Source organism: Myodes glareolus, chromosome 4, assembly GCF_982192425.1.
Source record: "Myodes glareolus chromosome 4, mMyoGla1.1, whole genome shotgun sequence".
Lineage (NCBI taxonomy): Eukaryota > Metazoa > Chordata > Mammalia > Rodentia > Cricetidae > Myodes > Myodes glareolus.
This window is the reverse complement of record NC_142029.1, coordinates 115,625,334-115,697,422: the sequence shown is the minus strand read 5'-3', so window position 1 is coordinate 115,697,422 and position 72,089 is coordinate 115,625,334. Positions and strand designations below refer to the sequence as shown.

Genomic DNA, 72,089 nt, shown 5'->3' with positions numbered 1-72,089 from the left:
AGGGGAGGTATCAATTTCTTTTTATAGCTCCTTGACTATATGTGTTGCAGACAGCTTGATTGTTTGGGAATTTTCATGGTACCACTTTGGCTAGAAATTCAATTAGATGTAACCTTTTCCTGGTACTGGAAAATTCATTTGGTGATAAAAGATGTCCAGTTGGGGACACTTTGTTTAGGTCACCTTCATATATGTATTGCTTTTCAGAAACAAGACCTATCAAATGGTCCTTAGTTTTAGCTGCCATTCCTCATACCCATTCCCTCACCATTCTTTTTCCTCTCCCTTCCTGCTTGATTTTCTCATTCCAGATTACCCATCAATCTATAACTATTCTATTTTCCTTTTCAATGGATAACTCTCTGTTTTGGCCATAGTCCTTTACTCCATACCTAATCTATGTTGTTCTACAGATTGTAACTTGGTTATCTTTGACTTAAAAGCTAATATTCACATATAAGCAAATTCATCCAATATTTGTATTTATGGGTCTAGGTTAAGTAATTTTTCCCTAGTATCATGCATTTACTTGTGAATTTCATGAATTCCTTTCATTTTAATGGCTGAGTAATATTCCACTGTATAAATGTGCCACATTTACCTTATCAGTTCACCTGTTGAGAGACATATAGTTTGTTTCCAATATCTATTCAGTATTACGAGTAGAGCAGCAATGGGTATTGCCAATAATTGTCTTCATGGTAGGATGAAATGTCTTTTGAGTATATGCCCAAGAGTAGTGTAGATGGATTTGAAGGTTGTTAAATCCCCATTTTCTAAAATGGAAAGTTTGCAGTCCTACCATCATTGACTAAGTGTTCCCCTTACTCCACATCCTCTTCAGCATGAATTATTACTTGTTTTATTAGTCTTAGCCATTCTGACAGGTATAATACAGCATTTCAAAATAGTTTTGATTTTCATTTTCCTGATGACTACAAATGTTATTTTGCATGTTTCTCAGCCATTTGAATTTCTTCTTTAGAGAATTCTCTGTTTAAATGTGTACTCCATAAACTGCATTATTTATTTTCTTAGTGCAGAGGATTTTTCTTGTTGTTGTTCTTTATGTATTTTGGATATTAGAATTCTATGGGATGACTAGGCAGTTGGGAAAATTTTTTTTCCCAGTCTTTAGGCTGTCACTTTTTCTGAATGATGGTGTTCTTTGCCATGCAAAAGCTTTTCAGTTTCACAAGGTTCCATTTTTAAATTGTTGACTTTAGTGCTGGTGCTGTGTTCTCTTCAGGAAATCTCTTCAGGACAGCTTCTCTGTGAAGGTGAGCTCCAGGGTTTCCCCCTTTTTTTCAATTAGGTATCTTCTTTGTGCTTGGATGAAATGTTCTGTAAGTATTTGCTGGGTACATTTGGTTTATGACTTTATTTAGTTTCAACATGTCTCTATTTAGTTTTTGTCCAGATGGACAGTCTTTTGGTGAGAGTGGGTTGTTGAAGTCTCCTGATATCAGTGTATGAGGGTCAATATATGATTTAAGCTGTAGTAGTTTAAAAAAAAAGCTTTCTTTTACAAAGTTGGGTACCCTTCTTGTTGTTTCTCTGCAGCTGTGAGAAGTAAACCACAGAGCTCGACAAAACCATGCCGGAGTTTATTAGGGAAGGGTAGGTATAAGGGGAAGGAAATGCCGTAGACCAGCAGTGGTGAAGGTGTTAGCTGGGGCTGTCAGAGGCCATCTTGCTGCTGTGCCGTCAGTGACCTTTAGTTGTGTCTCTGGTGTGCCAATGCTGTGCCACTGTTGTGCTGCTGCTGTGTGACTGGTGTGCCGCTCACTGCTGTACCGTCAGTGGCCATCTCGCTCCTCTGTTGCTGGTGGCCATTGGAAAATGCCAGTGGTGGTGAATGTGCAGTGCACAAGGCTGTCAGCCCGAGTGGGATGGAGCCAGTATAATGCAGGAATCATAACACTTGTGTTTGGAGCATTGATGTGAAGAACTGAAATGTTCATCTTGATAGATTTTTTTATTTTATGGTTATGTAGTGTTTTTCCCTATCTCTTTTGAGTAGTTTTCATTTGAAGTCTACTTTACTGAATATTGAAATAGCTATAACAACTTGCTTCATAAATCCATTTGTAATATCTTTTTCTAACTCTTTACCCTGAGGTAATATTTATCCTTAATGTTGAGGTGTGTTTCTTGGATACTTTAGAAGAATGGATCTTGTATTTGAATCTATTTTCTTAGTCTCTGTCTTTTAATTAGGGAATTAAGATCATTGCTGAGTACTATCAATGAGCATTGTTTGTTGATTTTTATTATTGTGTTGTTGTTGTTGTGGTGGTGGTGGTGGTTGTGTGTATATTTCCCCTCTTTTGATTTGCTGCTCTGGGATTATTTCTTCATTGTCTTTTGTTGTGTGTAGTTCACCTCTTTAGTTTAGAGTTTTTATTCAATTTCCTTTTTAGTGGTGAATTCATAGGTAGCTATTGTTTAAATTTTCCTTTATCATAAAATGTCTTATTTTCTCCACCTAATGTGATTGAAGTTTGCTTGGTATATTAGTCTGGGCCAGTATCTGTGCTCTCATAGAATTTGTAGCACATATCTTCAGGACCTTCTTGCTTTTAGAGTCTCCTTTGAGAAGTCTGGTATTATTTTAATTAGTCTTTCTCTTTTACAGCTTTATTATTTTTTCTTTATTTTATATGTTTAATGTCTTTATCATTATATGCCAAGAGGACTTTCTTTTTTGTACAAGTCTATTTGGTATTCTGTATGCTTATTGTACCTTTATAGGCATTAAGTTAGGGAAGTTATCTTCTATGCTTTTGTGTTAAAACTGTTTTTATTGTGTGTGTGCCTTTGATATGGGTTTCTTGTTCTTCCTCTATTCATATTACCTGTACATTAGTTTTTTTTCATAGTGTTCCAGAATTCCTGCGTATTTTGTGTCTGGAGATTTTTATATTTAATATTGTTTTGACTGAGGTATCCACCTGAAAGTCTGTCTTCTATCTTTTGTATTCTGTTGGTGAGGTTTGTCTATGAGCTTCTGATTCAGTCTCCTACATTTTCATTTCCAGATTTCTCTTAGTTTGGGCATTCTCTTTTGATTCTATTTCCACTTTTGGGTTTGGAACCATTTTATTTTCTTCCACTGTTTGCTAGTGTTTGATACATTTCTATGAATGATTCATTAATTTCCTCTTTAAGGCCTCCATCCTATTTATAAAGGCTTTATTAAGGTTTTATGCTGCCATTATGTTGCTAATCTTAGTGCCTACTGGGTTTAGGTTGCTATACTCTAGTATAGACATATTGTCATAGTTGTTATTGATTGTGTCTTTATGCTGGTGTCTAGGCGTTTGGGTTTGTGTTGATTGTAATTTTAGATGCTGATATCTGATCTTGTCATTGCTGGGTGGCTATTTTGCTTCTTTGTATTTCTTTTTTGGTTCTTACAAGGGGATAGTGGTTGTGTGATGTCCGGTAGGAGTTCTGGGATCTTTCTAGATGTGACCACTGGGAGTTGTGGGTCAAGCTGTTTCTAGGCATTGGGATCTGAACGCTAATGCTAACATTGGGATGTGCTTTGGAAAAGGGGAAGGGGTCCACAAGAGGAACAAAAGCAAAGTGTTCCTCTAGGATCTGTTTAGGCTCCTGGCAATGGAGGCAAACAGTGAAGAAGTAGTCAACTGCAGATCTGGGGATGAGACTGGGGGATTGGACTAGGAGGGAAAGTGAAATCTGAAGCTCATCTACCTGCTTGGTTGGCCTACTTGTTTCTCTAACAGACTTTGTTGGCAGGTTCCCAGGGAAGGCCTGCTGGAGATGGGGCCGTGATAAAGCACTGAGAGGAGTAAAGGAATGGTGGAGGGAAGTTCTGCAATAGAATCCTCCTAACAGATTTGCAGCGTCTTTTTGAGTCTTATCTGTATCAGGCTTCTTCCTCCAGGATGCCGTCTAAGCTGTACGTGTGTTATCCAGCAACCTCTATGGTTGAGTCTAATAAACAAATCTTAGTCTTTGGTTTCCTTGACTGTACAGGGAGTTTATGCTATTACTCATACAGGAGAATTTCTCTATATGCAAGATAAGAATCAGACTTTCATTCATTTTTCCCTTATCCACTGGCCAATCCTCGGTCTCCTTTGCTCTCTCTGGTGGGCTGCCATAGAGCTCAACCTTTGATTCTATTTATCATCATTAAGTCTCTGCTTTTAGACATTTTATCTGATAGTTACAAAATTTATAGCTCCAGGTTGAACTTTCCTCTTTAGTCTACCAGAATCAAGTACTAAATAATACACTTGATGTTGCCACTTGCATGCATGCTAGATATTTGAAATGTTCCACATTAAGTAGATTATTTTCCCTCCCTTATTATACACATGGTCTTTTTCTGATCTTCGCCCCCTCTAATCTAATAATTAAACCCTTCTGGTATCTTGAAGCAAAGATCTCAGCATCATACTTAATTCCTCTTTATCAAAACCCAGATTGCTAGTAAAGACTTTGGCCCTGTCATTTACTACCACAATCTTTTTTTAGAATACTACAAAATTCTAATTGCTATGATCCCACTGTCACCTCCCTAGAGTTCATTATTTATGAAGCAACAAAAAATATTCTTGGAGTGTGAATAAAAAAATACTACTCCCTGTTCCAAAGACTCAGTGACAACTTAACCTCATGGTTCCTTGCACCATGAGAAGGAACCAACCTTGTGGTATGGTTCCCTTCTCTTCTGTAGCCTTATGTTCTAAGTGCCACTACTTGCTTGGTTCACCTGAAACCAGCATGATTGCCCTGTCTGTCCCATCAACCTAGAACATTCTAGGCATGCTCATGGTTTTTTCCCTCTCCTTCTTTGTGCCTCTGTTTTGCTAGCTTTTTGTTTCCTTCTGTTTTTAGGACTTGCTATGTAGCCAATGGCCAGACTGGAATTTTCTACTCAGTACCACTTGTGTCAACCTTCTCATTGCTGGGCTTAGTTTTACTACCACACCTGAATGAATATTACTCCTTAGTGAGCCCTCCCTTTGTCATTGGTTCTGAAACTACAATCCAAGTTCTGCCCTAGTTGTTCCTGCCTATATTCTTTTCTATGTAGCGTATATTACTGCTTGCAGTACATAATTTACTTATTTAACTGTTAGTTGGTTATAGTTTCCATAGCAATATTTTTTCCTTTTTTTCTGTTTATTTCCACTTTCTAAAGTATCTCCTGAATCATGGTAGATGCTCTGGAAGGAATGAAGTAGCTGGACTTTGAGGCGTGATGTGGGATTCTATGCTATGACTATGTTTTATCATCAACAGTTAATAAAGAAGCTCTTTTGGTATAGGGCAAGGCAGAATATAGGTAGGTAGGAAAACTGAACTGAATGCAGAGAGAAAGAAGGCAGAGTCAGGCAGACTCCATGTATCTGTCAGCCTCAGGGCAGTACACAGATTAATAGAAATGGTTAATTTAAGTTATAAGAGCTAGTTAGGAATACCCCTGAGCTATTGGCCAAATTCTTGTAATTAATGTAATTTTTGTGTAATTATTAGGGTTTGGGCATCTGGGAAATAAAAGTACAGTCTCTGTTTACAGTGGCAGATGCTTCTTAGCCCAGCATTTGAGAGACAGAGGCAGGAGGATCATGAGCTTCATAACAGACCTGATTATCTAATGCAATGCTATCTCAAAAACAATCACCCAAACAAACAACAAAACCAAAAAGCAGAAAGCAAACCACAGAATGAACTTCCCTGATTTTATTAACAGAACATATTGATGTATTATATTACTGTGGAAATTGAAGTAACTTTCATAAAATAAAAAATAAGAACACAATATCTTTTGATGTTTACTTAATATGCTTCCTTTTTTAACTTGATTACAAAGATGATACATGGAAATGGACTAGCAGTGTATTAACTGCTCTGTGTGCTTTTGTATTTTCTCTTGTGTAATACTGATAAACAACTATGAAGATGGTATTATCATAATTACTGTCCTTATTCTGAAAATGACTCGAATGATGAAGAGATGAGTGAAGAATTGCATACAAGTTACACAGCTGTCCTATGGCCGGGACAGGTTTTCAGAGGAAGCGGGCTTCTAATGACTGGTTTGATAACCTGCCAGGTGAATACTCTGTAACCACAGGATGACCTCTTCGATTCAAAATACCTGTTGATGATGACTGAGGCTACTTTACCACACACACGAAATGGATGTGGTCAGTCTTTGATTTACATTCTGGATCATCCTCATTGTGTAAGGTTTATCTTTGAAAATTGCTAAGTATCTCCACTTCATTGTAGTTTTGCCTGATAGAGGTTAGGGAAGTGTATGCCCTATGTGACAGGCCAATTACAGACTTCTAGGTTGGTCCATTTTCATTCCTTCTCTGGAAGTGATGGCTTGGCCTCAAACAAGCTTTCAAGGAGACCCAGATGGTAAGTAATAATTTTAATAGATCCATTGTTCTGTTTCAAAAAGATATCAGTCTGGTCATTAATGGGAGCCAGGAAATTGCTTTACTTTTCTGAAGTACTATCAAAAGACCATTTATAATTTGTGAGGATATTACTTTTCCAATTAAATTTAAACATGATAATGAATGTAGAAAAAGGTGTAGCAGTGCTTAATTAGAGGAATTTGAACAACTATAAAGGTGAAGAAACATAAGAAGATGCTCAGAATCCTTATAACTTCTGTCTTAGAAACCTGAGCAGCTCACTGAGAGAGGTCAGGGCTAAGTGACCATTATATTTGAAGCTAGTCTGCTTGGATTATTTTTAATCATTTGACTTCTACTGTAGGACTGTGTTATCTCTAAGAGAACAAGTTTTTTATTGAGTTCAAATTCTGGTGGAGGTCATCTGTGATTGCTAGAAGACTCATAAATATTATTCCCTTTATTCTTGCTTGAGATGGGGGATTTCAAGAGACCATTAGTAATGGTTACTCTTTACTGTTCTCTAAAGTTAGACAGAAGCAAGGTTAGCTGCCCCAAGAAAGACAGAGAAAGAACGTTCACACTCTGGCTTCTGAAACTTAACTGAACAGCTATGATCAAAGGACTAAAAACAATAAATAATTTATACATATATTTCTTTTGGTTTTATGCATAAATGGTCTATTTTGTAACTCAATGCTATTTCTGTGGTGATGGGGAATGACCAGAGTGAATGTCAGATGTCATCCTCAATCTCTGTTCACCTTGTGTTTTGAGACAATGTCTCTCTATGAATCTGGATCTCAGTAGTTCAGCCAGGCTTGCTTGTAACCTAGCCCCAGATCTCCTTGTCTTTGATTTCCAGCCTCAGGTTTAGAAATGCCTGCTTTTTTGTTTTATGTGATGCTTAGAATAGAACTTAGATCCTCATACTTGTAAGGCATCATTTAGGTCACTGAAACTTTGCCTCAGACCCTTAAAGTCATTTTTGTGAGCTTGCCATTATATTCTGAGATATACCATAAGAGAATTTTGGCTCCTTTTGGCATATGCATGGCTCCTAATACATGTGCATGCTTCTAGGCAGTTATATTTTTCATGCAATTAGTTTTACTGTCTCTCTTATTAAAAATATTGTGTCTGTGATGACTTTCAGGTTCTCTAAGAAGAGAGAAAATTTTCTACAGCTCTCCATGCTGGGGATCACTAAATACTTCCCTCATGACAAACATCCTGATCAAGCACGCACCTCAAAACTCAGGCACCCAACCAGAAATTACCTTTTTAAAGCTTTACCTTTAGAGATATTTGTTGTATTCCACTTTTTAGTGCTAATTTTTGTCTTACTCTAATTCAGTTGCTATCACAAAACACAAAAGAGTAGGTGGCTTAAACAATAAAGTTCATTTTCTCACAGTTCTGAAGATGCAAACAACAATATCAAGGTAACAGGATGATTGAGTTCTGTGGCAGCTCTCTCTCTCTGGATTCAGATGGATGTTTTCTTACATGTATTCATATATACACATGTATATCATATATATTTACAAATATAACATAGATCTATACACCATGTAGGCATGTGTGTATATATACCTATCATTCTACCAATTCATTCATCAATCACTAGACATATTTTCCTCTTTTTATGAAGACTCTAATAATTTTATGACTGCCTCCTACACTAAAGAAAACCCAGCAAGAGATCTTCATGGGTGTCGTTTTGCTTAGTTTTTGTCAACTTGACAAAACCTACAGTCACCTGGAATGAGAGAACCTCAATTGGGGGAAGGTGCTCCAACCAGATTGTCTTGTGGGAAAATATATAAGACATTTTCTTGACTAATGGCTGATGTAGGAAGGCCAACCTACTGTGGATACAGCCTCCCCTGGGAAGGACACAACTACCCCTAAGAGAGAAAACATAGCAAACTACAAGGAGTAAGCCAGTAAGCAGGATTCCTGCATGGCCTCTGCTTCAGTTCTTGCCTTGACTTCCCGTAGTGATAGAGTGTGATGAGTAGTAAGATGAAATAAACATTTTCCTTCCCACGTTACTTTTGATCATGAGACTTTATCACACCAATAGAATTCTATGACAGATAGGTTGGATTTGGGGCAATAGGTAACAGAAAATGCTTGTGTCTCTGTTGTCTTCCCTGGCATTGTTGTAGGGCGTGAAGAGGCAGGTGCTATCAGCATGCTGACCTTGCCTTGCCCATGAGGATGAGTGGTGATTTCTCAATCATTCAGATACCATGGGTTCCAGATACAGAAAGTTCACAGATAAATTGGGGTCATGGAAGAGCTGAGAGAAATTGCTTCATGAAATAGTTTGAGAAAATGAAAAAAAAGTTTCTCCCCATAGTATTTTCCAGGGAAGAACACACTAATCAGTTATGAAATAACAAGTGTTCTGCCCTGAAACATACGTACAAGTACAATTATACATACTCAACAGGTTGTACTTCTGTATGGAAGAATAAAATTCAGGAACAAATGGGATGGATGTCTGCCAGTCCCAACTTAAACATAAGTGAAACACAGGAGCTAATATTATGCCCTACTTCTCAGCTCCCTTTGCAAGGGACCTTTCCCTATAAAATACCACTAAGGGAAAAACTTACTTTTTCAATTATTTATTTTATGTTTTGAGATTATAATTTCCCCTTTCCCTACATACATGCATGTGCACGTGCCTACGGAGGAGACCCAAAGCTGATGTCAGGTGTCTTCTCTCTACCTCATGTATTCAAGTAGGGTCTCTCACTGAGCCAGGAGTTCTCCTGCTTCAATTAGTGTAGCTAGACATCTTGTCCTGCTTTTCCTCCCAAGTGTTAGAATTACGAGTGACTCCCTAGCTTTTACTTGGGGTCTGGTGATCTGAATTACAGTTCTAAGGTTTGGACATCAAGCACTTTATCCACTGAGCTATGTTCCTTGCCCCTACAGTATTATTCTTCAAGAAAACATTTTTTTTAAACTATTTGAAATGTTGAAACGAGTTTTACCTGTGGGTTACTCAAGAAATGGAATGGGTGTGCTGGTTTGGCCAGGTGAGCCACAGCTTGCTGACTTCTGCAACAGACAGTAACTGACAAGGGATGCCAGTTGGCTTCTTTCCTAGAGAAAGAAGCTCACTCATTTTCCAGAGTGAGCGAATGCCAGTCTCATTACCAGCTGGGTCTTCTGCCTCCTGAGAGCAGGTTCTCCTGACTGAATTACCTGCAAAGCACATCCCTCTCCCAAAGATAGACATTCATTTTCCTCTGAGAAAATACAACCAGTCTGGTGATGGGGAAAGGGCACTTTTTTTTTCTTGAGCTTAGATTTGTGCTTTGTCCTTTATGACAACAGATTGCCCTGTTATAATGCCAAGCAGCATTTGGCTCTTTCTCTCCAGACTTAAAATTTGGCTGAATCACGAGAACCACTACATTGGCTGTCAGTGAATGTTTTTTCTGTGCCAAAGGGAAGACTGCCAATTGTGATTAAATCCTGTTGATTTCTGGCCTCCCGTGGATGGGAACAATGAAGGGTCGGTTTTTGCCAGTTCTTTGCAGTGCATACATAATACTATTTTTCTTTTTAAATAACAATAGCATTATATTGCCTGTATTTTTTTTTCTTTAAGAACATAACCATTGGGCTATTGAGACTATGTTCCCCTCAACATTCATCCTCTAGTTCTTCATAAATTAGAAAGAAATTTAATCAGACTGCCAACTTTTGGCTTTGAAGTTGTGGCCAATTTCTTAATATTACAAAATATGAGGTATAGATGAATTTCTGTGCAGATTCATGGTTTTACTTTTCTTAGGATGAGTTTCAAGAAGAAGAATTGCTAGAATCAGCATATATTGAGAGAATTTTTTGATAAATGTCACAAAGACACACTTGAGTTGCCTCAGTCAATTGATATTCCCATCCTTGAAATATAAACATATCAATTCTCTGCACTCTTCACATTAAAATTTAATTTGTTGGTAAAGCACAAAGTTTTAAATAAAACTTTCTATTTATATATATCTTCTCTAGGATCGTGAATATTTCATGGGCCAGGCAGCTTGTCTTCTTGGCTCTTTATTCTATATCTAGAAAAAGCCTGTAATGTAGGAGGCATTCAAGGAGTGCAGTTTTGATGATAGGACAGTATCTAACTAAGTGTTTTATACATTCCCATGCTCTTTCTAGACATGCTACTTTGTTACAAAGCATGCTCTGATTGAGATCATGAGAGCTGCTTTCTCAAAGTCAATTCCTGGACTTTCCCAAAATATGACCTAAAACATGGAGGACAAGATGGACCTGCCGTGAGACCCTGTCTCAAGCAACCAAACCAAACCAAAGCATAAGAGTGCAGGCTAGATGACGAAGTGACTGTAGTCAGCATTTACTAATATCTTTATTTTGAATCTGGAGTATCTCCACCATTGGTATGAACTTTGGGTTATTCTCTTGCTCTGTTGATATCCAAAGCTCGCGGGACATGGAGGTTTATTTGGGATATGAGTGTATTTGAAAGCTAAGAAACTTTTTTTTTCTTTCTGGACATTTGTTCAGGTTGTATAGCAACAAAAACAAACATTCTTGGACAAGCCCTAAATGGAAAAGACAGCTTGCTCTTAGTGGAGTACAATTGAGATCGTGTTACAGCAATAGCAGCAGCTGGGATCCCAATGAAGAGGCATCTGCAAGGACAGTGTCGCCTCTTTAGATGGATATCCACTGCCTCTTGATTATCTCAGGTGACTTATAGACCCTGCAGTGCTGAGTGAAATGATTGTCTATTTATACAAGAAAGGTAATTTCAGATTCCAAGGTCATTTGCAGCTAACAGGAAAGAGAGGCATTTTTCACTCAGGTGAGAGTCCAGGGGGAGAGTAACAAATTCCCTGTGCTGAATATCTCAGGAGATCTGTCTCTTCCATTACCAGTGTTATAGATTTAAAATATTAGAACACTGTGGGGACAGTGTCTCTGTCTGCTTGGCTCAGCAGTGAACTCCAAGCGCTGTAGATGTAGACAATGCTAGGCCGAGATAAACTCTATCACTATTTGTCAAGTGGAGGAGGAGTCCGCTATTTCCATGTTTTTAATTTGCCAATAAATAAACATTCTGGGCACTTTCAAAGTGCTCAGTGCTTCAAAATTTGTTTAGAAAGACCTTGCAGTCTAACTGGAGAGAAGATAACACAGCATATATAAAAGTGCATTGCTAACATTGTTATCAGCTACTTACTGGCCACAAGCTACTGTCCTTACAGCTAGGACAATGAAAACACAGACCCTCCCCCCACAACATCCTTGGAAGAAATGACTACATAGAAGTAAATATTCTGTGACTCTGAGTAAGCAGCAATCACTCCTTAATTTTCTCGTCCCTTACTCCTTGCTTCAAACGTTTTGTCTGATATAGTATGTCTGTGCCTTTTCATAGATAAAGTCTTTTTTTAAAAAAAGAAGATGAATTATTGTGAATACAGTGTTCTACTTGCTTGTGTGCATAGATGAAAATCTTTTGCTAACTCACCGTAACTACAGGACAAGATCCAAAATCTGTGGGTGACAGTGACAGCCAACAATGCTTTGAAAGGCAGTTTCTGGTTCTCCCCTCTTTAAACATGGGTGGGTTCCATGACTACTTTGACCCCTGGGTGTGTGACAACAGTTACCTAGTTTACAGTGACACCCTCAAGACATTGACATCTTCAACTTCCCATCTTTCTGAGTACCCACGTTTGAAATCTGAGCTACCAAATGAAACACTAAGTTATCCAACTGCAGACTTTGTGAGGAATGACCTAGAAGTTATCAGTGGGGACAAGGTATCCAGATTAAACCCTGTTTTGTCATCTTCCCCCAAATAGTATTGGGTAAACAGCGAAGCCCAGCATATACTGTGACTCAGACTTTTAAATGATTGTTATTGGTCCATGAGGGCTTGTAGCAAGAGCCGGTTGGAACAATAATTCAACCAACTTCTTACATTTTAGCACTAATCTGTTTACTATTTTCCTTTATTTAAAAATTAACAGAGTACATTTTTTAAAAAGATTCATTCATTCATTCATTCATTCATTCATTTTTATTGATTTTATTGAGCTCTACATTTTTCTCTGCTCCCCTCCCTAGTTTTGCCTGCATATGTGTATGTTTGACACATGTGTGCATATCACCTAGGGAGGTCAGAAGATGGAATGGGTTCACTGGAATGGAATTAGATATGATTGTGAACCATCATGTGGTGTGAATTAAGCCCAGGTATTCTGAAAGAGCAGCAAATACTCTTAACTTCTGAGCCATCTTTATAGCTCAAGGCTTTATACTTTTTACCAGTTGCTTTTTAAAAATTTCTTCCTTCTACTTTTTCTTTCCTTCATTCTTTCTCTTTTCAGACATGGCATCATGGTATTCCAGGCTAGCCTGAAACACACTAAGTAGCCCAGGCTGAATTTGTGGCATTCCCTGTCATTAGCCTTCCAAGTGTTGAGATTTCAGATACAAGAGGCGTAGCTTCTTGAAGCATTTTGCCTGTTTTCCTACAATAGTTTCTGAGGTTCAGGTCTTAGGTTAAAGCCTTTGATCTTTTCTGAACTTATTTTTTTTGCAGTATGTGAAAGATTGATCCAGTCTCATTCTTCATGTAGAAATGCAATTTCCACAAGACAGTTTGAAGAGGCTACCCTTTCTCCAATTGTGTCTAAATGAGACGGCTGGAACCACATGAGTATAACTCCGGGTCTTCTATTCCATTGTTTCATGTGTCTGTTCTGTCAGTACGATGCTGCTATCTCTATGGCCCTGTGATACAGTTTATAATCAGATACTATGATGTTTCCAGCATTGCTCTTTCTGTCCAGAATTTCTTTGTGTATTCTGAGGTGGGTTTTTTTTCCTTCTATATAGATTTTAAAATGCCTTTGCTAGTTCTCTGGAACTAGAAATTTTAGTGGGGATTGCAGTGACTTTGTAAGTCTGTGTCAATAATATAACCATTTTCACAGTGTACAGTGTAATTTTTGTGAATCATGTGCCCAAGAGGTCTTACCAACTTACAGTGTTTTTTTCTTCTGTCCTATCTATATCAATTTTGTTTATTTCTTCTGCCTTACTGCACTGACATCCTGGTCTCATTCATGAACTTGTAAGATATACTTTTAACTGCTCATTTAGTATAAGATTGGTGACAAATCTTTAGTATATAGCCATTTAAAAGACATGGAATTTTTATTTACTATTATCTTTCGCTCATTTATTTACTGGAGGGCATGTCAATGCCATAGCACATATGTAAGGCACAAGGTAGTGTGGAGGAGTCAATTATCTCCTCCTGTCATGTAGTTTCTAGGGTTTGAAGTCTGCTTATCAGAACTGCTAGCAAGAACTCTTACCCATCAAGCCATCTTACAAGCCCAATATGTTTTTTTATTTCTATTATATTTGGCCATTTTATTGTGAAAGAAGGTTAAAATTTGTCAAGTGTCCATTCTGTATCTACAGCAATGACCAGGTGATCTCTGTCCCTAAGTCTCTCATGTCCTCTGTTACATACTTTATTTGAATATGTCAAACTGCCTTTGCATGCGTGCATTGAATGAAACCAACTTGATCATAATGTATGATCTCAATGTGTCAAACATTTTATCTAGAAATTTTACATCTATGTTGATCTGGGGAATTGATTGTCGATAGTTTAGCTTTTCTTTTTTCAGTTCTGTCTTCATCTGGTTTTAGTATCAATGCAAGTCAGTCTGTACAGAATGAATCCCAAAGTATTCTTTCTAAATATGTTTTAGGGAGCAGTTTGGGGAGCATAGGTGTTAGTGTATCCTCATTGGTTTGGTAGAATTTGGCAGTGAAACTCTCTGGTCCATGAGTTTTCTTTACTGGAAGAACTTCAAAACTTTTTTTTTAAAAAAATTTATGTGTTCTGGGTGTTTTGCCTAGATGTATGTCTGTGTACTGTGTGCATACAACATCTGTGGAAACCAGAGGAAAGTATCAGATTCCAGGTGCAACTGGAATTAAAGGTAACTGTGAGCTACCATTTGGGTGGGAATTGAATCTAGTCCTTTGGAAAAGCAGGCAGTGCTCTTACCTGCTTAGCCATCTGTCTAACCTTGAAGGGATACATTCTTCTTCTTCTTATTATTATTATTTTACTGTTTAACTGAACTTTTTTATGGATTTGTCAAAATAATTTATATCTGTTTTATGTTTTGTAAATATCTATTAGGTCCATTTGACTAAGCTTTTTTTAAATTTTTTTTTTGTTTTGTTTTTGGTCTGTAGCCAAACTAGTGATGAGAGTTGTGTGTTGAAGTCACACACTATTGTCAGAGAATTTATCAAATCCTCCTAGATTTTTCGGATGTTTTAGGATATTGTCTTTCACAATAGTCCATAATGATTCTCCAGATTTCCCTGCAGTCTGTTGTAATGTCCATTTTTAATCACTAATTTGATTAAGTTTGATCTTCTCTATCTTTTGATTAGTTTTATTATGGATTTTTTAACTTTGTATATTTTTTCTTTTATATTGTTTTTTGTTTCATTGATTAGGTATGCCTTTCTAGGCCCCATGTCATAACTTTCTGTCTTTATCTTTATTACTTATTTTTGTCTTCTGTTTGGGAGTTTCAACTTGTTCTTATTTTTCTGAAGTTGTGAGGTGCATCATTAGGTTATTTGTGATTGCTATGATATTTTTTTAAAGAACTGACAGCTTCAAGCTTTCCTCTTAAATATGCCTTTGTTTTGCTTCCAATTGCTGATAGATTGCATTTTTATTTCATTTGACTATGTGAGAATTTAATATATGAATACTGTATTATTGACATAACCTCCCCCCCTCTCTCTCCTCCCTCAAATTCTTCTTTTGTCCTTCTTACTCCCTCTCAACTTCATGGTCTTTTATTGTTTGTTGTTGTTATACACTCCACCCATACACATATAAATTTAAAAATACAAGCTGCTGAGTTCATCTAAGATTGCTCATATGTATATTTGCATTGAACTTGTATTGAATGAGTATCAGCTGTTTCTGGAATTAATTTCATTTTAGTTGTTTTCCCTCTTCTGTGCCAGAGGCTACTGCTAGTCATAGCAACCTTTGAAACCTATAGCCTATATAAGTTCTCGAAAGACTCCCAGTTCATTCTTCCTGGCTAATGTTCTAGCTGGGGTGAAGGGGAGAAGTCGGCACAGTGTGGGAATCTATAAAACAGACCTGTTTCTACACTTGCAGACCCTGCTGAGTATGACTTACTCTGCTGGATGCATGCAGCTATAGATGTCACATAGTCTTCTGATGATTCAAAGTTCTCAGACATTTTAGCAGGGAACTTCACAGCAAATAGCTGTCTTCATTCAATAACTGCAGGCCAGGGTTCTCAATTCCTGTTGTTATCCCTAGCTGATGAGATCTGTCCCCAGTAAGGGCAGGACTGTCCTCTGCGCTTCTCACTGTCTGGGATGCAACTCTTGCCACCTGTCATTTTCTGATTTCCATTGTCAAACCCTCCAGTCTGCACGACTGCCTCTCAGATACTCTCTTACCCCAGTATCATATCAAACAGGATCTGGGCTTGCTAATCCATGCTTTTTCCATTTTTTGAGTCCTTAAGTTGACTCAGTTTTAAATAATAAACTTACGTTCAAGATGCTACATGGCTATAGCCCCAGAGTGGTAAGGACTTCTGTTTTAATATGGAATTTCTTTCCATTTATTACCTTTCCTGCCAGAGAAGTCACATCTTATTGCTTAAAGAATTCCTTCCCTGGGAAAATATGTAAATGAGAAATTAAAGCACCAACCCATGGAAATTCATGCAGAGGAATCATTGAGTTTCATTAGGCCCACACAGAAACACATGGGTGAAGGGTTACAGGTAGGAGTGTGGGTGTTTCTAGAGCCACTACTCTGGAACGTCTGCACTTAGCATAAGTGTTGGATCATATCTTCACACAGGCAGAGTCCTCTTCAGTTAATCTGCAGCCCACATATGCAGTACCTCTATGAGACCTCCAACACTACATGCAATTAAGGCAAAATTGTATTACAATGACTGGGAGAAGTGGTTGGAAGCTTACTTGAGGGTTCAGTGACTATTCCTACTTCTCCTTCATTGAGGGAAAGTTAACCATTAACAAGACTGATCCTGAGGGACTCTGTTAACCAAGCTGATGTGATGGAGATGATGATTGGCTTTTGCAGAGGATCAAATTCTACAGCATTTTGCAAGACCCACAACTTCACTGGGGGCTTGCCAGGATCATTGGCTTCTCCCGTGGATAGTCCTACAAATCTCTTCCCACCAAGACTGCTGCCTTACCATCAGATGTGGCTCACTTACTCTCTCCCCTTGCCAGCCAAGTGGCTGTGGTTGCGTTCAGCTCAGCAGAGCAGCAGAAGTAGCTCAGTTTGCTCTAGCATTGCTGCAAGTTCCTGGAACAATTTCCTAGAATTCTCCCATTTACTATAACTGATGCAACAGTGTCTCATGAGACAGCATTGACAAGATACCATCGGGCACATGATCTTTAACTGCTCATTTGATGGCTGTACATCTATCTTTTTCAGGGAGGTGTTTGTTTTAGATCTTAGACTAATTTTAAAATTCTTGTTTACATTCTGGTGAGATTTAAGTGCCTGTGAATTTTAGGTATTAGATATTGGTGATATTTATTTATTTAGATAAGGAATTTTAGGTATTCCTTATCTGCCAAGTTTTACAAAATATAATCCCATTTCCTCCACTTTAAATTTCTATACTTTCTTAGACAGAAAACTGTAATATGTAAGTCATCAAAAATCTTGCCCCTCTTTCTCTTACCCTTTTTTATTTCCAGTCACTTTGTAGGCAGTTTTCCTGCTGTTCGACTTTGGGGCAGAAGACTTGCTCTTATTAGAGGCAATAGAAGGCTAAGTAAGACTATATCATGCCTTCCATGAGACATCGCTGGGTTCCAGATAGGGTCTCATTTGCTCTGTTCATGACATGCATACCTTCATGCAAACACTCAAGAGACTGTATTTTAACTGTTGATTTTTAAGTCTCACAACTCAAATGTTACATGGTTTCTCAAGCACAAGAACCTTGCACAGATTCCATTTTCCGTGTTAAAAAGAGATATATGACAGAGACTATGTGAGGAACACCGAGAGTAAATCTGAGAAGGAGTCTGTGGGTGGAGAGCTCATGAGGTACCCTGGTAGGCATTTGTAGATGCTTCTGGTTTCAGGAGTGACAGGGAAAGAATAACTTCAGAATAGAAGTAGATGATGAAGTTCTGAAAGTGCAAACACCACTATTTCTGTCAATTACATTTTTTTTATTCCTAATTTCTTCTCCTTCACCTCTTCCTCATTTTCCTTTTCCCCCATCTCTTCTTCCTCCTCCTCCTCCTTTTTTCATAGTTCACTCAATACATACAGAACATTGTACATTCAGGTATGGATTCTGTCACTAAGTTGCATTAAGAAACACCCTTTTTTACAAAAAATATTTATTTTATTTATTACATATACAATATTCTTTCTGTGTGTATGCCTGAAGGACAGAAGAGGTCACCAAAACTCATTACAGATGGTTGTGAGCCACCATGTGGTTTCTGGGAATTGAACTCAGGACCTTTGGAAGAGTAGGCAATGCTCTTAACCACTGATCCATCTCTCCAGCCTCAAGAAACACCCTTTAGTAAATTTTTATTCCTCTGTTTTTTCAGTCTCCCATTTTATTATAACAATAAATATATAAAATATGCATATTTGTTATGGGTTGTTTAGTGTGATATTCTTGTGGGATACCTAACATTGGAGTAGAGCTGTCTCTGACTCCTTTGTCTGCTTTTGAGATGATTTTCTTCCTACTGGATTGCATCATCCATCCTTAATATGAGGGGATGTGCCCAATCTTATTAAAACATGATATGCTGTGTTTGGTTGATATTCCTGAGAAGTCTGCTCTTTTCTGAAGGGAAATAAAAGAGAAGAGGATCAGGAAAAAAGGGAAATTGGAAGATAATAGCTGGGAGGAAGCAGGGCTGGAACTGTGGCCAAGATATAACTAACATATAAGAAAAGAATAAATTAAAACTGATAATTCTATGCTTTAAAACTTCAGAAAACAGAAAAATCTTAAAAAAACAAAATTAGCTAATATACTCAACTTCAATATAATGTAAATTTTTCACTAATGTTATGTTAGTTTATGAAGACAATTTCTTTATGAAAGTATTCACTTCGAGATGAAGAAAATCTGATCTAAAATGCACTATAAAGATGTGGAGATGGTTCTGTGAGTAAGATCACTTGCTGACCAGGCTGATAACTGAATTTGATCCCCAGACTTTTGTAAAAAGTTGGTTGTGATGAAAGCAGTTCATGCACTTGCACTCTCAGCCCTTTATAGTGAGATGAGTGTCAGAGACAGGAGGATTGCCTGCTAGGTCACAGAACAGCTAGCCATGAGTGTACAACACAGCATCAGAAATGAGAGGAACCCTGAGTCAGTCAGGTGGCAGGTAAGAACTGACTCTTGGTTGCTGACCTCTGATGTCCACACATGCATATGCTCCTGGCTTCAAGCACACAGTAAATAACATAGCATCATATTAAATTATAAGCCATGGGAGGATAAAAAATTCATAATATGTGTTCAAAAATTAGCATTTGCAGCTGTGGATGTGGTTCAGTTGGTAGAATATTTGTCTTGCATATATGAGGTCCTGATGTTGATCCCCAGGACTGCATCGAACTGGGTGGTTGCCCATACCCGCAATACCAGCACTCTGGAAATAGAAGCAGAAACATCAGAAGTTAAAGGTAATCTCCAGATATGTAGAATGTTTGAGTCAGCCTGGAATATAAGAGATCCTGCCTAAAATATTATTGTGATTTTATTTGCTCATTTGTTTGGTTCTTACTGCTTTATTTAAGTTTTTTTTTCCTACAAAATCCATGGTGAGTTATTTAGATGCATAGCTTCACAAACTAGCCAGTGAGTGTGTTGATTTTTCTCAGCTGGCTTCTTCCCAGAAAAGTCTTCATGACAGTAGTGATGTTGGAGTGGACAAGTTCCACATCAGAAACAAGCAGGTAGAGAAAGATGCATTGTAACTGAACAATGACTCCTTACAATGCAATTCTCTTTATTCTGTAAGAAGGAAGATAAATAAATATAAGGAATATAAATTGGATATTTGTATATAACATGACACTATTTTAAACCGGTTAATGATGTTTTATTCATTTGTAGTGTTATATGTGTTTGAGTGTGTGTGTGTGTGTGTGTGTGTGTGTGTGTGTGTGTGTGCTTGTGTATGCCTTCATGTGTGTGCATGGAGAACATCAAGTATCCTGCCCTTTAGCTCTCCTATCATTTCCTTGAGACAGGGTCCCTTACTGAGCCTAGGACTAGACTGGTAGCCAACACCCCTCAGCAATCTTCCCATCTCTGCCATAAACAGTTCTTGGTTTACAGTGGGGTATGGGACCATGCCTGGCTTTTTATGTGGGTGCCAAAGACTTGAACTTTGTACTTCACACTTGGATAATGAGCTCTTTAACCTCTAAGCCACCTCCCTACTCCTGATGATGCCCTTTGAACATGACCATGCCTTGCAAATTTCTGAATTCTTTGATAATCACTTAAATGAACTTTGTTTTTTTTTTTTTTTGAGAGTAAATTTTATTAAATTATAAACGTTTCCATTTCCGCCCCTCTTCCCAACACCCTCCCACTCCCCCCACTCCCTCTCCTCCTCCCTCTTTGTCCCTTAGGGCAGTCACGGTTTCCTGCCCTGTGGGAAGTTCAAGTTCCTCCCCCCTCCCTCCAGGTCCAGGCAGGTGAGTATCCAAACAGACTGGATCCCCAAAATCCAGTATATGCAGAAGAAACAAGTCCCAGTATCATAGTCAATGGCTTTTCAGAAAGACTTCAGGACTGCGAGGGATGCTATCACCCACTGATACAAGGGGACGGATCTAATGAGAGTTTACCAAGGCCAGTTGGACTGGGACTGAACGAGGACATGATCTAACCAGATTCTCTGAATTTGGCCGGATTCTCTGAATGTGGCTGGCCCGAAGTCTTTCTTAAATGAACTTTGAATGATTCCCAGTTCATAATATATCCACCCTAGTGTGTTTGGTCTTCCCTAGGGAAGGGCTGAACACACCAATTTAAATTAAAAAAAAATATCGAGAAGTTAGTGAGTTTCTATGTTTTCAGGCAGATTTTGGCTGTTGGGTGCTCTCTCACACTCCTGTGGGTCACCTGCTTAAGCAAAGCCCATGGCCGTGTGTGGAGGTGATGAACTGAGACACTCAATTGAAAGACCCCCGAAGGATGTCTTCCTAGCGAGAGAGGCCCCAAACCCACAAACCCGACGAAGCCACACTTACGGATGCAAACTGCAAGAGGTTTATTTGAATACACAGGTACCTGGGGCGGCAAGGTCTCTCGGAAGATTTGCGCGCGCCCAGGTTGGGGGTGAGGGGTTCTTATAGGAGAGCAAAAGCGCGGGTACAGAAGCAAAAAAGCGTGGTTATGGGGACTCATTTCATTGGTCAGTTTAAATAAGGCTAAGCTGAGTGGCACATTCTTGACCTTTCATCTAAATACCAAGGAGGGGGTTGTCCAGACCCACCTGGATACCAAGGAGGGGGTTGTGCTACCTGTTTTTCTTATCTCTTCCTGCCTTCCTAGCTGGAGACCTGATGGTGGACTGTAAACATCCTGACTCACATCCCGTCACAGGACAAAAGGCTCCCTTCCCCTCCCTTACAGCAAGGGGCCTGAATTGTTTATCTCTAAGGCCCTGCATTCCAGCATCAAAGGGTGGTATATTTCTCTTTTTCCTTTTCATTTCCCCATTTTTTTTTTTTTTTGAAAAAGAACCTGTTATGCAAGTGTTTATAGGATCTCTGTTTCTCTTTGGTTTACTCTTTGGTATTGACTAGTTAAGACCAGGGCTTGAACAACCGAAAGTCTATCCTTAACAAATTGAATCAACCGATTTAAAATGTAAGGGCCGAACGTAAGAATTAACATTAAAAGAATTATGGGTCCCAATAAGGAAGAAATTAGGGTGGTGAGCCATGGAGATCGGTTCCAAAGCCCTTCGTACCATGTCTGCTGGGCTTCAAACTCTTTTTTACGTTTATCTAGCCTTTCCTTTAGTTTATCTAGAGTTTCAGTCACTACACCGGTTTTATCAGTATAAAAACAACATTCTTCCTTTAAAGCCGCACAAAGGCCTCCCTCCTTTAGAAAGAGCAGATCTAGTCCTCTTCTATTTTGTAGTACCACCTCTGACAGGGAAGCTACTGATTCCGTCAGGGTTCTAACCGACTTCTCAAGAGCCCTCAGGTCCTCATTCATAGCTTGATGTAAAAGCATATATTGGTCCGTGCGCACTAGAGCGGCGGCCCCCGTACCTACCCCTGCAGCAACACCCCCCACCCCTAGGAGTATGGCCAGGGTCAGGGTAATAGCTTCCCGTCTTTCCCTCCGGGGAAGGTATTCATAATATTGGAGGACCGCCTCATCTGAGTGGTACGTGATGCGCGGCCAAATTTGTACCAAGACACAATATTCATGCGTTTGGTTGAATACCATTGCCGAAACACAGGGGGTTAGGCCGGTACTACAGGCCCAGAGGGTCCCATTTGGTGGGACTAGATAATAGTTTCCCTTGATAACGGGCGCGGTTGAGATGCAAAAGGGCTGGCCAGACGCAGCTCCTATGCAAACTCCAGTACCTGTCACCTGGGTGAGGGTTAGATGATGGTTCATGCTCTGGCAGATGGGGGGTGGCGAGGTGACATTGCTATAGTTGCCCCTGAGAGCTATCCCCTCATAATATGGGGGACTTGGGTTAAGGCAGAGCCAGCAATCGTGGGCCCGATCTGGGTCCGAGTGATTCAAGGCCTGGTACGCCCCCCTAATGAGGTTCAAAAGACGATCTCCTGTTCCTCCCTCCGGCTCTATTGCGGCCGCTAGGGGGGCAAGGGTGGTGGCGGGAGCGGTAGTAAGGCTAGTCAGTCCAGGGGTAGCTGGCGCTTTGGGTAAAAATGGGGGTCTCTGATTTGCCAGGACCTGGTTGGGTCCTATCGCCCGGGAAACTATGGCCTCAGCTTTGAGCTGTATTTTGAAAGTCAACCCTCTGTCTGTTGAGTCCAAGTACCATCTGAGCCCCCAAGTATACCCTTGTTGCCATTCAGTGGCCTTTCTACCTTGTTCAGTGAAGGTGATATTGAGGGGCAAACATTTTCCATTAGTTCCACATTTGGAGAGCTGACAATACTCTGTAAAATACTCCTCATCCCATATCTCTCTCTTCCAGCCGCGGGTCACCCTGATCTTATCCCAGCTGGAATGGGGTTTCCAGTAGGCATCCCCAGTCGTTTCACATCCCCAAGCCGCACAGAACATTTCATTATATCCCCCACATTTGTAAGCCGTAGCTCGATCTCGGCCATCCCGGGGGCAGACATAAAAGCTAGCCTCTGCTAATCGACATCTTCGCCCGGGGTTGGAGCAGCCTACAGATCCTCCCCCCGTTGGCTGCATGTTTCTCGTTAATTGATTATAGTCGGTGGTGGCTATGTCCCAAGAGTCTAGTCCCGCAGCTAGCTGACAAAAATCCGGGGTGAGGGGAGGCCACCAGGTATTGAGGGCATGTTGGCCAGTCGTCTTCCAGACTACCTCCCCAGTCTGGGAAATAATCTGCCAAGTTAAGGAATAAACTGCGTGGGGGCTTCCATTAGGAGCCCCCATGGATCCCAAGATCAACATGGGAAAGACTACTGCCCATAATATCATTTTCGAACCAGTCTTATCTTTAAGGGGTTTTGGGAGCGTTGGATCTTCCATCCTTCCTTTTGGCTGGCTGTCTGTTGTTCTGAGCTGGCGGCTTTCACGTGTGAGGCGTGGATCCAGGCAGCAATTCCGTCCACCTTGAGCGCCGTTGGGGTGGTCAGGAGAACAGTGTATGGTCCCTTCCAGCGCGGTTCCAGGTTCTTAGTTTGATGTCTACGGACCCAAACAGTGTCCCCGATCTGGTACGGATGAGGTGCCACTGGCTGGTTAAGGTTGTCTTTGTAGGCGGCTGCTAGGGGTTTCCAGACCTCTTGTTGTACCAGCTGCAGGGCCTGCAAGTGGGCTTGTAGAGAAGGGGAGTTAGCATAGTCTGCAATGTCCGTGTCAAAGAAATGTATGGCTGGAGGCGGTGCCCCATATAATATTTCAAAAGGGGTAAGGCCATGTGGCCCGGGGGTGTTCCTGGCCCGATATAGGGCCAGGGGCAGGAGCAACACCCAATCCTTTAAGCCAGTAGCAAGCGTTAATTTAGACAAAGTCTCCTTAATAGTTCTATTCATACGTTCTACTTGTCCTGAACTCTGGGGTCTATAAGCACAATGTAATCTCCAATCAATCCCCAGTAACTTGGCCACCAACTGACTTACCTGGGAGACGAAGGCTGGCCCGTTATCAGATCCCAATACCTTTGGCATACCATATCGGGGAAAAATTTCTTCTAATAGCTTTTTGGCAACCATCTTAGCCGTTTCATGTTTGGTGGGATAGGCCTCTACCCATCCTGAAAAGGTGTCTATAAAAACCAGCAGGTACTTGTACCCATATAAGCCAGGTTTAACTTCAGTAAAGTCTATTTCCCAGTGGACACCGGGTCGATGTCCTCTGAGGCGTACCCCTTGGAGGGCTTTCGAGTGACCTGCATTGATTTGGGCACAGGCCCTGCAATTGTCTGTTGCCCGTTGGAGTGCCCTGTCCCTGTTCAAGAGGTATTGTCCAGTTTCCATTCTGTCTAGGAGGGTTTTCATTTTCTTCGTACCCAAATGGGTCAACTTATGTAAGTAGTCTATAAGTTCCTGGGTTATTTTTATGGGCACTGCTATTTTTCCCCGATAAATCCAGCGTCTATTCGCTGGGTTATATTCTGCCCCCAATTTTTGGAGTAGGTTTATGTCCTCTTTATCATAGGCCCAGTCTATTGTGGATTGGACGGGCTCGGATATTAGGGGGAGAATTTGTGGTCCCAAAGCAGCCTCTCGGGCCGCTTCATCCGCCCGCCGATTTCCTCTGGCCTCGGCGTGATCTCCTTTTTGGTGTCCGGGACAATGCATAATGCTCAGTCTCTTGGGGAGGAATAAGGCCTCTAATAGAGCAAGGATCTCTGCTTTATTTTTAATTTCCTTGCCTTTTGAGGTTAAGAGCCCTCGTCTCCGGTATATTTCTCCATGTATGTGTGCGGTGGCGAAAGCATACCGGCTATCAGTATAAACATTCAGCTTCTTACCTTCTCCCAACCTAAGGGCTTGAGTCAGAGCGATGAGTTCAGCTCGTTGGGCCGAGGTGCCGCTGGGTAAGGCACTGGCCCAGATTACCTGGGTCTCCGTGGTAACTGCAGCTCCCGCCCTGCGTTCTCCATTCAGTAGATAACTGCTCCCATCGGTGTACCAGGTGTGGTCCGCATCTGGGAGGGGCTGATCAGTCAAGTCCATCCGGGTTCCATGCATTTCCGCGAGGATCTGAAGGCAGTCATGCTGGTCTGGTCCTTCCGGTGTGGGTAGCAAGGTCGCCGGATTAAGGGCGACTACAGGTCCGAACTGGACTCGGTCCGTATCCAACAGCAAGGATTGGTAGTGGGTCATGCGGGCGTTGGAGAGCCACCGGTCAGGGGGCTGCCTAATCAAGGCCTCGACGGCATGGGGTGCCAAAATGGTCAAGGGCTGTCCCAAAGTCAGTTTGCCAGCATCCTTAATAAGGACGGCAATGGCTGCCACCATCCGTAGACAAGGGGGCCAGCCTGAGGCTACTGGGTCTAATTTCTTTGATAAGTACGCGACAGGGCGTTTCCATGGCCCAAGCCTTTGGGTCAAAACCCCCTTGGCATAACCTTGTTTTTCATCAACGAACAGTTCGAATGGTTTAGTGACGTCAGGCAGGCTCAGTGCTGGAGAGGACAGGAGGGCGCGTTTGATGTCCTCAAAAGCCTTTTGTTGTTTATCTGTCCATCCGAATGGTACCCCCTGCTTTGTGAGGGGGTAGAGAGGAGCTGCCATTTCTGCGAAGCCTGGTATCCATAAGCGGCAGAACCCGGCAGTCCCCAGGAATTCCCTCAGCTGGCGATGGTCTCGAGGTGCAGGTATACGGGATACAGTTTCCTTGCGTGAGGCTGTAAGCCAACGCTGCCCTTCTTTTAATTTATATCCCAAATAGGTCACCTCAGTCTGGCATATCTGGGCCTTTTTGGCAGATGCTCGATAGCCCAGCCGTCCCAGAGTTTGCAATAGGGCCCCCGTACCTTGTCGACAGTCACGTTCTGTGGAGGCTGCCAGTAGAAGGTCGTCCACGTACTGGAGTAGGATCAATGATGGGTGTTGAACTCTGAAGTCCGCAAGGTCCCGGTGCAAGGCCTCGTCAAAGAGCGTGGGACTATTCTTAAAACCTTGTGGGAGTCGGGTCCAAGTCAGTTGGCCTGAAATTCCCAATTCGGGGTCCTTCCATTCGAAGGCGAAAAGGGGTTGGCTTTTGGGGCTTAATCTGAGACAGAAGAAGGCATCCTTCAAGTCTAGCACTGTATACCAGGTGTGAGATGGTGGCAGGGTGCTTAGTAAATTGTATGGATTGGGGACGGTCGGGTGTATGTCTTCAACCCTCTTATTAACTTCCCTGAGGTCCTGTACTGGTCGATAATCCTCTGTCCCTGGTTTCTTTACTGGGAGGAGGGGGGTATTCCAAGGTGACCGACAGGGAATCAGAATACCTTGTTCTAATAGTCTCTTTATATGAGGTCTTATCCCCTGGTAGGCCTCATTCGACATGGGGTATTGTTTGACTGAGACTGGGGTGGCTGTGGCCTTCAGGTCTACGATCAAAGGGGGCTGCTGTAGGGCTAGCCCCATACCCCCAGTCTCGGCCCATGCCAGTGGGTACTCTGTAAGCCATATGTCCAAGTCTCTGGATCCTTGTGTCTTAGAGTCCTGCTCATATAGTCGGTATTCGTCTTCCAATTGTAAGGTCAAGACTTGGAGGGGGTTTCCATTTGGACCCGACACTCGAGCCCCTGCCCCCTCAAAGTGAATTTGGGCTTTCAGTTTGGTGAGTAAGTCTCGCCCTAGTAAGGGATAGGGGCAGTCTGGTACGTGTAGGAAGGAGTGAGTTACTTTACCAGTTGCTAGTTGTACCTTCCGTTCGGTGGTCCATCGATATCTTCTTCCGCCTGTGGCCCCTTGTACCCAAGCAGTTCGTTCACTGAGCGGGCCTGGTGACCGGGTAAGAACTGAATGCTGAGCACCTGTATCCACTAGGAAGGTAACTGGCTGCCCCCCGACATCGAGTGTTATCCTGGGCTCAGGGGGGGGCTCCTGGCCCCGACTTCCCTAGTCTTCATCTAGGGCTAGGAGTGAGGCTTGTGGTTTGGGGCCTCTGGGTCTGCGGGTCTTCTTAGGGCAATCCTTTACCCAATGCCCTTTTTCCTTGCAGTAGGCGCATTGGTCGCGTTCCACGCGAGGGCCTCTCCGTTCTCCCATCCTGTCTCCCTTTCGGCTGTCCTGTCCCTGAACTACGGCGGCCAAGAGACGACTCAGTTCTCTATTTCTCTTTCTGTCTCTAGCATCCTCCTTCTCCTCTGCCTCCCTTCTTAGTCTGTCCTCCCTTTCTTCTTTTTCTCTACGGATACGGTCCTCCCTTTCCTCTTGAGTCTCCCTCTTATTAAAGATTTTCTCGGCTTCCTTAAGCAGATCTTGCAGTGTATATCCCTGCAAATTTTCCAACCTCTGTAACTTGTTCCTAATGTCGGGTGCAGACTGGCAAATAAAAGACATCGACATACCAGTAGCCTGCCCTGGGTCCTCAGGATCATAAGGCGTATACATACGATATGCTTCCTTAAGTCTTTCCAAAAATGCTGCTGGAGACTCATCTGCCCCTTGGATTGTCTGCTTTACCTGTGCCAAATTGGTGGGGCGGCGACCAGCCCCTCGGAGACCCGCTATGAGCAACTGGCGGTAAAGGCGTAGGTGCGTCCTACCTGCAACCGTAGTGTGATCCCAGTCAGGCCTGGTGAGAGGGAAGGCGGCATCGATTTCATTGGGCAGCTGGGTTGGCCTTCCATCATCTCCTAGGACCTGCTTCCGTGCCTCTACGAGGACTCTTTGTTTCTCCTCAGAAGTGAGGAGAGCCTGTAAAAGCTGTTGACAGTCGTCCCAGGTTGGCTGGTGGGTGGTCAGAATAGATTCTATTAGGTTAGTTAATACTATGGGGTCTTTAGAAAAAGGGGGATTGTGTTGTTTCCAATTATATAAATCAGAGGCAGAAAAGGGCCAGTATTGAAGTTGGCCGTCATTTCCCTGTCGCAAGGGAAATGCTCGGGAAGTTGAGTCTGGGGGAGATGGTTCACGCTTTCCCCGGAGCCTGCTTGCGACGGGAGAGGCAACAGGCAGGGAGTTCTGTGACGAGGGCGCCATAGGGTCGGCTTCACGATCTCCGGGCTCCTCCTGGGGATTATAGGGAGGAGGATCTTCGTCGGATAGGAGGTCTACGAGAGGGGCATTTGGGTCAGGGGGGAGGACAGACGGCTTGAGGGCCCCCTTCTTCGTCAGTGTAGGATAAAGAGAGGAGGCCGTAGGAGTAAGGGGTTTAGGTAGGGAAGGCAAAGGAGGGGAGGGCAAAGGAGGATTCGGGGCCGAGGGAATGAGGCTTAGGGAAGGTTGGGGTTTGTCTGGAGAAATAAAAGGAGCCACCCAGGGGGGTGGATCATAAGCCAAACTTTCCCAGGTGTCGATATAAGCGACCTGGTCAGGACGTCCATGGGGTCCTTTATCGAAGACCCGTTCTTTAACCTGCAAGATAATGTTTTTGTCAAAGGTGCCATCCCGCGGCCAGCCCAGGTTGAATGCGGGCCATTCCGAGGAACAGACAGTCCGCCATTTTTTCTTCTTGACCTCAAACGACCGATTGCTCGCTCGGTTAGAGACGTCCGACCAGTGGTCTAGAGTAAGGCTTAAGGGAGTGGTTAGCGACTGTCCCATGTTAGTATTCCAATAAATGAACAGACAGACCACAAAAATGAACAATAAGACAAACAGACTGACAATCAGACGCGCTGCGCGGCTTCGGCGAAACCCCGAAAGCAAAAATTCAGACGGAGGCTTCAGAAAAGGTCCGGACGATTGACCTCCCAGAAGAACCACGTGACCCTCGGACCAGGGGGGCGACCCAAAAAGTCCGGCTCTGGTCGCGGGTTCTGACAGATGAGCCCCGAAAAATCGGGCTCCAGACAGACCAGACACCCTCGGAACGTCTTCCAGGGTTGCGGGGGGGAAAGTTCGGACCCGTCGGTCCCTTCCGAGACCCGCCAGATACAGATACAGATCGACCCAGCTGAATCAAACAGAGTTCAAATTCGCAGCGCAACATTCAAACACAAAAGACGTGAGACATTCATAGGACATACAGAATGCTGGCCAGCTTACCTCCCGAAGGTGGTCGATGGTTCCTGGGTGGGGGCCTCAGACTTCCCGGCCAACGCACCAAAATGAAAGACCCCCGAAGGATGTCTTCCTAGCGAGAGAGGCCCCAAACCCACAAACCCGACGAAGCCACACTTACGGATGCAAACTGCAAGAGGTTTATTTGAATACACAGGTACCTGGGGCGGCAAGGTCTCTCGGAAGATTTGCGCGCGCCCAGGTTGGGGGTGAGGGGTTCTTATAGGAGAGCAAAAGCGCGGGTACAGAAGCAAAAAAGCGTGGTTATGGGGACTCATTTCATTGGTCAGTTTAAATAAGGCTAAGCTGAGTGGCACATTCTTGACCTTTCATCTAAATACCAAGGAGGGGGTTGTCCAGACCCACCTGGATACCAAGGAGGGGGTTGTGCTACCTGTTTTTCTTATCTCTTCCTGCCTTCCTAGCTGGAGACCTGATGGTGGACTGTAAACATCCTGACTCACATCCCGTCACAGGACAAAAGGCTCCCTTCCCCTCCCTTACAGCAAGGGGCCTGAATTGTTTATCTCTAAGGCCCTGCATTCCAGCATCAAAGGGTGGTATATTTCTCTTTTTCCTTTTCACAATGACCATTCAACTGACCACACAAGGAGACATTTGTGTCTCCACCCTGTCAAATCATCAGAAGACACTCTGTTCCCAGTTGATAGTCTGCCTTAGGTCGTAATTAAGCCTGAGCTGGTGGGATCCTACTCAGTCCACCCAGCTATCATCTACAGAAATAATGACTGGTATCTGTTGTATACACCACTATTTTTTTTAATTTTCATGGTAGAGTTCCACTGTGTAGTTCAGGATCGCCTCCAGGTTAGTGTAGGGCCCTGTCTTCCCTGTTCCTTGAGGCCTAAGCACAGGATGCAAGAATTGTTTACACTAACAAGCTTGGCTTCCCCAGCTCATTCTGGCAGCCGGAGGGAATTAGTTCAAAGCCTTGTCTCTGTCTTTACTATGATAATTTCACCTGCTAAGGAAGGTCTTCGCAGGTGCCCTAAATCTCCTCTCATCTGTCTGTCAGGGTTCCCAGCTCGATACCCCCTGCTTGGCTGTTCTGCCACTTGGCGCCAGGTGGTCAACACTATGATCTCACTCCCAGGTGGGAGGGGGCTCTCATCCTTTTGTCTCCAAGTATATAAGCCCTACATGTGCTGAATAAAGGTGGACATTTACCCTTTGGGCAAATGATTCCAATCTCTCTGTGTGTGTGTGTCTGTTTAACTCCTAGGATATTGATCCAGACTCGCAGTCTGGTACAGGAAGCGTGCCCTGTATCAGGTTTGGGGATTCGCAAAAAAAACGCGGGACAGGTTAGCAATTCCCTGTCTCACCCTTCTAAGTATACAGATTGTAGGCATTTATACTGAAAGACCTCCGAGGGATGTCTTCCTAGCGAGAGAGGCCCCGAACCCACGAACCCGATGAAGCCACACTTACGGATGCAAACAGCAAGAGGTTTATTCGAATACACAGGTACCTGGGGCAACAAGGTCTCTCGGAAGACTTGCGCGCCCCCAGGTTGGGGGTGAGGGGTTCTTATAGGAGAGCAAAAGCGCGGGTACAGAAGCAAAAAAAGCGTGGTTACAGGGATTCATTCCATTGGTCAATTCAAATAAGGCTAAGCTGAGTGGCACATTCTTTACCTTTCACCTAAATACCAAGGAGGGGGTTGTCCAGAAGCTTCCTGTTTTCCTTATCTCTTCCTGCTTTTCTAGCTGGAGACCCACCTGGATACCAAGGTGGGGGTTGGGGGTTGTCCAGGGTGGTATTTCTTTTCCTTATCTCTTCCTGCCTTCCTAGCTGGAGACCCGATGGCCGATGGCCGGCTGTAGATATCCTGACTCACATCCTGTCACAGGACAAAAGGCCCCCTTCCCCTCCCTTACAGCAAGGGGCCTGAATTGTTTATTGCTAAGGACCTGCATTCCAGCATCAAGGGTGGTATTCCTTTCTTTTTCCTTTTCAATACCACACCTAGAAAAAAACTGTTCAATATTAAAATGTACTGTTTTTAATACATAGTAACAAGTAACTAATAATGGCTAATTTAGTCTTTAATTATGGAAGGAATTTTGGTTCCTTCTTCCTAAGGGTTACACATCTCTATGTGGTCTTGTTTCCCATAATTTAATAGATGTTATAACCATTTATCTATTCCTTGTTCAGTGTGGGCTCTTGGTATCCTGGAGGAAACAAATATTCTGAGCACAGAGAAGGGCAGGCAGGACTTTAGTGAGCTTTAAGAAGTACAGTTTAGCTCCCAAGAGTCCATGCAAGGCCAACTCACTAGAGGCCATTCTTTGTAGCTAGCTCCATTTAGGAAGTCTTAGATTCTAATATTGGTCTCCTGGAGGTCATAACTTTTCATTACATTATTTCTTTGGTTTAAATCCAAGGAATAATGAAACAGGTTCACAATTCAAATATAATACCAAAAGTTTTGTCTTGATGTTTAAAAGTATGTTGCAAATGCATTTATCACAAAGTTATTTCATTCTGAGGCTATTTATAATATTTGCTTTTCTTGTTTGAGTATTTACATGTCTACCTGCAATGTTTTACCGTGTTTGATGATGGACTGTTAACAATGTTGAAGCACCATATTGTATTGCTGATACCTTAGAAACATGAATTCTGGGAGCCTGGTGATGTAACTTAGTTGATGGAATGCCTGTCTAACATAACGAAATTCTGAGTTAAATCATTAGAACTGCATAATACAGACATGGTTGCATATACCTATAATCTCAGCTTGGTCTACATAAGACCTTGTCCCAAAACATCAACAGCAATAACAAAACATAAATTCTGAAGGGCTGTAGTTCTAAGTTTCAGGTCATCAGATTATAGACTTTATTGGCTCATTTGGGATATTATTTCATTATTTTGTAGTATAAAGTGCAACATGAGAATGAGTACCATAAGATAATAGTAAGGTGAAACTTCCAGCAGAAGGAAAGGCTCATTTAGTATTCATCAAAATTCCTCACCCTTGTCCTCCACATGGGAATGCATCAAGGTGCCCAGGTTCACAGTAAGATGCTCAGGCTGTAGCAGTTTTAGTTTGGTTCCTTCTGAGCTAAACTGTACTTGCTATTAGGTGGATAGGGGGATGAGGCTTAGAGCATCACCAAGAAGCAGAGTTTCCTTCTGTGGCATAACTCAGCATCCTGGAGTCCTCCCAAGGTTCTCCCTCCCTGCTCTTTTCCTCCCCATCTCCCTTCTTCCTTTTCTTCCTTCTTCACTCCATCCCTCCATCCTTCTTCCTTTGTACCTTTCTCCATCTCTGCCTCCCTCCCTCTTTCCTCCCTCCCTCCATCTCTCCCTCCCTTCCTCACTCACTCCCTCACTCTTTTCCCCCTCTCTATTTCCTTCCTTTCTTCCTTTCTTCCTTCCTTCCTTCTTTCCTTCCTTCCTCCTTTTCTCCCTCTCTATTTCCTTCGTTCCTTTTTTATTTCTTTATTACTTTCTTCCTTTCTTCAGTGCTAGAGAAATAACTCAGTTATTTCCCATGATTCCTAAGAAAAGTATTCTATTGTTGAGCTATATCCTTAGACAAGATCATTTTGTTTTGTTTTTTTGTGGGTCCCCCCCCCCCCCTTTTTGCCTAGAGATAATGGAGTGCCAATGTTGATTGAGCTGTATTGGCCAGGATTCAATCCTGTCACCTCCCCACTAAGGAGGCTTAAAAGCAGGCGATAAATCATTTTGGGCTACACAGTGAGACACTGTCTCATAAGCATCTAACTCCCTTCATTACAACGAAGGAAGAGAGGTAGTCTCTCTTTCCAAAGTGCATGTATGTAGCTCACTCTTCAGGAGGTTCAAGGGCACAGCACAGGAGTTGGTTCAGTTCTGTTGGGAACCCTCCCAGCTCTGTCATGTTGCAATAGAAAGTGGCAGCAGGAACAAATGCGGGAATGAGAGACCACACTGGCTGGAAACCAGAGAGTGAGATGGACTGGTCATCTCTGGGTTTCCCCGAGTCATTGATAAGAACTCAAGTGTCCACAAGAGCTCCCTTCAGGGATTTCAAGTGAAGTCGTTCATCCCCTGAGAGTCAAGGACGTTCTATCAGGCCCCAGAGTTCCAGCTTCTGACTATTTCCCAACATTGTCTTCAGGAAACAAACATCCAACACACAGATCGCTGGGAGACAAGGACTCTACAAACTAATATATAATTTAGAAACTATATACTGTTAGAAACAGTATAACTGCCACTTAATTAAAGCTGCTTTGTGAACATAAGGTAGACTCAGTGTGGTGGTTTAAATAAAAATGTGTCCTTCATAGGCTCATAAATTTGAATACTTGGTTTCCAGTAATTGGTGTTGTTGGGGAGGTTTTGAAGTTACAGCATTGCTGGTGGAAGTACATCACTATGGGGGGGGGGGCTTTACGATGATAATCCTCATGACAATGTGGCATTTCCAGTTCACACTCTATACATGATGCTTTGCTGTTCTTGAAGATATGAGCTTAGCTTTCTGTTGCTGTTTGCTGCCATGCCCCTCCCTCCACTCCATGATGAACTCTTTTCCCCATGGAACTATAAAGTAAAATAAACTCTTCACTGGTCAGCAAGTTTTATCACAGCAGCAGAAAATTAACTAGTTAACTCAAAAAGATAACTGTTGCATGTCTTCTGTCATATGTAAATCTAGGTTAAAGGATATATGTAGATCTGTTTACCAAGGATGGGGGAGACAGCTATGTACAGGAGGGAAGTGGTCTAAAGAGAGGGGCGAAAGGAACAAGATGACAAGTGTGTGGAAAAAACAGGCAAAGACCACAAGGTTTCATGCTCTGTATATATGTTGTGGAAGTAAATGGATGCCTTGTTATGGGGAGGCAAGACATCAGCAAGAGCAGATGAAGCAAGAGCAGAGAGGGCACAAGAGAGAGTGGAGTGGGGAGAATGTGAGAAAGTTCAATAAAGTACAAGTATGAAAATGTCATAATGAAACCCATTATTATGGAATAAACATTTATTTATTTTCCAATTATGTTTATGTGTGTGGCCCACATTAATTTATATGCACCATATACCTACATGTGTCCATGAAGACCAGAAAAAAGTATTGAATCTCCTGAATCTGGGGTGTAGATGTTTGTGAGCCCTCTGATATGGGTAAAGGGAGTCATGCCAGGTCTTCTGAAAGAATAGTAAAAGCTCTTAATCCCTGATCCATCTGTGCAGATCTTAAACCAATTATTTTGTACACTGTCTGAAAATAGTCAATAAAAATAAATAACAACAAAAGTTGACACATGAGAGTATTGGTTTTGCTTGGTTTTGTCATGAAAGATGAAAATCTCAAAGGTAATACAAATCAATTTTGTAAAGTATTCACCTGACCATCCATAAACTCAATAATAATTTAATAAAATTTTCAATTTGAGAACAGATATTTTCTTAAAGGACTTTTTTTGGAATTTATATCATATTATCTTTTTGTCTCTATATAAAACTAATGTAAGAAATACTTCACATGACAGAATTTACATTTGAAGATATCCCAAGGTGGATTTTGCCTTCTCTGCCTGTGTTTAGAGGCTGAGCTGTCTTAAAACTGTCAGAGAGAATTTATAGACCACCTGTTTTTGAACCTCCAGAGAGTTAGCCTGGCCCAGGAATGGCCGCCCTGGAAATAAGCTAGCTGCCAGTGTGTGTGTTTCTCACTCTACTCAGCTAGTGTTCTCCTGAGAGTGGCTCAAACACAAAGCAAGATGGCTCTTTCCAGTGCTGAGTGTTAAGATCCTCATGGAAAAAACTAAAATTCCATTTGAGCCTGTTGCTTTTGCAACACAGATTGTGCGTTTTACTCTGTGAGAGGGGCCTGAGGTTGTAGTCATGGCACTAAAGTCAGCTCAACTCAAATGTGCAGAACTTGCTCGTTACTGGAAATCTATTCGTTGTCACTTATGCTTACTAAGGTGTCTCTCTCACTCAATTATTAATTGCTTGAGGACAGAGATAGAGTTTTATTGATCTCTGTATTTGCAATTTTTCACATAAGAGCATAGAGACCTAAGTGTTTCATGAACCAAGAATGGAGTGAGCATTCTGTAAATACATGCCAACCAGAAACAGCTTGAAATTTCAGATCTGACAAAGTCTTTTGATTATTATTGTTATTGCTGTTATTATATAAAAATGGTCATAAAATTGCTTCTTTGGTCAGCAAGGAATACAAAGGAAGAGTATGGAAGGCAGAACAGGAGACACAAACACTGATCCCAGGAGTATGCATCATTGTGCTGAGTCTGAGAGAAACGGTTAATGCAACTGAGGCAGAAAGGTGTATATGTGTCTGTATGAGTGTATATATTTGTATTTTTCCAGAAGCACCTGATACCTGAGATGAATTTTATTTCATTTATTTTGTGTATGTTTAGGGGTGTGTGCACAGACAACTTGAAGGAGTCAGTTCTCTACTTCTGCCATGTGGGTCCTAGGGGTTAAGTTCAGGTTGTCAGGCTTGGCAGAAATGACCTTTACCTGTTGAGCATCAAAATTTGAAGCTAAAGAGCTATGGGAGATAAGAGGGTATTCTGTGATGCAAAGAGGCTCGCACAGAGAGCCTAGAGTAGAGCTTAGCTCAGTGAGGGAAGACATCTGTCTTGAACATTTCTTTGCAGACTTTCCCCTGACTCCCCTTTATAATGCTTCCTGATTGTCTCTACAGTGATCAAAAGGGGAAAGGTCTCTTTGAAAATTCATGTCTTTCTCCATCCCTGTATCTGAGCAGTTCGTCTTCTGGCAATAAACGTTTTATGTTCAATTTCACAGTATTTGACCCACTAACTTGGCTGGACTTGCCTTTTCTTTTTCTGTAAAGGACTTTCTGGTGAGAGTCCTAGAAAACAGCATGCTGGAATCTTAAATTGAGGACTCCTCAAGTAAGCATTCACTGTGCCTGGAACACTGACTCTCAGAAAACTAAAGGTTGCAGGGAAACTCTTGGGTTGAAGTCCTCTCTTTCTCTTTATCACCACAGTTTTCCCTCTCTTTCTGTCTCACCTCAAATCATCCCATGCATTTCTAAAAAATGTGTAAAATAAGATTTTTCAGACTCTAGGTGAACACCCTTCACCTATGATTCTCGGTTATGCTGGAGTCAGCAAATGACTGTGGACATCGAGATAATGCAGGATCCTGATGTCAGCTGGATATGACATGGCTTTGTTTCTCTGCAAAGACAGCCGAAAAGTGAATATTTAATGTCTGGTTCAGGAGGATATCAGTCTCAGATAAGACAACTTACACAATATAAACAAGTGCAAAGTAGAAATTAAATAGTGTCATGATTTCAGCTTTCAGTGGCATGTTACCAACTGCATAATCATGAACACACAATTTCTCTAGTTGTACATATCTGTGTGTATTTAAATATTTTATGTTGAAATGTACAATATTAATAAAATATAACATCAATCTGAGAAGCATTTGTGTCCCTTACACCACGCTTAAGAAATATCATTCTATTTCTATATTGTGAAATACATTAAGGAGTATAGGTATTAGCTCTTCTTGGAAGTTCTGGTAGAATTCTGCATTGAAACCATCTGGTATTGGGCTTTTTTTGGTAGGGAGGTTTTTGATAACAGCTTCTGTTTCTTCGCTACTAACAGGTCTATTTAGATTGTTCACCTGGTCTTGATTTAACTTTGGTAAATGGTACTTATCTAAAAACAATTCTATTTCTTGTACATTTTCCAACTTTGTGGCATATAAGCTTTTGTAGTAAGATCTAATGATTCTCTGAATTTCCTCTGTGTCTGTGGTTATGTGCCCTTTTTCATTTCTGATCTTATTAATTTGCATGTTCTCTCTCTGCCATTTGATAAGTTTGGATAGGGGTTTGTCAATCTTGTTGATTTTCTCCAAGAACCAGCTTTTTGTTTCATTGATTCTTTGGATTGTTTTCTGTGTTTCTATTTTGTTGATTTCAGCCCTCAGTTTGATTATTTCCAGTCTTCTACTCCTCCTGGGTGAGTCTGCTTCTTTTTTTCCAGAGCTTTCAGGTGTGCCATTAAGTCTCCACTGTGTGCTTTTTCCGTTTTCTTTAATTGGGCACTTAGTGCTATGAACTTTCCTCTTAGCACTGCTTCCATAGTGTCTCATAGGTTTGAGTATGTTGTGTCTTTATTTTCATTAAATTCAAGGCAGCTACTGTGGAAATCAGTGTGGCGGTTTCTCAGGAAACTGGGAGTCAACCTACCTCAGGACCCAGCAATTCCACTCTTGGGAATATACCCAAGAGGTGCCCGATCATACTACAAAAGCATTTGTTCAGCTATGTTCATAGCAGAACTATTTGTAATAGCCAGAACCTGGAAACAACCTAGGTGCCCCTCGATAGAAGAATGGTTAAAGAAGGTGTGGAACATATGCACATTAGAGTTTTACTCAGCGGTAAAAAACAATGACATCTTGAATTTTGCATGCAAATGGATGGAAATAGAAAACGCTTTACTGAGTGAGGTAACCCAGACCCAAAAAGGGGAATATGGTATGTACTCACTCATAAGTGGATTCTAGTCATAATTAAAGGTCTTTGAGGCTATAATTCGTGATCCTAGAGAAGCTAAATAAGAAGGTGAACCTGAAGAAAATCATATAGTTATCCTCCAGGATATTGGAAGTAGACAAGATTGCCAGGCAAACTTGGGTGCACAGGGGTGGAGGTGGGGGTGGGGGTTGGAAGTAAGGGGAGATGGTTAGAGAGAAGGGAGAAGGGGAGGATTGGGAATAGTTTGGGAGAATGGAATGGGGGGGAGGAAGGAAGGATGGATATGGGAGCAGGGAAGTATATATCTCAACTAAGGAAGCCATTTTAGGGTTTTCAAGAGACTTGATTTTAGAGGGGTTCCCAGGTCCAAGGAGAGGTCCCCAGATTGTTCCCTGGGCAGCAGAGGAGAAGGTGCCTGAACTGGCCTTGGCCCATAACCATACTGATGAATATTTTGCATATCACCATAGAACCTTCGTCTGGTGATGGATGGAGACGGAGACAGAGACCCACATTGGAACACTGGACTTAACTCCCTAGGTCCAAATAAGAAGCAGAAGGAGGGAGAACGTGAGCAAGGAAGTCAGGATCAGAGGGAATCTTCATCCCACGATGGATGGAGATAGAGACAGAGACCCACATTGGAGCTCTGGACTGAGCCCCCAAGGTCCAAATGAGGAGCAGAAGGAGGGAGAACATGAACAAGGAAGTCAGGACCACGAGGGGTGCGTTCACCCACTGATTCAAGGGGACTGATCTAATGAGAGCTCACCAAGGCCATGTGGACTGGGACTGAAGGAACATGTGATCAAACCGGATTCTCTGAATGTGGCTGACATGGGGGCTGACTGAGAAGTCATTGATAATGGCACTGGGTCCTGTTTTGTCTGCATGTACTGGCTTTTTGGGATCCTAGTCTGTTTGGATGCTCACCTTCCTAGACCTGGAGGGAGGGGGGAGGAACTTGAACTTCCCACAGGGCAGGAAACCCTGACTGCTCTTAGGGATGGAGAGGGAGGAGGAGAGGGAGTGGGGGCAGTGGGAGGGTATTGGGAGGAGGGGAGGAAGTGGAAATTTTTATAAATAAAAAACAATAGTAAAAAAAATAAAAAATAAAAACACATCATAAAAAAGGAATTATCATCCTAATTACATCTTTGGAACTCTTTTTATATGGTTCCTTCCCCACCTTCACCCACTGTTCTCTTCTCTTCTCTTTCTCTCTTTCCCTCCACTCCTCCATCTTTCCTTCCCCATACACAGATATAAACTCATTCATGTTTCTGAACTTCATTGTTGTCCTATCCTACGCAAAGAAAAACTTTAAGACTTATGTTATACTGGTAACTTGAGAAATCAAAAATAAAAGAGAACAAAGCGAAGCAATTTAAAACAAACCAAAAAAAAAAATGGTCTCTCAATCATGCCACCCCAGAAGTAAATCAGCTTTAGAGAAGCCCAACCAAGACCGTAGTCCAAAGCATTTATGGAAAGAAAATGTCTTGTGGGGACAGTTAAATGGTTACAGAACTTCCTCAAATGGCCACAGATCTGCTGTGGTAGCTGAACTCTGGGTTAGCCTGGTCTGTGGGTAATTCAAGTAAGAGGTTCATTCCAATTCAATGGCCTCCCAGAAATTTCATTTAGCACAGTTGTGCAGTGTTTTTTATTTCCTCAGAGCATTGCAGAGTGTCTAATCCCTTGTGTGTGGACATGTGAAAGTTCTCCACTCTTTGCTGTCAAAAATATTCTGCTATAAATACCTTATCACATACTTCCTGCTTTCCATATTTAAAGGTCTCATGCATATGGATATATATAATTAAAGAAAAATAATGTCACCAACAACTGCCTTTCCTACTTGCAATACATTCTTATATATAATTTTCTATATTATTTTGTTCTTGTGTGACTTAATATGTGCTATAGATGTCGAAAGGCAATATGTATGTGTGTGTATACACACATATATGCACATATAAAATTTCAGATGATAATTCTAAGAGCTGCGAAGACTGTGGAGCAGCATAGATTCCCATGTGGACCTGTTGGGTTCCAATGTGTGTCTACACTGCAGGCTAATGATTTCCCTCTAAGGTCCATTGCCTTGAAGTTTACTAGTTGCTGATAAATTGCACCTACCATGAGCAAACTAGCCTTGGGTTCAATATATGATTAATGTTAAAGCAAGAAAACCTTAGATTTATGCGGTGTGTGTGTGTGTGTGTGTGTGTGTTTGTGTGTGTGTGTGTGCTTCCTTTAACTTGTTAAGTCTGTGCCTTTACTTTAACATTAATTACAATAGTTTCAAAGGTGTCTTAAAACATAATTGCTGTCTGTCTGTTCAACTATATTCATAGCAGCATTATTTGTAATAGTCACAACCTGGAAATAACCTAGGTGCCCCTCAACTGAAGAATCGATAGAGAAAGTGTGACACATTTACACATTAGAGTAGTACTAAGCAGTAAAAAAGACAATGACATCTTGAATTTTGCATGCAAATGGATGGAATTAGAAAACACCATCCTGAGTGAGATAACCCAGACCAAAAAATAAATATGGTATGTCCTCACTCATAAGTGGATACTAGCTATAAACAAAGGACGTTGAGCCTATAGTGCATGATTCTAGAGAAGCTAAGTTATAAGGTGAACCCAAAGAAAAACATGTATAGACCCACCTGGAAATTGGAAACTGACAAGCTCTCCTGAGAAAACTGGGAGCATGGGAGCAGGGGGTAGAAGGGGGTAGGGGAGAAGAGGAAGAGGATGGAAGAAGGGGAGGGTTGGGGAGAACTTGGAATGGGGCAGTCAAGATGGAGGAAGGACAGATATGAGAGCAAGAAAAGAGAATCTTTATTGAAGGAGCGATTATGGGGTTAACAAGAAACTTGGCTCTAGGTAAATTCCCAGGAATCCACACAAGGATGACGCCAGCTAAGACCCTAAGCAATAGAGGAGAGGGTGCGCAATCTTGGCTTGCCCTGTAGTCAGACTGTTAATTATCTTAAATATCATCATAGAACCTTTTTCCAACAACAGATGGAAACAGAGGCAGAGACCCACATCAGAGCACTGGACTGAGCTCCCGAAGTTTAGTAGAAGAGTAGAAAAAATGAGAATATGAGCAAAGAGGTCAAGACCATGAGGGGTTCATCCACTGAAACAGTTTACCTAAGCTAATGGGAGCTCAAGAGCTCCAGCTGGACTGGGAAGGAACAAGCATAGGACTAAACTAGTCCGTCCGGATGTGGTTGACAGTTGTATGACTGAGGCAGACTGAGGGGCCACTGGCATTGGCACCAGGATTTATCTTTACTGCTTGTACTGGCTTTTTGGGATCCTATTCTGTTTGGATGTATACCTTGCTCAGCCTAGATGTAGTAGGGAGGACCTTGGGATTTCCACAAAACGAAGAACCTTACCCCCTCTTATGATTAGAAGGGTGTGGGGTGGGAGGACGTGTAGAGGAAATGGGAGGAGGGGAGCGAGTGGGAATTTGGATTGGTATTTTTTTAAAATCTAATAAAAAAAGAAAAAAAGCATGATTGTTGTAACTCACTCCAACATTTTTGTTCCAATATATCCTTAGTAAGGATTCCAAATCTGAACTTTAAAAAAAAGAAAAAAAAAAGATGTGCGTGTTTGTTTATTGTGGTTCTAGAATTGAGCCCGAGGTTTCTCTGTTCATGGTAGGTAGGTGCACTACCACCAAGCTGTGAATGAGTCCATATGCCAAGTCTTATTAAATCTGTACTTCTAACAAAGCCCCAGGTGCCAACGGGCTCCTGGTTTCAGACTTCATGTGGTGAACCCACTGGACTAGGTAGAACACTGCAATTTACCAGCAACAACGTCCCAACATTTGAAGTTATCATCTGATAATTTTGCCCATTTGCTTAGGATGAAATTCTATTGCCTCATTAATTTATCTTACATTTTCTTGTTAATAAAGCTGGGTGATTTTTTTCAAATATTTACCAGTTGCCCACTTTTTCCTTTATGCAAATCTCCATTCATTTTCCTGAAGCTACACATTATTAATCAGAATACACATAAAATATTAGTCTTTGTGAAGTGTATGTACTATAAATATCTTACCATAACTCAGGATTTTTTTTAAAAAATGGTTACATTTTAGTTGCACGTGCATGTGTGTGTGAATACACATAATTTAATTGTGTGCTCCAAAGATGAAAGAGGATGTTGGATCTTTGGAACTGGAGTTACAGGAGGCAGTGAACTGTCCTGATCTAGGTCCTGAGAACTTAACCTGGATTCTCTGCAAGAGCAATATGAACTTTTAACCACAGATAAGTCTTTCCATCTCAGTGAGTTTTAACTTACTGTATTTTGAACAACATAACATCTTAATTCTGCTAAGTGGTGGTGATTAAGATCTTTAATCCCAGCACTTGGGAGGCAGAAGCAGATGGATCTCAGTGAGATTGAGGCCAGCCTGGTCTACAGAGTGAGTTCTAGGACACCCAGGAGTGTTACACAGAGAAATTCTATCTTACAAATCCAAAAACCAAACCAAACCAAAATCAAACAAACCCAAAAACAACAACAGCAACAACAAAACAAGATCTTAACTCTGAATTAGTTCTTCTCTGGTAAACATATTTTATATTCCATTTAAGAATATCTGCATACTTTAAAGTCATAGGGAAATATCAATGTTTCATTCTAAAAGCTGCAATTCGTAGAACTTGGAAGAAGGCTCTAATGTTCAAAACAACAAAGTTGAAAAAGTATGAAACCCAAAGTTTAGGATGTCTGTAGTGATGCCCTCGAACCTCCTGGTTTTGAATCCCTTGGATCTTCAAAAGTAGCCTACACATCACGCAGATGATATGTTACTCCCCACAAATCCACACACATCTGCCCTTTGCTGGAGAACAAGGTAAGTGGCATAAATGACTTGATGTGTAGCTCAAAACCCTCTTTCCTTCAGGAATTTACTTTACTTTCACCTTGGTCTCTAGACCATAGACAGTGCCTAGTGTTGACATAAAGTATGGAAGAGAGGGGGCTGCTAAGTCAGAGAGAAATCATTGTCTTAGCTGGGGTTTCCATTGCTGCAATGAAATACCATGCCAAAAACCAAGATGGGAGGAAAGGGTTTATTAGGCTTATACTTCAGCATTGCTGTTCATCACTGAAGTAAGTCAGGATTGAAACTCAGACAGGACCAGACCCTGGAGGCAGGATCTGATGCAGAGGCCAAAGAGGGGTACTGTTTACTGACTTGCTTCCCATGGTTTGCTCAGCCTATTTTTTTATAGAACCCAGAACCAGCAGCCCAGGGATGGTGTCACCCACCACGAGCTGGGCACTCCCCCATTTATCACTAAATGATAAAATGCCTTACAGCTGGATCTCATGGAAGCGTTTTCTCAACTGAATCTAGCTTGGGTCAAGTTGACACACTAAACCAACCAATACAATCATCACACAAAGAACTCTTAATGTCTGCCTAGTAGTAACTGGCAAAAAATAAGTAGTTAGCAGTGAAAATGTGGTTCCTGCAGCAGACTCTAACTCTGGCTGGCCATGACAACAGCACACCCTTCTGCTGCAGAAATGAACAACTTGGCTGTGCTCTGATATTGCTTTAAGGCACTTCTAAGGTGGCTTGTTGGTATTTGAAAAGAGAGACAACAATGGCAAGTGAAAGCGAGACAGTACAATGGAACACTGGGAAGGAAGCCATGGGAAAGCACCAGGCAGCACCCATGCTAGCTGACCCCACTAGCTACCAGTGTTCTTTGGGGCTGGGTCCCAGTAGCCTCTCTATTTACCAAGACAAAAAAGCTTATACTGGATATGGGGCTAATACAGGCTGAAATGCTTCGGAATGGCTCATCTGACAGGAGAGGCTACCACTGCCGGGCCTCTTAGTAAGAGTGGGAACAATAGGCCTGAGATAGCAGACAACAGGGGTAGTGTTTCATATTCATAACCAAGGTACATGTGTTTAACCACTACAGTGTGTGGCAAACTTATAGGGGTCTAATGCATGGCAAAATAGGGAGAGATGAACTTGCTCAGAGAATGTAATTTCCCTATAGGCAAGGCAGTCAGCAGCTAAGAAAGGATTGTATAATGTTTTATGGACTTGTATAGTGTATAAAGGATTGTATAATGTATAATGGACTTCAGTGTGTTCAGGAAAGATGGTGGATGGGAAAGCTAGCCTTCCTTCTATATTGTGACTTCTTGAGCACTTTCCAGACATGGGCTACTTTTCAGACTAAGAATGGTAAAGCTACTGGTGTTGGGATACCAAGAAGAAGGGCCCAACAACCGCACAGCTAGCACTCACCGCCGACAAACACCGCTCATCACATGGCTGTCTGTGCAGTGACGAAGAGCCTTTTCAATGGGACAGAGTGGCTGGCTTGACGATCAGGCGGCTCTCACTGCAATCTTTTTAAAATACAGCCCACATCTTCCATCTCTGGTTAGTAGGTGTGAGTTAGGATATAAACAACCAGTCTGACAATTTTTGTCCTTTAAATATTAGGCTTAATGTATTTATGATGGTGGTTGCTATATTTGTGTTATTTTTTCTGTTTTTTTGTATTTACTTTTCAGTTTGCTCACCTCCATCTGCCCTTGATTTCTGCTTTCTTCTCGTCTTGCCTTTTTCCTTAATCAAGCTGTTCTTCTCCCTTATCCCATCTTCTTATTTATATTACTTTAAATGCAAAAAACTTGGATCTGCTTTAGCAGTTCACTCATCTGCTATAGCGCACCTAAGTTTAAATGTCCAAATAATTTTACTTTTGTTTGATAGCAATCAGAAATTTTAATTCACTTTTCTTTCTAGATACACATCTAAACTAGTCTCTAGGATTTTATATAGATATAATGGATATGTTTTAAAGCCTTTAATGTCCTTGTGCATTTAGATTTGAAAATGCTGTTTATTTTCATTGTTTGTTATTGACTTTTAATTTATTCCTTCTTTCTAGAATTACTTTTTTTAATTTAGAGTCGAAATTTTAGAAGTTTCAAAAAATCTGTTGATAACACACAGAGAGAGATGCACACCCCTATGTATATCTCCTGGGTTATGTATTTGCTGAGTCTGTGTATGATCCCTACATACAAACACATATATAGAGAGACGGATAGACAGACAGACAGATAGATTGAACACGGTGACAGTGCTATGAAATCCTACATTTTCACTTGACATAATAACATGACATGAACATAATAGAGTCTCCCAGATACTGTCAAAGTAATTAAGTGATTTTAAATGTCCTATTTGAGGTTAAACTACCATTTATGTAATCTATTTCTCAATATTTGTTGTGTAAGGTACTCCAAGAATTTACAGTTGTGATGAATACTGCAGCACACAGCCTGCTACATAAATCTTTGTCCTCATTTCTGAATATTTCTTAAGGGAATATTATAAGAAGTAGAGTTTCTGGGTCAAATCATCACAACCTTATAAATTTAACTTAATTTTATTCTCCTTCCTCATGACTATCACTAACCAAGACTCTGGGATCACTTTAAATTCAAGAATTTGCCTAAATTGAAATAAAGCTAGTATAAGATTTTTTTAATGTCTAATTGTATTAAGGAATTTAATATGAGAAGGAACAAACTGACTTCCATTCAATTTTTTTCTTTATACACACATTCACATTGAAAGACTTTTCCTACTTATTTATTTTCTAGTCAATAGTTCTTCTATTTAAACCATACCTCAAAAGATCAGTTTGCTGTTTTTCATCTCTATTTCACTTCTTTCCACTGCGTAAGTGAATGCTTACATTCACTTACATGCTGTCTCATCTCTGATCCTTCCTTCTCCCCCCTTTATTTCTTTTCCGTCCTCTTCCTACATTCTACATACTACACACACACATTTACACCTGAAGGATTAATAAGTGTTGCATTGTTTTGCAAACCTTCCAGACATTCTTCAGGCCAGTTTTCAAGTTGGGAAATGTCAAACTTCAGATGATCATAATTATATTCTTATATAATATGCATATACAAATGCAAATACATACAAACATACACATATATACTAACACATTCACAGATACTCACACATACACATACACACACACAACACACATAATAGAAACATACAGAGAAACACAAAAGCATGCATGGAAGCCTCCATGCATCTGCAGACAGTTTTCATTTAGAGAATTTGGTTCCTTGGATTTCTGGGTACTGGTGTACTTTACTGTTATTAAGATACAATAAGTATCTTGAAAACAACTATTTTTTTCACTGCTTGACTTTTGAATTACACAGATGGAGAAAGGTGCTATGGGAAAGGAAGAAAGGAAGAAGAGGAGAAGGGAGAAAAGGAAGGAGAGAGGTCCACTAAGGTAAAACCATATTTTTGTTGTTGTTGTTGGATGTCTGTACATTTAGGTAAATTAGATTCTGAAGTACCTGGACCATTCATTCTAGAATCTTCTCCACATTTACCCTTTGCCCACAGATTTTAGCCTACAACAGATACCTGCATAGGAAACCCAGCACAGTCTACGACTTAGCTAACAGTAAAAGCCAAATGCTGCCTCAGCATGGATGTGATTGGAATACATAAAAGAGCCCTTGGATTCCCCTGATACTTTAAACCCTTTAAAGAAAGAGAAACAACAAAGGGACTGGAGAGGTGGCTCAGTAGTTGAGAACATTGACCATGCTTGCTGAGGACCCAGATTCAGCTCACATTAGCCACACTGGGCAACTCGTAACTGCGGCTAATTCCAGTTCCAGGGTGCCAATACTCTCTCCTGGTATCCTTGGCCACTTGTCCTCATGTGGTGTGCATAACATATGCTTGCTCAGACATATGCATAATATAAACAAATGTTTTGAAAAATTTAGAAATTACAGTGTCACATACACTAGAACATCTAGACATTTTCAAAATTGGTTATTCACAAGTCCCATTTATTTTGGAAGATGCCGTTTGTTCATTTCCCAGCCACCCAGACTCCCATAATAAACACACAAAAAACATATTACTTAAATCACTGCTTGGCTCATTAGCTTTAACTTCTTATTTGCTAACTCTTACATGTTAACTTAACCCATTTCTATTAATCTGTGTATCACCACATGGCTCTGGCTTACTGGCTAAAGTTCTGGCATCTGTGTCTGACAAGGGTACATGGCTTCTCTCTGACTCTACCTTCTTCCTCACAGCATTCAGTTTAGTATTTCCCACCTACCTCTATTCACCTATAGCTCTGCTATAGGTCCAAAGCAGTTTCTTTATTAACCAATGCCGTTCCCAGCATACAAAAAGAAATCCCACATCACCTTTCCTTTTCTGTTTAAATAAGAAGGAATGTTTTAACTTTAACATAGAAAAATTACAAACAACAAATCAGTAATTAAGCAAGAATTATAGTTACAATATTTATTTCTATTTTATCCTTTATCACAACTAAGGAAAGCTATATTATTACTGCCTATACTTCAACTCCATTAAAGACTCCAGAAGGATATAATATTTCCTAAGTAAACAACATCCAAAACTCTAGAATTGATAGAGACATCTTGCTACCTGGACAGTCATCCAAAGTTCTTCTGTACCATTGCAGCACCCATCTTCAGCCTACAGGCTTGTAGTATCAAGCAGACCTTTACATGAAGTAGGAAATTTCAAAGACAATTTTGTGTATATTGGAAGTTTGTCAGTCACTTTCTTCTGTGCCTTGAATGTGTCTGGCAGACTCTTTCATGAATCAAGAAATCTCAAAAAACCATCTTGCCCTTAGGCAAGTTCAGCAGTCATTTCTCTGTCGGTCCTGCATGTCCATTTTTTATAACATGCCATCAAGCAGTCCAGGCAAGAGCAGTTTACTTGCCCAAATGACTAACAAACTCCATAAGGAGCCTCTCGATACCATTATTCTCTTGAAGTAGTTATTGCTGCCAAGAGCAGATGTGTCTCATTGTCATGAAAAGTCCTAACTTCTTGAAATATTTCAAATACCATATTCTGTAGTATTTGAAAGGTTTGAAGAATCCCTATCCACCTGAAATACATATCTGTACATCTAGAAAATCTAACTAACATGACTACAAGCTTGACTGTTACAGATGATTATCTATTAGCCTATATTTCTTAATTATACATTACATTTTGAAATAAGCTGTACAAACAAAATACCTTAATCAAGAGCAGAAATATACACTCATACATACAGTATAACAAAATTGACTTTAAATTTGTATCAATAGAGCAAGATGCATACAATGCAAATCTCTATGGCATATTCCCCTTTAAATATAAACAGATATTTATAAACAATATTTGGGAATATAGGTATAATTTTCTAGACTACTTAATGCTGATCGGGGTACTGTTAATCAGGAGTTTCGTGGTGTATCCTATGTGCTATGTTCGTCTCAGTCAGCAGTTGGGTGAAGTAATTGTTTGGGGGTGTTCACAGTGACCTTTCAGGGGGTCTTGGTGCATCAAATCATATTAGTATGGAAGCAATCCACAGGTTCTCATCTTCTGTGGAAACAAAAGAAGAACCTCTTTTCCAAAGCAACATATCATTAGACCCATATTTTGAATTCAAGATACTATATATATATATATATATATATATATATATATATATATGTAGGTTTAGCTTAGCAGCCCATGTGATGAAATGTTTCTCTGTACTTAGCTCCATCACAGCCAAAAAAATTCAAAGAAACACAATAATATACATAATCCAGACTCTGTGACTTTTCCATCTTTACATGGCTTATTTTTCTTTACTCCTTTTAATACATGTCTGTCAGTACTCTGTCTCTTTAAAGACTTTGTTTTGTTTTTTTAAAAAAACATTTATTTCTTTTCATAACCTTCTATACTCTTTTTCTTCTCTCTCCCAAGCCTACATACATTTATCCAACACTGTGACTCATTTAGAGACCTTTCTTTTTGTCCGAATCTATTGTGTATCTGTAATTCTTTACTGTCTAGGAGTGCTTTTAAAAATGCTAAGCACTGCTCCATCTTGGGCTCTGTCATTCGGAGATTTGGCTTGGGTGAGCCTGCACGGGCACCTGGAGACCGAGGAAAGTCTCAAGATGCTCCGAGACCGGCCATGGGATTGGTATCATTTGAGGACGTAGCTGTGAACTTCACCAGGCAGGAGTGGCAGGAGCTGAACGCTGCCCAGAGAGCCCTGTACAGGGATATGATGCTGGAGACCTACAGCAGCCTGGTGTTCCTGAAGCTCTGCGTAGCCAAGCCTAAGTTGATCTTCAATTTGGAACGTGGATGTGGGCCGTGGGGCCGAGCAGAAGCTGCGTTGCGGAGCCACCCAGATGTTGATAAAGTAAGTGCCCTGATTGACACCAGCAAGGAAAATCCTGAGATACATTTGGGACAGCTTGAAATAACTGACCAAGACATGATTAAAGGAAAACTAAAGACTCAACAGGAAGTCTACATGGGCCAAAATCCCGTCATGGTAGAGCACCTGTCAAAACACTTCACGAAAAGTTAAAGAAAAGCAAGACCCCTACATCACACCGAGATGGGAAACTCTACGAATGTAAGGACTGTGGGAAAACTTTCTGTAATAACTCAACCCTTATTAAGCATCACAGAAGAACTCATAATGTAGAGAAGCGCTTTAATTGTACTATATGTGGTAAAACATACCACTGGAAGTCAGACCTCACTGCTCACGAGAAAACTCACAACAAACTGGAGAGGACATACGAATGTAAGGAGTGTGGGAAAGCTTTCCTCCGTAAGTCTCATCTCAATGTTCATGAAAGAACCCACACAGGCGAGAGGCCGCATAAATGTACGGAATGCACGAGAGCTTTCTATTACAAGTCAGACCTGACTCGGCATAAAAAAACGCACTTGGGTGAGAAGCCCTTTAAATGTAAAGAGTGCATGAAAGCTTTTTCTCGCAAGTCAAAGCTCGCTATACATCAGCAAACTCATACAGGTGAGAAGCCTTATGAATTTACAGATTGCAGGAAGACTTTCTCCCATAAGTCACAGCTCACGGCACATAGGATAGCTCACTCATCCGAGAATTTCTATGAATGTAAAGAATGCAATAAGTTTTTCCAGTGGAAGTGCCAGCTCATGGCACATCAGAAGAGGCAAGCAGGAAGAGGCTTCCTGCAGGAAGAACAGAGAACACTGCACGGAGAAGAGCAGGACACTGTGTTCACAGACTCCTTGCGTGACTTATCTGTCCTCGGAGGCTCCACAGAGGTGGTGTCAGGGAGCTCGGGGGTTAAGAATCTTGCTGTAAGATGTGACTGCCTCGCCAAAAAAGGTGCCAAGCCACATGGCTAGGCTAACAAGACAAAATAATGTCTTGGGTTAATGTAAGATATAAGAAATAATAAAATAATAATGAATAAAGAATAATAATGGTTTAATGTAAGATGTAAGAATTAATTAATAAAAAGCCTAAGCTACTAGGCCAACCACTTTATGATTTATGTGGACCTCTATGTATTTATTTGGGACTAAACAACCATGGGATCTGATGGGACAGAAATCTCTGTCTACAGTTGTTTGTTTTATTAATGTTTTGTTGTTATTTATTACTATTATTGTTTGTATACTCTGGGCAGTAACTCTCTACCAGATATATTCCTGGTAATCATGGATGATTTCTACATGTGTATTTTCAGCATTATATAATATTAAAGAAATTGATTTGAAAAAAAAAAAGAATCTTGCTGTATTTTGAGACAGGGTTTTCCTGTGTAGCCTGGCTGTCTTGGGACTTGCTCTGTAAACCAGGCTGGCCTCTAACTCAGAGATCCTCCTGCCTCTGCCTCCCAGGCTCTTGCTTTATAATTGTGATGATTCTAGCACCTATTTGACAAGTCAGCAACCCTACAAACACCTGTCAGCCCAGCTCTGACAATGGCAGAGACGGGGATCACTTGAACTTGCTGATTTCTAGCCTCGCTGGGCCATGAGCCCCAAGTTCAGGAAGGGGCCCTTTAAGAGAGGAATAAGGAGGAGTGGTGGAAGTGGTCACTCACTGCACACTTCTGGTTTCTGTGTGTGAGTGTAGGTATATGTCTACATACACGTGTAAACAAAGGAGAATGGTGGAAGGGCTCATTGTGTAAAGGTGTTTGTCACCAAGTCCGACGACCTAAGTTTGATCCCTAGGCCCCGCCCTGTGGGACAAGCAGCTGGAAGTTGGCCCACAGCTTTTGCAGATGAGTTAAAAAAAAAAACAAGCTGCACAGGTGCCAAAACATAAAATACAGGTCGGGAAGTAGCTTGCTGTATTCCTTTGCACATTCATCAGAGGTTCATGCTAAAAAAAAAAAAAAAAAAAACAAAACTGTGAATCTCGTCACTGAGGATCACATCACCATTTCAAAGAGTGCACCTGGGAGTGGCTCCGTGGTGGTGTGCGTACCACGCACGTGTGTTCCCACCACGCGCGTGTGTTCCCTGTCCTTCTATATTAAAGTTTGTCCGGGTTGTCTGCCCTGTCAGTGTTTATGCTCTTGAATGTGTTGTTTGGAAAAACAACATTAGCCATGTGAAAAATTGCAATAAATTGATAATGCATTGTTGCACTCTTTCTGTAAAAAAAAAAAATGCTAAGCACTTCTTAAAATCCCAAGTTGCGGCATTACTAGGGCATATATGGTACTCCTTGATTGCACTGCCCAGACTAGCATGGTGGAGTCGCTCACACCTCTAGGAGCCATGCACACCACTCCACTTACAGGCACACAGCCAGTCCACATATCCATCAATCAAGCAGCAACATGCTGTCTACAAACCCCATCCAAATGGTTGGTCTCCCAAAAGAGCCAGAGGTTGCGCTGGCAGCACGGCCCAGAAAGCCTGCATTTCAAAATGGTGTGGGATTTTATTTTTAGCTTACACTCAATCAGGAAAACCTCTCTTAAAGGAGCTGTGTCACACTGCCAGCAAACAGCACGTAGCTGTGTTAAACTCTGTATTTTTGTGTCTAGAATTCCTTTTCAATCCCTCTCAGGTTTTAAGAGGATTTTAGTTGGCCACGTTGGGGTCAATTTGTTGTAAGGAGGAGGCCATTTGTTGGTTACTGGCTTCTCAGCCCCAAAATAATCACACAGAAACTGCACTGATGGTGTGCTATAAAACTGAACATGCAGGACCCACAGAGAAATGACTGGTGAACTTGCCTAAAGGTAAAATGATCCTTTGAGATCAATTAACACAGATTAACAGAAATGGGTGAAATTAAGATGTAAGAGTTACCATATAAGAAGCTAGAGCTAATGGGCCAAGCAGTGATTTAAATAATATGGTTTCTGTGTGATTATTTTAGGGCTGAGCAGTCGGGAAGCAAACAAGTGACCTCCTCCAACACATTTATACCTATATTCCAAATCAAAACTTTAAAAAATAAAAGAACACGTATTTGCTACCTTCCATATATGATTTAAATACAACTTGGCATTTACAATATCATCTGCAATCATGGGGACTCTAAGTTACAATGCTATTAGAAGGTAGAAGTGTTTTTAGAGCAGTCCCAGGCCTCAGAGAATGGAATCTAGTGAGTGCGCCTGTAGGTGATCCACCCTCTCACATGCCCAGGCCATGAGTCATTCTTGCCAAAGTAGAACCTTGTCAGGACAAATAGACCTATACCAACAGTTATCTAAGACAGCAACGTATGTTGCTCACCACCCTCAGCTCTGTGCAACATGAGTCTGGACAGGTGTGGAACAGCATGTATCCAGCTTTACATACTGTCAGAAGAGTATTAGTGTCCTAAAACACCCCCAGGCTCTGGCTCTTCACAGATCCTCAAACCCTGATATTGTTACCACCTTTATAGTTTAACTTTCCCAGAAAGTATTGGAGTTAACTTCAAAATAAGCAGATTTCATCTTGCCTTTTGTCTTCTCTCCACTTTGCAATATGCATTTAATTTTCTTTCTTATTTTTTTCAAACCCTGAAAGTCCATTTCTTTTGAAAACTGAATACAATTTTGTTGTTTAAGTTAATTTGTTTTGTCTGTTCACTCACTGAAGGACTTCTTAGTTGCATCAATGTCTTAGCAAATCTTTAAACATCCATGTAGGCATAGGTTTCCAAATGTTTTGGGTGAGTAGGAGATCGATTCCTAGAATATAGGGTAAGAGTCTGTTTGGCTTTGTACAAAAGTTCTGAGGCTGGACAGGAAGTCCAGCAATAGAGAACTGGCTGTTCTTACAGAGCGCTTGTGTTCAGTTAGCAGCACTGACATGGAGTGTCTCTCAGTTCCCGGCAACTCCACATCTCCATATATTAGTCAGGGTTCTCTAAAGTCACAGAACACACACACACACACACACACACACACACACACACTCACACATATATTCCATATATCCCAATAAATTCCATATAGATTGCTCTTATTTAACATGTAAATATGTAGCACGAATAATAATAAGAACAAACTCAGAGACAGACTGTGTTCAATCTAAAGATCAGAAAAGCAAAGTACCCAAGCAATTAGAGAGCTCTTAACCGCTACCAAGGTTCAGACAAGCAAAGGGACTGTCATAACCTCAGTGTGACTTCAGACTGCAATGTTCTCTACCAAATCTCAGACTGCAATGAGTTCTTGTCTCCTCCCACCTTACATAGCCCTCTGCCCAGTCATATCACTCCTGTCTCCACCTCCCTAGTGCTCAAATTAAAGACATGTGACTCCTGATTGCTTGGAGCACCTTTGTGCGAGTTCTTTTTAGACAGATTTAGTCTTGAGTAACTCAGGATGGCATCGAGTCCTTGGATTAAAGGTGTGTGTCACCACTCCTTGGCCTTTAGTGGCTTAGCTCTGCACTCCTATCTTCTGGACAGCTTTATTTATTAAAACATATAAAATATCACTATATAATTGGATCTAGTGTCTTTTTTCTTCTTTTCTCTCCTCCTCATTGTTATCATATTCTGTCCTGGAGTTGAATCTAAGGTTTCGAACAAGTATTTTACCAACTAAACCATACCCATGTCCCTTATTCTTAAACAATAAACATTCTGTTGTCTTTCAGTCCCATGCTTGCTTCAAATTTTGATTTGGAAATAGAGATGATTACTTGAAGCAAGCTTGTTTCAAGGTGCATGGTATTAACTAACCTCTCTCTGTAGAGAAGACTGTAAGGACAATACAAGGATAAGTACCTCTTCTGGGTCAGAGGCTGTATAATTGGTGTTCTGTTCAGGCAAGTAACTAGAACAACAGAGTGAGTCTTTCTCACACTGTAGCCCCAGACTGTTCTGCTATTTTTTTCCCGAGGTTCCCAACACAAACACCACACATTTCACAGCTCCACCCAAGAGGTGTGTGTTCACTTTATTTCTCTGTTATTGAATGCAAGCATGTTTTCTGAGAATTAGAGTCTCACAGGTTTGCCTCCTGTTTGCTTAGCTGCTTTAGACCAGCTTAGGTTCTCATTGACACACAGAGACTTTTCTTCCATCTTGGAAAGCAGAATCATACCATCTCTGACAAAGTCTAACTCCTTCTAAAGTGGCACCTATGTGAGTTTGCCCTGCCGTACACATTTCTATCAGCACTAACAGTAGCCTATAGAGACTTCATGACATTTTTATGTGTTTTTTGTTTTGAGACAGGGTCTTACAATGTAGACCAGGTTCTCCAGGTACTCATTTTGTAGTTCAGGCTCTCCTCAAACTTATGACACTCCTGCATCATGTCTCTTAAGACATGAGTCATCGTATCTGTATAACTGGATTTCATAAAATCATTTTACTGCGGTTTGACAATTGATTATAATAAACATCATCTTAAGGTATAGTATATGGAATATAGGGTTTGTCAGCTGTTTGGATCTAGTTAGAAATAGTAAAAAACAAAATTTGGAGAATGATATGAAGGGTATCTAAGCACCTCGCTCTTTGGGAAAAAAGTTGGTTTGGATCTAAATTTCAAGTTCTCCTCAAATCAAGCCAGTGTTCTCTTTAAACCCTAATGGAGAGCAAATCTCTGAAAGGAGCCCACTCCTGACAGTTGGTAACACCTCTATTTATTGTGGCCAAAGCAATCATCACACTAATGATAATGAATTTGAACACATTAGAGGATTGATTTAATTTAATGAATCTATAGGTAATTGTGAATTTCTTTACTAACACTATCAGGGAAATGAGACCTGTTAACATTTAAAATAGTTTACAATGGACATGGGCATCCTTTTAAGAATGATCTCCTGTTCTCATCAACTCATGTCTATCCAAGCAGAATGTTGCAGTTTTTCCCTTCTCCTGAGGAGATTCATGTCTGTCCTTGTGATGAGGGCAGAGTGGCACAGGATTCATCTTGCACTCTGGCCTCCTTGAAAGCACATGGTAAGTCCGGAGGCTGAATTTAAATCAGGTCAATCATCAAAAGTCAGGGCTTTAGGGAAGTAAACAGATTTAGGGGCAGGTGTCCTGGTGCTTTAGGCTGCATTCAGCTATGTGATGCTGTGGCTGGCCTGGATAGGGGATGTTGAATGGCACAAGCTGCCTTGAATTGGGGTTACTTAGCGTCCTCCATTTTGTTTCCTTCTTCCTTTAAAATTATTTCTTTAAAAAACTCATACAACATGTTTCAGTCATATTCACCCTTCTCCTGGCTCCTCCCAGATTCACCTTCACCTTTTGGCCCATCCAACTCCGTTTCGTCTCTCTTAATCTTTAAAACCCCATCAAGTTTGACTTTTGCTGCCCACATAACTCTTGGATATATGACCTTCCATTGGTGGCTGCTGGAGAGGGAGCATCAGTTTTCTTTAAGGGTGTAGCCCAAGTTTGGTCCACCATTTTTTCTTTCCCCTCATTTCTCCATAGTCTCTCTTTTGAGACAGGGTCACAGTAAATAGTCCTTGTTGGCTTTGATGCCATGACCCCTGTGCCTCAGTCTCCAGTGATGAGATTAGCATGCCGGGTGTGCTCCACCATGCACACTGTCTTGAAGGAAAGCAGAGAATAGCAGCAGAGAAAAAGGATGAGGGCAAATGGAAAGATGTGTGAGTCGTGCCAGTTGCATTGTGCCACATAAACCAATATTTTATTGAACAAAGCAGAGTATATGGTGTTTCAGCTGCAGCAAAATACCCCAGGCTGTGTAGATCAACAGCGCTCATATCTTCTGTCACATACCTATCAATGTCAGTTCTAATGTGGACTAGGTGATTGCTTTTCCTTTGGTATTTTTATCATTTATTGATTACAGTAATTGGGGAATACAATTGAGTCAACAGCACTTAATTAAGCCTAAAGGGAAAAGACAGGAAAATAAAAGAATGGTATATAATTTTCTTCATCTGTCATATTGCTCCATGGGTCCTTCTGTCTCTGTTTTCCAGCACCAGGACCACAGACTTTTGCCAAGGCTTTGTTACATGGGTGTTGGGGGTCTAACTAAGGTCCCCATGCTTGCATGGCAAGCGCTTTACCAAAGCCATCTCCCCACCCTTGAATTGGATATTTTAATATAGGCAAAGCTTATAATAATACCTGATTCACAGTGAACATTAAGAACTATTGGCTATAACAATAATAATTATCATCACTCTTTTTTGTTTAATGATCAAAATCCATAAGCAAAGCAGTTCTCTATTGCTCAGCGTCACAGGAACTGATGACCAGAGTGATGGGCAGAGTCAACAGTTTGATTAAAGTTCCAACTTATCAACTGTTTTCTGTTTGGGGAGTATATGTTCCAGTGAGGAAATTTCAAGAAATTATTTGAAGCATGATTAATAAAAACTCAGGGTCAGAAATTGGGGTTCAACCTGAAGATCCAAAAAGGAAAACAGCCGGCCACTGGCACTTTCCTCCACCTCAGACCTAAATGACGATCCTGCATCCAGGGACCTCAGAATGAGACTGTCTGTTGAGAGCTGTTTCCTCCTGTTTTATAACCCTCTCTAGGGCTGGGATTATAGGCATGCACCACCATGATTAAAGGTGTGCACTGCCAGATTTATAAGGCATCTAGTGTGGCTACTGGGATTAAAGGTGTGTGTTACCATAACCTGGTCTGTCAGGCTGACCAGTGGGTCTCTCAGATCTTTAGGCAGCCTTTATTTATTAAAATACAATTGAAATGCTACTACAATGACTAATTTGTGTTTTTTAAAAATTAAAATTGTAACATTTCATACCATTTTCTATAGCTATGTCTATGAGACAGTGGGCTTAGAGTGTCAGTTGACTACCATTTTTTTTCTAGCTTCAAACTAATCTTCAGTATTTAGTTTATCTGTCTCTTGAATCATTTAACATCCTGAGGCCAGGTTCAGATTCTGAGAGACATTGATTTCATCATTTCATCCCCTTGTCAAGTTTTCAGTGTTCTTGTTGGTGTCTGGGGAGATTTTATACTTTGTTTGAGGAAAGGTCTCTCTATATGGCCTGACTGTCCTGGAATCTCTTTGTAGGCCAGGCTGGGTTCCAACTCACACATCTGCATGCCTTTGCCTCTCAAGTGCTGAGATTAAAGGTTGACTGTACCATGTCTGTCCACTTTTGTTATTTTTATGCGTGCACATGTAGCGTTTGTGTGTGTGCATGTGTGTATGCACATCTAGACTTGTGTTTGACATCTGGTGTCTTTCTCCATCACTTCGAACTTATACATTGAGGCAACACTTCTCATTAATCCGGAGCTCACTGCTTATACTAGCCTGGGCAGCCTGCTTGTCCACAGGATCCCACATTGCTACATATGTCCTGATAGATGAAGGCTGACATAACAACCCAATTTCCACATGGGCTCTAGGGACCTGAACTCTGTTCCTCTAGCTTAGGCTGAAAGGACCTCACCCACTGAGCCATCTGCTTAACCTTTCAATTTCCTTTACCATGTAAGACCATACCCACAGTGATGGCTTAACTTTCTGCAGTTCCCAGCATGCACCCTTGCCATTAGGCAAATGATGAACCCTCAGTCATTTTCCCAGTATGGCAGGTATTTCCAACCACCATTATTATGCACACATCTATTTCCTAATGGACCTCGTAGCATCTCCATGGAAGGAATTTTGCTCTCATGTCAACTTTGGAGTTTGGTGTCTGCCTTTAACTTATTGGGTTTATATATGAATCATCAATTTGCCATCATAGAGAATAGAACATCTATTCTAATATTATTTTAATACATTATTAAATTAATAATGAGTTCTTATTATATTTAATTAAATAATATAATTAATAATGCTCAGACAAATGGCACTGACAGCTGAGTATGACAGTGTGCTGTGTCTACGATTCTTTTCCCTGAAGATAATAGTAACAACCTTGTTTATTTTCATCCTTTTCTTTGTTCCCATCACTAACTTCCCATATGGTACAAGGTTTCTTGGAGTGATTTCTACAAGGACACTTATGATCTTTAATCAGTTCCAATTTATTTTCCCTTCAGATCAACCCCTTCATTTACATTGGAATTCACTGTTCCCTGTGTCTGCGGCACTGTCTTCCTCCAGGGGCTCCTTTGTTGTCATTTTTGAAAATGTCTTTGTCTTCCTTCTAGATTTGCCCTTGGCCCATGAAAGTGAATAATTTGTGGGATTTTTTTTTTGTTGTTGTTTCTGTAGTGTAAACTCAAAGGTTTGTAGAGTTGAGGCAGGGCAATAGCGCAAGCACAAGCAAACGCATGCAAACTCACAGGGAATAAGCAAAACTGGCCAAAACAACCTATCAGCGAACTTAAAGCTCGATAGCTGATGAGGCACACTCCTAGTCAATCACAACAGCCCAGCAGCAATTGCCACTTTCAAAAGGACCAACCAAAAACGTTCCTGCTCAGCTTAATTTCCCTAACCCCATAACCCCATCCCCCGACCTTTTTTTACAATAAAGGTCTTCTGTTTTGCAATCTCTCAGCGTCTGTGTTTCAGCCTCTGTGTCTTCTCATTTCCTGCCCCCCAGGAAACAGGGATTACACAACAGGCATCAACAACAAGACCACAGAAATCACAGAGTGTTAAGAAATTTTCATAGCCCAGGTTTAGAAGGATTTACCACACCTGATCTTAAACGAGTTCCAAGGCTGTGGACCAACTGGCATTTAGCAAAGGGACATTTGACTAAGTGTTTCATTAAAATAAAAATTTAGAACTTGTAATTCTCCAGAATTTTCGGATAAAATGGTCAACTTCTGTTTCCTTTAACCCTTTGTCTTCATACCACACATCTTTGCTCCTGGTGGAAGATAGGATAGGACTGTGTATTTACTTTGATGACTGCTGGCTAAAGGAGGCAAGTATAAAATTCAATGAACGATGGAAAGATTATAGTGGGGCAATTTCCTCTCTGTCATATAAACAGATTAATAAAAGGAATATTCACTCCCTGCACTTGTATCACCTTAACTGTGGATGGGCCGAGTCTCTCTTTTTTATGATAGTATAAAATTCACTTTTCAGCTATAAGTCTCTTTAAGTTGTTCCCTTTCTACAATGAAATGGGTAAGGGATGAAATGGGCTCAGAATTCGTCTTTGTGAGTATAAGAGCTGTATGAAGGAAGAGGAAATAAGTGAGGTGTTTCTGAATGGCTTGAGTGTCTGACCATTATTTCTGTTTCCATCAGCTTTTAGCAGCGGAGCTAAGGGATTGTTGAGGGCTTTGAGAGAAGGTCATGGCAAATACAAGCTTCTGGCTCTGAGTAAATGAATGCTATTTTTTTTATCTTCTGCTAAATGTTCCCAGAGATAATTTAATCCCATGAATATATCTTTAAAACAAAACATTGAAGAAGTAATCGTTGCTTCTGACTTACTATCTGTAAATTGGTAGCATTTTGCCATTTCTTCTTTTCCCTTTGTTTATTTTTCATCTTTTCTTTTATTACTTTTACTTAAATATTTGCAAAGGATACACCAGTTTGGTCAAAAGAATCACCCCAGCTCCCTAACACCCTTTTATACAAATAATCTGGAATACTAAAGCCCTCCAAATGGTGAACCATCCCCAGGATGGGTCAAAACAATTCCCACAGGCTACTTAAACTCCCCCCCCCCCCCCGAGAATGAACACATGGTCTCCCCTTTCCTCTCTTCCCCTCTCCATGATTTCCCAGGGCCACCCAGGAGCATTTTATTAAACATGGGTATCTTTTATTTGGTTTAATTTGGTCTAATTTGAATTACTTGCATTGGTGGAGAAGCTCGTCTAAGAGAAATACCTAACACACCCTGTGCCAGGTTCTTCTATATATTACTTTATAAGATATAATTGTATTTCAAATACTGTAGATAGCAATATCCGTTTAACAAAAAGATAGTCCTAAAACTGAGCTGCATGCATTTCATTAGTAAAAGAAACTTAGTGTGTTTTAGATTAAACACTGTCTTAGTTACTGCCTCTCTGTTGTCATAAAAATACCCTTACCAGAGCACTTAAGGAAGAAAGGGTTTACTTCCGGCTTACAGTTCTAGGGAAGAGAGTCTACTGTGGTGGGAAAGACAAGGCAGGGGACATAGCACAGGCTGGGAGGAGCAGGCGGCTACTCAAATCACATCTGCATCTAGCAAGTAGAACTCGAACAGCAAGTGGGACTAGATTATAAAGCCTTGAGTCTCCCCACCCCACCCCATCCCATCCCACCCAGGAACCTATTTATTTTATCAAGCCTCTGCCTCCTAAAGATTTCAGTTTTCCAAAAAGCACACCAGTTGAGACCCAAGGGTCCAAATATCTAAGCCTAAGAGGGAGATTTCATTTTTAAACCAAACAGGACTCTTCATTTTCTTACTCCAGTCTCGATCATTCCACTTCCCTCTCAGTGATTTTCTAAAAACAATAACAAAGGAAATTCATCGTCTCTAGATTGTTGATTTTATTTTCATTGAAAATTCATGCAATATACTCTGATCACAATTTTCCCTCCCCCATCCCTTCCTAGATTCTCCTCACCTTCACCCCTTCCAACTCCACACCTTTTCTGTCTTCTCTTTAGAAAACAAACAAGCAAATAAAACAAATAGACCAGAATAAAAATGTTTCTTCAAAAACAAAACTTTTCAAAATTCAACTTTATTTTAACTTACTAGCTGCAAATTACACAACACACACACACACACACACCATAAAACCACAACTACTTGTGTTTATTATTTATTTTCAATAAACAGAAACACAGTCAAGGTGACTGTGGTCTACCATTTTCCTTTGAAACAAAACTATTGGTCATTATGTGTTCACCTCAAATATTTGTAAAGTTCCCAGATTATCCTGAATGCCTAAAGCAATGCTGTTTAACAGGCATCATACTTCTTAATTTCAAACCATTTTATTAAAGCTACAGTAATCAACATAGTGTGATGTTGCCATGAAAACAGTAGGTAAGAAGATAAATGGAACAGAATAAACAGAGCCATGTGTTCAGTACAGGGTGTTTTGAGAAGATCCCTAGCAAAGGCAGAATGGGGCGTGTACAATCTCTTCATTAAACAGTACTAGGAAAACTTGATGTTCAGAAGTGGAAGGATAAAATTGGAATTTATTATGATACTCCAGATTGAGTTATCACACATGAGAATTCAAATCGGATTATGTATTAATATAAGATGTGAGTCCATGAAACTTCTTAAAAATGTAATAAGCACCTCAGTATTAGTCTTAGTTATTATCATTACTATTTTTGATGTTGTTTAAAAAAAACTAGCAAAAAAAGTCAACCCAAAAACAAAACAAAAAAACTTAGAGGTGCATCAAAATAAAAAACATTAGCAGTGAAGGAAGTAGCCACAGGGTAAAAGGGGAATCAGACCTCTGATACAGAGGTAATATCTAATACACAGATGGAACTTATATAGTTTGACAGCAATAATATGCCTAGTTCAATAGAATTTCTAAAAGCTGAATATGGTTTTCCCTATGTGATCTACAAATGTGGACAGCACTCAGTGTCTGGGTTCCAAGAAGAATGCAAATCAAATTTATAAGGGGATATTATCTTGATATCTTCTGGCATGGTTGTTTTAAGAAAGAATACAGATAATAGATGCTTTCAAAGAGGAGAGCAAAGGGTGGAGTTGTACTCTGCTGAGAGAAAAGAAAATGACTTCTACAGTGAAGAAAAACTATGCACATGTGCCTCAAAACAAAGACAACAAAGAACTCCTCCCACCCCCCCCATAAAACTAAAAGGAGAATTACCCTGTGACCCAGATTCTGGTTGGTTTATACACAGAGGAAATGAAACCAACAATGAACAGATGTGTCAGCAGCTGTTTTCATTGTGGCCTTGCTCTCAGTCGTCAAGATACCTCAGCTGTTGTTGCCTGTATGAGACCTGTGTAAGATCAAACCAGTTAAAACATCTGTCATGGAGGTAGGGGAAGTGAGTTGTGGCTGCTGAGGGAGAGAGAGACACTTTTGCCCCAGTGGATAAACCTATAGTCATATGCATATGGGCAGCATTAATTGTACTGGGTGAGTTAAAACTAACTAACCAATTAATTTGAATAAACATTTTATAAAAGAGGACATGATTTTGGAGAAATATTTGGTGATGGTGGTATTTTAGGGGAATTGAAAAGGGGGTGTGAAGGGTGGATATGATCAGATTATTATATGTGTGTATGAGATTTTCAAAGACTAAGAGAAAACAGAAACCTAAAACATTCATTTGAATGTCTGAATAAAAAAAATCAATATTTGTATGTCACCATGAAATATTATTATAAAACCTTAAAGTATGTGGGGTTGCCACTTGTAACAGTATGAACAATGCCATAAGATATCACAAAATATCATAAAATAAGCTACTTATTGAATAGTGCATGATTTCTCATAGACAGAATCTTAAAAAGATAGAATCCATAGGAGCAACGACTAGGATGGTGGTTCTTATTGATAAATAGGATAGATAAACATAAAGACTTAAACTGTAGCTGAGGACAGGAAATCAATATGATGCATTTGAAATGTCTGTGAATAGGTTTCAGATTCTCCTTCTGTGAAGTAAAGCAATGGTGTGAGGCTGTGGGTCAAACTGTTTCCCTGCAGTGATCATTCAGTGTACATGTATACTGGAGCATCTGTACATTGTAATTCACACAATATGTTATGATAGAGAAATTCCTTAAAATTTCAAGTCCTTAATTAAAAATTAAAATTTCAAGTCCTTCATCTTAACATAACCCCATTTCCTTATTATCCAGTTGACTCTATTGGGCAATGATGGTATCTCTTGAATTCTCTGCAAACTTCCAGGTAAATTGCTCAATTAACCTCAAATAAATTGGACCTTATTGCCTTTCTCTTAAACTATCACTTCTTTAATGTTCCTTATTTTTGCCAGTTTCTCAATTCCTGACACAACATTTCTGGTAGTCTCACTGAAATGATTTCTAATTTTTTGAACATTTCTGTTCATCAAACCCTGACTATTTTCCTTTATTCTTTCACTTTTGTTGACTACACACACCAAATCAATTCAGTAGTGTCTCCTTGATAGTTTTTCAGTTCATGTGGAAGTCCCCTCTGTGTGGTGTGACTATCATTAATGAGTAAAGAAACTGCCTTGGCCTGTTAATAGGGCAGAACAGAGCTAGGCAGAGAAAACTAAATGGAATGCTGGGAAGAAAAAGGCAGAGTTGGAGAGATACCATAGAGCCATCAGAGTCAGACATGCTGAATCCTTTCCAGTAAGCCACTGCTGCGTGGTGATATATAGATTAATAGAAATGAGTTAAATTAATATAAGATTTAGCCACTAAGAAGCTAAAGCTAATGTGCCAAGCAGTGTTTTTATTAATACAATTTCTGTATGATTATTTTGGTTCTGGGCAGCCAGGATGAACAAGCGGCTCCCATCCTTGCAACAGTTGGCATCCATGTGGCCAACTAAATCCACATAAAACCTGAGAGGGTTTGAAAAAGAATTCTAGACACACAAAAAAAAATACAGAGTTTAACATAGTTTCTTGCTGTATGCTGGCAGTATGCCACAGCTTCTTTAAGAGATTTTTTTCAGCCATAGCAGGAAAAAAGCTGTGGCCATTTTAAAATGCAGGCTATCTGGGACATGCTGTTAGCGCGACCTCTGCCTTTTTTGGGAGACCAAATATTTGGATGGGGTTTGTGAGGAGAGTGCTGCGGTTTGCTTGATAGCAACTTGGGCCAGCTGTGTGACTGGAATTGGGGCAGTGTGTGCAGTCAGAGGGACAAGTGGCTTCACTATGCTGGACTGGGTGGAGCAATCAGGAAGTACCATATTTGACCTAGCAATGTTGCAGCTTAGATTTTTAAGTGCTTAGCATTTTAAGAAGCACTTCTGGTCAGAAAATAATTACAGATACATAATAAAGACAAATCCAGATATAAAAGACTTTGAAATGGGTCACAGTGATGGATAAATGTACACAGGCTTGGGAGAGAGAAGAAAAAGAGTTGGAAAAGAAGTAAATCATTTTAAAAAAGTTTAAAGAAGCAGAGTACAGGCAGTCATAGATTAAAATAAGTAAAGAAAAATAAGCCACATAAAGATGGAAAATTCACAGAGAGTCTGAATTATGTATATTATTGTGTTTTCTTTGAAATTTTTGGCTGTGAAGAAGCTAACTGCAGAGAGACATTTTATTGTATGGACTGCTAAGTTAAACCAACATAAAGGTATCTTAATTTTATAATTTGAGTTTAAGGATATGTTGCTTTGGAAAATAAAAGAAAAACTTTTATTTTCACAGATGAGAACCTGTGGATTGCTTTCAGACCAATATGGTTTGATAGACTAAGACCTCCTGAAAGGTCATCTTGACTCACCCTCAAAAACTTACTTTGCTCAACTGCTGACGGAGATGAACCTAGCACACAGGATACTCCATGAAAGAGCTGATTAACAACGCCCCCAAACAGTAGGAATCAGTATGCACAAATCTATGCCCATATACCCAAATATTGTCTATAAATGTTTGTTTACATTTAAAGGGTGATATGATACAAACTTAAGGTCAATTTTGCTATATGTATATTTCTGCTCTTGATTAAGGTATCATATTTATGTAGCTCATTTAAAAATATAATGTATAATTAATAAATATAGGTTAATAGATAATTAACTATAATAGTCAAGATTGTAGTCATGTTAGTTAGATTTTCTAGATGTACAGAGATATATTTCAGTTAGATAGGTATTCTTCAAATCTTTCAGCGACCTTCAGAATATGACATTTAAAATGTTTTAGTAACTTAGGATTTCTCATGACAATGAGACACATCTGCTCCTGGCAGCACCAATAACTTCAAAAGAAAGATGGGCATTGAAGAGGCTTCTTATGGAGTTTGCTAGTCATTTGGGCAGGAAACTGCTCTTGCCTGGACTGCTTAACTGGACATGCAGGGCCCACAGCAAAATAACTGCTTATCTTACCTAAAGGTAAGAAGGTCATTCAGGGTTCCTGCTTCATGAAAGAGTCTACCAGACATTCTGTAGGATACAGAAGAAAATGTGATGGGCAAACTGCCAGTATAGGTTGAATTGTCTTTGAAATTTTCTGCTTTGTGGAAAAGTCTGATGGATACTATGGGCCTGTAGACTGAAGATGGATTCCCCAATGATGCAGAAGAACTTTGGGTGACTGTCCAGGCAGTGAGAAGTCTGTCATTTTTAGTTTTGGAAGTTGCTTACAATGTACTTACTGTTTACTTAGGAAATATTGTATCCTTCTGGAGTCTTTGATGGAATTGAAGAATAGGATTTTCCTTAGTCATGATAAAAGACAAAGTAGATATAAATATTGTAACTGTAATTCTAGCTTGATAACTGTTTTGTTATATGTAATTTTACTATGTTAAAGTTAAAGCCTTCCTTTTTATTTAAACAGAAAAGGGAAGGTGATGTGGGTTTCCCCTCTGTGTGCTGTGATTATCATTAATGAATAAAGAAACTGCCTTGACCTGTTGATAGGGCAGAACAGAGCTAAGTGGGAAAAACTAAATGGAATGGTGGGGAGAACAAGGTGGAGTTGGAGAGATGCCATGGGGCCACCAGAGTCAGACATGCCGAATCTTTTCCTGTGAGCCACTGTCACATGGTGATATACAGATTAATAGAAATGAGTTAAATTAATATAAGATTTAGCCACTAAGAAGCTAAAGCTAATGTCCCAAGCAATGTTTTAATCAATGCAATTTCTGTGTGATTATTTCGGTTCTGGGTGGCCAGGATGAACAAGCGGCTCCCCTCCTTGCAACACCACTCTATCTATCCATCCAACTAGACTGATTTTGTAACATGGGTGCCAATGCCTCCTGCACAAAGTGCTCACCAAACTCTGCACATGGTAACCTTAGGACCCCATCGCAAGGTTGAATCCTTTTTTTTTTTTTTTTTTTTGCAGTTCAGACAGTTGTGTAGATTTTACTTTGATTTTGGCCAGCTCAGGTACTCATAAAGTTTACTGATCTCAATAACCCAACTCTAGACACGTTACAATTAGCCTGCTTTCCTGACTTTTTGAATCTCTCATTTGCGTGTATATTTTCTTCTTGTATCTGGCTTTCTTGGTTTGGATTAAGTATTAATTCAATCATGGGCTATGGAAGTAGAATCTGAGTGTTATGTATGGAGGTTTGGTTTTTGCTTTTGTATATGACATATAGTCTTCTTATGATGGCCGTTTAGCTAATCAAATAGCTTAGTTCTTTAGTGAACTACTAAAGATAGGCAGAAGTATTCTGAGGTAGCTGTAATCCCAACAGACTTTTCGTCCAGACATGGTATAGAAAGCACTATGACTGTGACTCTGTTCTTACACTGTGCCATCCCAAAGAAAAGCAACTGATTGATGATTGATTTATTTACTCAGTCTATACCACACGCCAAGAATTGTAGGAGAGGCATATGTTACAAAATGAATGGGGTCTATCACAATGACTCTGAAAAGCAAACGTGTCTTTATTTATAAGTGTGATTAAAATGCAACTTCATCAAGTTGTTTTGGGGATTTAAAGGAACAGATGTAGTTAAAGGACTTAAAGCCATGACTGGTAAACATGATTTTTGTATAAATGTTTGTTATTCATTTTGCAACATCTTTAACTATGTTGTCATGCTAGGGGGCTATGGAATTTCCTTCATAAACATTATTTTTTATTTACAGAACTTTCATGAGGTTCTGCCAATGAACTTACACCACTGGTTGCTTGTCTATTCATTCAAAACAAAACAAAACAAAAAAACTTAACATGTTTTATGCCTAGACTGTGATAGGGACAAGCTAAGAATGTCCCCTGTCTTGAAAGTTGACATTTTCGTTGTGAGTGTCATTTGAATAAGAGGAGCTTTCAATGACTTAACTTCCTATAGCTCTTATTTCACCTATTTATCTGTGCTATAAAGATAAACACAAAATTTTATTTGAAATACAGAAGAATGCAATCAGGCTGCTAAGATCCATCCAGTACTTGTATGCTTGTCCTGTTGGCATGACTAGGGCTATGTCAGTGTACATTATGCAGAATGACAGTGAGCCATGTTGACATGACTAAGATTATGGCAGTGGATGGTATGCACGAGGACATTGTGTCCTCTTCTCATGAATGGGGTTATAACAGTGTATGATATGAAGGGGGACATTGTATCCTGTTCTCATGACTGGGGTTATGACAGTGTATGGTATGCAGGGGAAATTGTGTCCTGTTCTCATGGCTGGGGTTATGACAGTGTATGGTATGTAGGAGGACATTGTGTCCCTTTCTCATGACTGGGGTTATGACAGTGTATGATATGCAGGGGGACATTATGTCCTGTTCTCATGACTGGGGTTATGACAGTGTATAGTATGCAGGAGAAATTGTGTCCTGTTCTCATGACTGGGGTTATAACAGTGTATGCTATGCACGGGGACATTGTGTCCTGTTCTCATGACTGGGGTTATGACAGTGTATGCTATGCAGGGGGACATTGTGTCCTATTCTTATGACTAGGGTTATGGTAATGTATGGTATATATCATGGTCCAAATGCTAATCTCCAGAAGAGCCAGATCATCAGAGAGGTTGTGTTTTCAGTTTTTCACAGATTTGAGTATTACACATTTTTAGGATCCTTGGAAAATTGATGAGTCATAAATATCCAATTTTAATGAAATGCTAATATAATTTTATAAGATGCAAGAAGAGAGCTCAGAAGTCAGTTGAGGGCTAACTCTGGGTTTAGTTATCATTTCTAGCAGTGCGATAGTGAGTGAGTTATTCAGCTTCTTCATCTGTGGAGTATTATGAAGACTACAGCCTGGGGTGATGGGAGGATTACAGCAGCCATTATCTCTCAGTACTTTAACCAGTGTCTGGCAGATTACACATGCTGACTGTATTTGAAGTGGGCTTAGTTGTACCCACGGGCATGTGGATGCAGCAAGGCTCTAGACCTAGGTGTGTGGATGATATTATTTCACCTGACTTACAGAAGACTTGGAAATACTGTTTCCTTTGCTTTGTCACAAACTTTGTGCACCTGATACTTGCTGATGATTGCCAGTCATCTATCATAACGGCCATGGGGTGCTTCTTCATCTCTGTTTTATACACTCTTACTTAATAGCCTTTCGACAAAAAGTTGTTCTGTGACATACTTGAAGAAAAATTTGGTACCAATTTGTCAAGCATGTTTGAGGAATAATGAAATCCATTTGAATAGAATCATAGACTTGGAGGCAAGTGACAAACAAGGTGTTAGTGCTACAGGTTTCTGCTTCTTCCTTGAACCACTGAACAAGGGCATTTCTTCTGTGAGTTATAGCCAAGCTTGCTTCTTTTCTTAGAAGATATTGGGACTCCCATCAAAATAATTTAATGATGAGAATGAAGCTGCTCTAATTGAATTTGGTATGAACCAAGAGTCACCACCTTAGGGAAGGTTTAGCCCAGCACTCAATACTCTGCTCAACAGCCTGGCTTAATGGCGAAGCTGTAGCTGTTGCCACTGTCAGCTTAAAACTTAGGAAGATCTTTTTTTCCCTCTTCAAAGCGAAATGGGAGACTGGGGATGTGCCTGGAATTGAGATCACCACAGATGTCCACTTTGACCACTTAGGAGCTTTCAAAGCCTGACATCTCAGCAGCAAGTGAAAATTAAGTCAGTGTGTTACAGAAAAACTGATTTCAAAAAAAATAAAAACAAAATTGGCTTTTCTATTCAAGGTTCTATTCCTTAAAGAGCTCAGATGCAGTATTGTGTTATCCTCCTTAGGAAAACGGTTTAATGAATATCTGTAGGATCCCCAAGCCTCTGACACAGAATTTATCTGAAAATTGATTTTTAAAAATTGGGTTGGACTCTCTAAGGGCAGAATTCCCTAATTCATCCTACTTTGAAACCTTGTGCTCACCTCCCCATTGTCTGATCCTACTTCATTTAAGTTGTGATGCTTGAGAGCCAGGGTTGAGCCTACTATCCCATTTCACTAGGTCTCTGAAAGACAGTTTAATGTTGAAATGGGTCCATTATCTAGAGCTCTTTAGTTTGTGCCTGAAGATGACTTAGGAAATAAGTTTTGATTAAAAAGTTACAGCAGTAATGCACTTTCAGTGTTACAAAGCAAACCCTGCTGATTGCTGCAAGCCAGATTGAACCAAAGTCCCTAACTCCCTCAGGAGTACATAGGTGAGAGGAAATAGGAAGCCATAGCAATCACAGATGTCTCAGCTATCGGTCTTGCTTCTGCATCAAATGGCTGTGCAGTCAGGAATTACCAACATTGTCATGAAGTATCTTAGGAACGAACACACATTCTCCACCCTGAAAAAGCTATTAACAACTGAGAAGCATATGCCTCACCGAGTACTTGTAGGTGAACCATAAAGCACATTTCCAATGACAGTCTGCTGGAAGCTGGTGGATACAGCCAGACAAGAACATGTGGAATTGCTTCCAGCATCTGTAGAGCCCACCCGTGTCATCCCGTGTCTCTTTAAGGTAACTGTAATGTGAAGACCCCTTGCCTTCTCTAGTGTTCTCCTATTCTTCTGACTCTATAGAAGAAATTAAAATTTTACAAAATTGTCAATTCTTCTGCTACTGAATTCTTGAAGCTTTATCATTTCTGAATTAGGAGGTCAAGAAGAATGAAGTACTAACAGCCACAAGAGGAAAATAATAAAATCAGACTGTGAGGTTGGTACTAGCATCTGGTTAAAGTTGGATCTGTGAGTAGAGGGTATCAAATGGGGAGAACTAAAGACAAGGCATAGAGTCCTGAGACCCTTGTCAAGATCTAGTCTGTCATGGGGATAAGAACTTCTACTAACTCACTAACCTGCTATGAGATGGGAGCCTCTGAAAGCCTAGGGCTTTGCCTTTGTGTGGGCTCTCTGCTGTGCAGGAGACCTGGAGTTCTTAGAAAACATTTAAAGGACTGAAGATGATTTTCTTGACAAAGCAAGAAAATAATTAATTGAATTCAACATGGGAGCTAGCAAAAAATAATAAACCTTTAATTTTATCTTTAATATTTGGAATATATATCCATATACAGAGGTGTTAAGTAATCATTACATATAATAAATGGTTAAAAGTTGATTCCTACTAATTTTTACTACCTTTGCATGAATAAAGAAAGGTACAAGGAGAAGCTGCGGCCCACAGCCTGTGTGGACCTCAACACTCCCCTGCTTTCCTGCAGACTGCTGTGGTGACTCTTGCTCTTTGTGTCTTTTTAATAACTGTGGCCAATGGCAGCCTTCTGACCATTTTGGATGCTTACTGATTTGTATTTTGAACATGGTTACTGGGGCATGAGCAGTCACAGAAGGTGTGGACCATGGCACCTGCAGAGTAATTTGGGGTTGAGCAGTACATACACAATGTACAGTTTAGAATGGTGGGTTAGAAGGGAAGTTGCAGGCAAAGGGCTGAGCCAGGCTGGTGAAGAACTCCAGAAGCTGGGTTCACATGGACTCCTGCAGTTTTCTTCTTGTAGGAGAAAGAAAACCAATGAAAGGAAGCCAGAAGCTGGTGGGTAGGACATAGTAAGCTACAGACTTTCATAGCACCAGCACTGTGTTTTTTATTTCTCCTTTCTGTGTTGCCTTGAGTCCTCACTCTCTAGCAAATTCCTGGCACAAAATGATGAATTATACATATTGAGCTGACCAGTGTGTTTCCCTCACCGTCCTTTCCCAACCACAGGTTTGCTTCAGGCTCTCTGGCTGTCTTCTCTTCACAAGCACCTGCCATATCACCGCTGTCCACAGGACCTAGATGTGTGTGTGTGTGTGTGTGTGTGTGTGTGTGTGTGTGTGTGTCTGTGTCTGTGTCTGTGTCTGTGTGTGTTTGAGAGCATTGAATTAGTAAAATCAAGCATCTAATGGACACAGGGGAGTGATAAAGGAGAGAGCTGCTTTGGTTAATCTGACTAGTGAATCTTGTTAATTTAGATGGCAAAAGCTGACACAGATGGATATTCTTGGATGTTTTGATGGCTGAGAAGAATTGTACCCCCAACCATCCCTGGCCCTAATGTGCAGAATTAAGAGACTCTGAGATCATCTGGTTTCATCCCTTTATTTTATAATTAAAACAACTGAAACCCCTGGGTGACAAGAATATGTCATGGCTGAGTTCATATCAGACCAGGTTTGGCTCCAAATGTTGTAACCTCTCTAACTGAATATACTACTTTAAGTTGTTATTGGCCAAATTTGAATCTACAAGCACAGTTGAAGCATTTATTTATTTTCTGTTTTGATGAGGAAGACACTGAAAACATGATACTAACGTCTGAGGACACAAATTCAAGACCTTATCTTTGTCTTGAGGAGAATCAGCATGTGGAGGGAAATCAGAGTAGGAGGAAACAAAACTAATTTGGTATGAAGAGGCAAAATGAGGGTCTCCTCAGCACCTGGCCTCAAATCTGGCTTTTGCATGATGCTCCCACTGTGGGCACCAATGGGAAGGGACAATGAGTAGTGGAGATGGCAATGTTGGTGCCAAAAGGTTAATTTTTCTTGGATGACCTGAGCTGAGGAACATTCTGAGAGCATGGCAGGTGGCAGCATCCCAGACAACTGACTGGCATGTGAGTAAATCTCTGCTCTTGTCAATCAACGTCTTTCCCTTAGTTTTACTCATGTTGTCTGTTTAATGACAGCAAGGAGACTCACAGGACAGAGTTCTTATAGGGATTATGTGGGATAAAGCAAGTGAAATCCTCTTTTCAGGGATGTGTTACCTTTCCAGTAAAAGTTATTTTGTGGTTTACAGGAGCCATTCATAGGGCAGAAAGAGCTGGGGTCTGGCGCGGACCTCAGGAGTCATTCACAGGGCAGGGAGGGTTAGGGTCTGGTGCTGACCTCAGTCACTTTATTCTGCCTCCCCAGTAGTACACTATTTGGAACGACTTAATCATGTGGTAAAAGCCAAGCATGTCGTTTTCTCTCCTCTTTCTCTAGAAATAAGATTTGTACTTCATGATCTTGTTGGATGCAGGAGTGAAGTGAGGTAGTAAGAACACCAGAGCCTGAGGCCGTTCTTCTCATCAGTAGCTGTTAAATGCTACCCTGTAAATTAGAACATAACTCAGCACGTCAGGTCTGTCCATTGATCCTGCTCACATTAGAGTTGTGGTTTTGGAGTAAGCTCCACAGAAGGCCGATTGTGTG

The 72,089-nt window shown here is 40.7% G+C and overlaps 1 protein-coding gene across 1 annotated transcript; it reads left to right on the top strand.

The window, feature by feature from the left end:
- The first annotated feature begins 48,510 nt into the window (after positions 1 to 48,510).
- On the top strand, positions 48,511 to 68,106 carry LOC148122438 (uncharacterized). The gene is given in 3 exon segments (XM_087905957.1): positions 48,511 to 48,924; positions 48,927 to 49,750; positions 68,029 to 68,106. Coding segments are annotated over 3 exon segments (1,248 nt in total). The 5' UTR covers positions 48,511 to 48,578.
- Positions 68,107 to 72,089: the final 3,983 nt, after the last annotated feature.